Below are 52,896 nucleotides of genomic sequence, written 5' to 3'. Positions count from 1 at the left end.
CACCCAGAATTGAAGATAAGTTCTTCAAATATATATGAAGGTATTAGTGCTATGTTATTTCAGATGTTATATACGCTGGCAACATCATCTGTCTTGGAGAACGCTTTAAATTACGTTTATTTAGCTTATACTGGCGTAAAGAATGTTTTAAGAAATGCAAATGACCTTTACGCTACATAATAGGTATTAAAAATTGTGTTGTTTTGCTGAAAATCTTGTAAAAAAGCAATGTTGTAGAAATGGTTGCTACATTACAAATTTTGTAACACATTACTTTATTTTAAGAAGCATCAGGTTTTTACGGGACAATCAGTTTAAAGCTATGAATCAATATTTGTTTATGTTGTTTACATTTATTTATAAAGAATTTATTGGCATTTTACGAAATTTCATTAAAGTATTTAAAGGTATAAACTAGTGGGTTTATAGTGTGACACTAATAATGGTACTTATCATGCAAAGCAGATTTAAATTTATCCCATTACTTCATGAGCATTTTGTGAAAAATGGCTGTTTTCATTGAAAAGTCTCACGTTACAAGTTCAAATTGCTATAAAACTATAAAAACTGCTTTAATACTAATCAAACTTGGCACAAATGTTGACTGGACCATTGCCTTTGTACAACATGCTCAGGCTAAAATTTTCTGTTACATTGGCAACGAGGGAAATCTCAAAATTGCCAAAAATCACTATTTGGGGTTGATTTTTTAATCAAAATTGGTTTCAAAGTGCTGCTGCAACTTCTCAATCGATTGAGATAGAGTCAAATGCTTTTCAGCGTTGGTTACACGTTACCTTATGATCGATCTAGGGTCATTTTTAGCCTCTCACAAGTCCAAAATTTTCCTGGCGATAAGGGGGAATACCGCCCCCCTTCAAACCCCCCGCCCAAAACAAAAGGGGGCACATCCCCCTTCTGGCTACTCCCTGATGTATCTTTTGGTTTGGGGGCCGCGCCGAAATGTGGTCACCTTTTTATCAACATTTCCAAAAGAAAACATGTGTTTGGTGCCCAAACAGGACATTTACCTAAATGAGGGGGGGGGGTCGAAAGTTCTTTATTTCGCGTATATATAAGGTAAAGGGTTATGATTTGATAAAATAAAGACCCCACAAATAATAATTTTAATAATAAACAAAAAGCAACAGCAACAAGAAAAAAGTCCAAAAAAAAAGAATGATTATTATGGTCAATGCAGTTTTTTTACATCTGAAGATAATGTTTAAATGTTAATGTATAATATAAAGGCACATATTATAAAAAAACTTGCGTTTTATTCAATGACTGTTACGTACATCCTTGTTCCTTTTATGAACATATTTTGATATGTAAATCTTGGAAATATGTGTGACTGACGTCAATATCAAAATACTATGATGGCTGATTTGTTCCAATCGTGGTTTCACACCGCGACACGCCAAGCGAAAAGTCGAGAATTAACAAGATAAAATGGCGGAGGCGCGGCGCGAAAACACGCTAATTAGCTAATTTAGCTTATAAGCTAATTTATCAAACTTCTCCCCGCGCCACCGCTTATTAGCGTGTTTTCGTTACGCGCCCTCTCCGTTTTATTTCTTAAATCTCGCCCCTTGCCCCGCTGGGCGACGTTTTATTTAATAAACTTCGCCCTGCGCTCTCGCTAATTAGCTTGTTTTCGCTCCGCGCCCTGCCATTTTAACTTATTAGTTCTCGACTTTTCGCTTGGCAAGGCCGCGGGACGAGAACACGCTAATTAGCGGGGGCGCGGGGCGAAGTTTTATTTCTTAAACTTCACCCCGATCCCTCGCTAATTAGTGTGTTTTCGCTCCGCGCTCCCGCCCTTTTGTTTCTTAAATCTCGCTCCGTCCCCAACCCCCACCCCCGGGCCGAAGTTTTATTTATTAAGAAAAGAAGCATGTAAGAGGTCTTTTTCCGCCGGGGAAGATTGTGTTCAAATGGCAGAAAAATAAAAGATTTACTGATTGAGTAAATTGCAGCTGTGAATGAAAGGTCATATCGGCTAATTCCGCCAGTCTCCGGATAAACTTCAGTTAGGAATAATTGGCTAGGTATTCCGAAGTTAAAGGAGCGGAAAATATCGGTACTCGGTTATCTTACGCATAGAAAAGTGCCCTGTGAAATGATTACTGTTACTATCTTTTCGAAACTTGAAATTATAAAACTCAATTAAGAAAGCAATACAGTAATAAATTTATACAGTTTGAAGGAATTAAAACGGAATAAACCAGTGTTTGCATGATGTAACACGCACATACGCTGCTTAGGAAGCGAGAGGTCTGGAGTTCAAATCCCAGTTTTGGCAACTAATGTTTTTTGTTGTTTATTTTTTTAATTGTTTAAACCAAATAAACATTGAATTGAATACCAGTGTTGCAATTAGTCTTATAGCCAATTTACTACAGTTATAACACTGGAAACAGCATTGGAGGCACTATACAAAAACAAATTGGTTTATAATCTCACAACCTTCACCTTTCTGACATTCAAAGACCCATAACAAATTCAGTGCCCTCTGTGCTATTATTATTAAATGACTTTATTACACTCCTGCGCCGCGGTTTATGTGATAAATCATATTATCCTGAAATCGAAGCATATTAACACATCATACCACGAATTGATTAACGAAATAACATGGTTCACGGGAGATTAGAACAACACTAGATCTATCATAGATTTGAAAATCTCCTTAGGATATTTATTATGACATCTGAACCATAGGTGATCGGCGCGCTGATTGGTCACTACCCACCCCCACCCCCTCCCCTCGCGCCCACTCTTCAACCCTCCTTCATCTCAAAACCATGTAAACTGAAGTATTTTTTTATTTGAAACATGTTTTAATATTTGGTATATGCTTTTATCATATGATGTTTTGATTGAACATTTATTACAAATAATAATATAATTTTATCATATTTATATGTGCAATACAAAAAATATTCATTCATTTCGAATAAATTGCCGTTTAGTCAGGTAATTTTTACAAAAACCCAGCGGTCAGGTCTCCGTCGACTTGCACTTGCGGTTACTTCGAGATTACATATCTTCTTATAACTTGAAATGATTGTAATGACAGCTTTATTCCCTTAAGAGTAATCGACTCCCTACCGTTTGGTACCAAAAATTTGAAAATTGGTGAAAAATGTAGGAGTTTTGGAGTTCATATTAAGATGAGTGCCGAAAAATGAGCGGCGAGTTGCATACCTTTACTTAATATATATGTATCATTTTTTTTATTTTTTGTGAAAAATGAAGGAAATTGAATTAAAAGTATATACCAAATGTTAAAACATGTTTCAAATGAAAAATACTTCAGTTTACCTGGTTTTGAAAGGTAAGAGGGTTGTAGAGTGGGTGAGGGGGGGGGGCGGTGGTAGTGACAAATCAACGCGCCGATCACCAATGATCTGAACTGCATGGTTTTGATAGAAACTATATGCATTTGTTATTTGATTTATAATCCTTTTTTATAAAACGAGGCAAGACAACTCCGTGTCGAATATTTAGGTATCACAATATAAAGTTATCTCCCTTATTAATACAGGTACAGATCTAAATATGTAATCTTTTTTTTAAGTTGACAAACGTTTGAGAATTTCCATAAATCAATTTTAAGTCTAAAATACTTCAGACGTGATCATTTCTTATTTGGCTTCCAATCTACTGATAAAAATTTCAAAGTGCTCTTGTAGTTTGCTATATTTGTATTCCTGCACTTTGATGCTGTTAAATGAGTCTGTTTTCTGCCTTTTGTGCCGTTTATAGAATATTCCATGATGTATATCATAGACCACTGGCGACAGAAACTTTTATTTCACTATTCACAGATCACGAAATAAACAACATGTCATAAAATCCCCATATGAAAACGGTCCTTTATCATAAAGAACGGCGTGCTCAGCAATTTAATTTGTAAAAATGCATTGATAACAAAAATTATAAAATAAATGTCACGATTTCGAATTAGCAATCAATAGTGAAGTTTCATTATTTGTGTCTTAAATGGAAGAATTACTAAAAGTGATTGTTAATGGCAGAATTACCTGAGTTCATGCTGTACACACGTGTTGTAACAAGGATTCCACATTTTAGGCAATAGTAAAGCTACATTGTGTAAGTATACATATTCACTCTTATGGAAAAAAAGAATTTATTAATAGGACGCAACTATTCCATACAAGTAATAGATTATAAATTTATAATATTATGGAATTCAAAACTTTTAATCACATTCAAATAAAATCATTGTCACTTATTTTTATCAACTTTTCTGTCTGAATTTTGTTGACGATAGCAGTTCTTTATCACAGTTCAATGAGTACGAGGAGACAGAAAAAAAAACACAAGCAATATACATATGTAGTTGTGTTTCTAAACAGCTTTATTATTCCTTCAATGGGTTACTATAGAAATATTTGTATTAATACTCATTTATTATTCAAAGTTAATTTCAGAAGTAACCTGGCTGTTATCTCGTAAAATTTCGCTCATAAGATTTAAATTTCTCAGTGCATGTATAATCCATGAGCGTGTCTTTATATGCTTAAGAATTGACAAAATACGTAGTAGAAAACAAGAATCATTCAAGTCGTTGCGCGTGTAAAGTATGGCATAACAACTGGAGAAAATATTAAAGTCAAGAATTTATACTCATTACTTAAAATCGAAGCAAAAAATTTCAGATTAACAGTTCAGTAACAGATTTTGTACATGCATTTCTTTGTTTCTTTGTAATCAGCAGTCAATATCTCTACATAAACACATGATTACATGATGTAAACAATGTCTTAAGACACACCATCGACATTTGAGCCGCGTCATGACAAAACCAACATAATGGGTTTGCGACCAGCATGGATCCAGACCAGCCTGTGCATCCGCGCAGTCTGATCAGGATCCATGCTGTTCGCTTACAAGCCCTATAACAAGCAGAGAAACTGATAGCGAACAGCATGGATCCTGATCAGACTGCGCGGATGCGCAGGCTGGTCTGGATCCATGCTGGTCGCAAACCCATTATGTTGGTTTTGTCGTGACGCGACTCAAATTTTTAATCCTAGATCGAACATTTACCACAGTCTGAGCTCAAACTTTCCACGCTCGCCTAGACTCGTCCAGCTAATGTTATAGGCATTCCCTTTACCGGAAGATACTTTTTTAATCTGTTTTCTAACGTGTTCAGAAATAAGAATTATGCTTGCGTGACTCGTACTGTGTATTACACGCTTAGATCTTCCCGGTGAGAATCTAAAATTTTAATCACCGCATGTTCTTAAAACCTCATGCGAACATTTTCACCTTTAATCTTTGCTTCTGTTTCAGTTATTCTATCTGAACATTTTCCGTATTTAAACTTAGCTCGGGACACGAAACAGACATTCATGTACAAACACTACAAGTTAAATTATACAGACGAGTGGTTAAATGGCCTCTTACATCATTGTTTGGAGGTAATTAAAAGCAATAATTAGATATGAAACATGTAATTAATCTATTATTAGTTAACTGCTTGCAGTGACATATAGCCGCAGGTCTAGCTCGACACTAACCTAAACTATTCGTGTATTCGCTCATCGATCATGTATTGAGCAGACGTCAAATAAATACAAATTTAGTAAGTTTAGGTGTAAAATAATGTAAAATGGGAGTGTAAACCGGAAGTTCCCTATAACAGAGGAACACGTATCCCTTATAGCGGAATAAATAAAAACGTATTTTAAAATTTAAAAAAAGCCGCCCACCTACACCAGAATAAACAGACAAATACAAATCTTCTTATGCATTATCTTATATTTATTGTTTGTTTGTTTCTTTTTTTTTGTTGCTGTTGATTGTAAAATTATTCCAAAATATCCTTTACCACCTAAATATTTAAATGAACCTTATTGAACATCTTGAAAAAATATCATTTATTAATGTCAGTATTTTTTTAAATATTAGTAATGAATGACTGATACTGTTAGAATGGGTCTAAAACTCTGCTAGTGCTAGCTAATAAATGTATGATTAAAAGCTATAATTTTAAATCTATCCCAGGTTAACTGACACATTATAAAGGAAGGTTATGGTTTCTTGCTATTGAACATTTATGTCATAAAATCAAACTTTTGTTGTTGTCAAACTTTTGTTGTTGTTGTTGTTGTTGCTGATGTTATTGTTGTCAATCCCTAAGTCATATTTTATTATTTTATTTGTAAAATAACTGAGTGTAAGAGATACAACAGTTTGATACAATATCATTTTGTCTATACTTTTTCAGTTGTTATTAAAAGAAGCTTTAAACATAGTTGTCATTAGATGCTGTATCATTGTTATGTTTTAATTTATTCAACTTCATTTTACTTTATTTGAACGCCTTTTTTAAAAGGTCCAATCACTCTTCAAAGGTGATCTATAAAATAATAAACTGTTTTCATTTGTGTCATCATTTTCTAAAAGCAAGTATGAACAATTAAAACAACTTCATATTGGTCATTTTTTTGAAAATCGCACATTTATAATAATAACTAAATTAATATTATCTTCAAAGGTCTTCCTCTTTATACATATTGTACCATTTTTATTTCATTATTATTTCATTATATATGTGTGTTATTAATTTTTGTACTAAAACTAACACACAATATTGTTTGTTTTTTATAGAGAAGAAAAAAAGATTTTTAAACTGATAAAAACCACTCCTGTATAATATCTCACAACGTCATTCCGTGACATTTGCCCCTGTGGCCTTTTTTAAAAGTTATTCCTTATTCGTCGTATGTTAAAATTCTCACAGGTAAATCGTAAATTTTAATGAAATCGTCTATATGTAATTCATTACAAACGTTGCTGATATCACTGTTTAGTGTAGTCCTGTACTAGTCGGTGTCGTGTCGTGACCGCATGTACTGATATAAGTTACTTCAGTTATAAATAGATAAACAGCACTTACATGTATTTATTGTATGTATGATCTTTAATTAATGCATATTAACAAACGCGCACGTATAGAATCTTGTCTTAATTGACTGTTTTGTTTATCATGATGGACTGTGTTGACTTTCTCTAACTGGATAAAATTTAAACCGGTGAGTTGCTTTAACTGTTTTTATCTTTTTCTTCTTATTTTATGATTTATATTAAACTTATCTATTTAATTAATGAATTGAATAGAAGGCATATATTGATTTTGCAGGAGTTTAAATGTCGCTTTTGTAGTCAGCGATGCCCATACAATTATCTTTAGGTGAAATATCTTTAATATACAAATGGACACTAACAAACTAAAGGTTTTTTCTTGAAGCCTGCAGAATAATAACCGGTACAACAAAACCAGTTTCTATCTCTAATCTTTATGAAGATACTTGCATCCAACCCCTTAAAGTAAGACGCTACAAACACAAACAAATTCTTCTTTATAAAATGTTCAATAATCTTTCTCCTCATTACCTCTCTTCATTAGTTCCCGATACAGTAGGAGAATCTTCAGATTATAATTTACGAAATGCAGACAACACTAGAAATATATTTTGTCACACACAACTTTATTCTCATTCATTTTTGCCATCATCAATTAAAGACTGGAACAATCTTCCTGTTAATTACAGAAATTCACCATCCATTTCAATTTTCAAAAGAAGACCTAATGAAGATGTTCAAAGAGTGCCTTCTCATTATTATGTAGGTGAGAGAAAATACCAGATTATATTATGTGGCGACATAGAAAACACATCTCATTATTTCTTCTCGTGTCCAAGGTACCAAGATGAACGAAATGTCCTCCTTAATAATTTAAGTGAAATAACAACTGTCACACTTAACGTTTTACTCTATGGTGATAATTCAATTGCTGACGATTTAAATGAAGCAATAGTCCTTCATATACACTCATATTTACACAGAACAAAACGTTTTGAAATGTAATAGAAAGTTATTATTTCGACTAATATGAAATAGAGATTTAGATGCATAATATTTTCTGAAAAATATATTCAACTCCATAGTATTTTAGTGACCATTCCTGTTGTCTTTCTTTTTCTTTCTCTCAAATCTGTCTCTTATTTCCTACCTTCTATTACCCAACAATTTCAACAATTAACTTACGTTTCCATTTCTTTATTTTTCTTTAATTTTTTTTTAAACATGTTTAAAAGTTCTATTATTTTTCTTGATAAGTTTAAACGTGCTAATTTGTGCATTTTTCACTTGTAAACGTGTACTTATGCTATAGAGCTATAGGGTTTTCTTTCACATTTTTATGTCTATATTCTATTGTTAAGGTCGTTTCGATTAGGAAAACTAGAGTGCAAATTGCTTACTTTCTTGTACATGTAAAGAAGCAAGTTTATAGTGAAAATGTTATGTATATTTAACTCAAAAATGCATATAATTGTTGCCATTTTACATACTGTTTGAGATAGTGATTACGGAAATAGTTTCTAAAAAAGCTTTCAAGCTTCCTACTCAATCCGTACTATTTATTATTTGTCAATTATCATGTAAATGTAATACTTATAAATAAAATATTGTTTAAACTAAAGGGTTTTTTTTCAACGGTTTTAGTAATTTTACAAGATTCGGACATCATTTTCTCATTGCATTTTAAGACTTTGAAGTCAATATGTTATGGGACTGGGAAATATTTTTTTGAATTTTATACCATTTGATGGAACGCTATACCAATAACGTTGTGCAAAATTTCATATTATTTTCATGAAAAACTACTAAACATGTATATTTACAACCGTTGAAATGCTTTAATCTAAGTTAAATTATGATATAAGTATTGAATTAAAGATCCTGTAAGTTATTATTAAGGATGTAACAACACTTAAGTGAAATTTTATATATGTATATAATTATTCTTCTAAACAATTTCAAACATCTAAGAAAATGTTAAATATGTACTGCAAATGTTTATTCGCATTATCAGTAATCATTAAAATCTATACATTCATTTCTTATTTTAAAAAATGGCTTAGACTTTATCGAAAATAGATTTCTAATTACCTCCCTTAATTTACATGAAATGGAATTTCGGTAATATCTTTGAAAATAATGCTTTTTTTAACTAACAATATTGATAAATCTTCATTTGACCATCAAAATTGTGGTATTCAACCATAAAAAATTGAGATAAATGATCTTTCAGAACAGCAAGGTTTTCCTGCTTTTATGTCAACAGCTATTCACCTACTAATATTTAAAACATTTACTTATTGATTTGCAATCAGGGATTCCATCTGTATCGTCTGCACATATGTGTAGCGTGAAATTTCAGGCTGAACATATGTGCAGCGTTCTTATTTTTATATGTATTGTTAAATAGTCCGCTTCCTCTGTGTTCAAACACAATTTAGCGTAATCGTATCATCCCATCTGAAAATAAGTGTTAGATGGATCTCGGTGAAGATTTTAAACTATGTCTTGTTTACATATAAAGTGTACCTTAGGACTTCTTTTATCAGAAATATGAAATACGTTAAAAGTAAGGGTTATTATTTTTGACAGATTCGCAAAAAGTAAAACTAAAATTTATGTTTATTTAATTAATAGCATATTGGGAAATAAAAAGTTGTGCAATGATGCATTGATATATTCCCCCACTGAGACAAGAGCATTATTTTATTTCGGACCAAAACGAAGCTGTTCAAAATCTTTCTGTTTTCTTATTCGTACACTTCATTTCAATTTTGTAGACCTGTGCATTAGTAAATTTAACATATTATTTAGTGATATACGCCCTGCATCAGTACATCGTACGCCGTTTGACGAAATTAATTGTCATAAAATATTCTATAATGTTACATAAAATGATATTCTCAGATGTTTTTCTATGATTCGTTCTGTATCTTTGTTATCATGAGACCATTGTCTTGTTACACATGACGTTTCCTGTGACGTTTTAATGTAAGATAATGTGTTGGTGAACAGATGGTCGATAATATACGAGGATTACCGAATATAGATAATAAAGTAATGTATGGTTGTAAAATGGAAATGAGGCTAGATGTAGTACCGGGTAAGATATGCATTTGACTCTGAAAATGAAAACGAGACTATAAGAGCACCAGATTCAAAACTGATATTGTTCTTAGTTCCACGTTAACATCATTTACAAAACATATATTAGTTGAGGTTAGCAAATAATAATAAAAAAATGACTTTATTCAACGAGTTATCTCATTTTAACATCATAATACTTCCACGAGGCCCTCAACAAAGAACATAGTGTCGGCGTGGCCGAGTGGTTAACGCGTTGGACTAGTAAGAGGGCGTGTGTTCAAACCCTCCTTGTTTCTTTGAGCAAGAAACTTTACATTTATTGCTAAGTAGTGGTTGGTTCCAGGAACGGATTCGAGAGTGTTTCAATAAGTGTATAGCCTCCAACACAATCGAACAAAAATAAATTTGTGTAAGGTAAACTAACAAAGGACAGTATAAAATTTAACATATTCAAGGAATTTAAATACATAATTATGACATCGGTATGTATACAGTAGATATTGCTTTTATTTTGTAAATAATAGATTCTAATACCAGTTTATTTGTTTAAAAGCAATCAACTATTTTCTCTCAACAAAATTTCGTGAAATTTTTCAGAATTTGTCTTGTTCGTTTTAACAAGCTGAACATGTTAATATCATTATGTGACTGTTTTTCAAAATGCGAAATAAAGTGTTATTTTAATGTTGACAAAATTCATTGTATTGTATTTTGTAAAAGTTGTCAATATAACAGTTAAGTAATAAATTCGACTGAACAGTTATGAAAAAATTATTGGATGCATTGTGAGATTTCTGCAAGCATAGCTACCTAAATACAAATGGACAGCCTCGTAATTGTAGCATCATGTTGAAGCAACTAATTAAATAGTAATATTAAAATAGTAAATTAATGTTCAAATTAATGATTAATTGGTCAAGAACGGAGCATCCTAAATGTTTGAAATTATGTTTATAAACAATCTATTTAATTGCTATAGAATGATTGATGATTAGCCGATTTACAAAAGTAAATTCTTTACGATTCATATGAAATACCGCAAACCTATTGGACAAAAATCATTTCAAACACTGACGATTTATTTCTTCTGAGAATAAATTGACTTCTAGGTCCAAAGTCAATATTAACAACAGTTTTACCTAAGCATCAATCTAGATTATAATTGAATCTTTATAACTGCCAAAAATCATCAGGCATTCCTTGAATTATTAGTTATCCTTATGTAGATTTTATATGTCAACTTTGTTTAGTACTTCAATCCAAGTACACAGCACGAAGAAACTTTAAGGGTCACCATACTTTCAGGATGACCTTTACCTTTCTTGTACTTGACTGATAACACTTTAAAAGTATGCCAATGTCATGTTATTTTCAAAACTTCCTTCTATCCTAAATAGACCGATTTAAACCATTTCGTGACGATCGCCAATGTTTCTAAAATAGATATACACTATTCTATTCCATAATGTCAAGGTGAGTATTTATGAAATAATTATGAAATAATTCGGTCGTTTTTACTACTTTTGTACTATAGCTAGCGCCAGAAATTCATAATGTTGTATGAATAGTGCAATTAAATAAGACTGAATTAAAAATACTATGATATTGTTATTTAGCATTGCCAAATTTCTTAAAACTTTTTTGATATTTTCTGTTGTACTTTAGATGACCTTTCGTGTATATATAAATAACTGTAAACAATCATAAAAAATAAAATATTGTGTAATAAACTGTAATAATGGAAGTTTATTATAAATTGTATCAAAATGATGAAAGTTATTAATCGTATTTTGATGTAAAAAATTACGTTATGTTATAAATGTACTGATGTCAATGATTTGAGTGTACCCAAATGAAAGGATGCTTTTGAAATTTAAAATGATTTGCATAAGAAACAGCATCTTTCTTATCAAAATTGTATCTAGTCTGTAAATGCGGTAAAAAAATGGAGCGTAGCAAATGGTAACAAATATTCATTATTAGCATTAATAGCAATAAAAATTAAAGTTTTGTATCAAATTTTAGTCCAGTATAGTATATTAGTTCTTTTATTATTATTTTTTTCAGCAATGATAATTAATAGCTTTAACTTTTGTAAATCGGCTATTTATCAATCATTCTATAGCAATTAAATAGACTGTTCATAATAATAATTTCAAACATTTGGAATGCGCCGTTCTTGGCCAAAATAGGAATTTGTTAAAATTTCCTTTCTTCTTGTTGATTTATTGCGCATTGTGTATATCCATGACCTTCACTTGATGACATTTTCGTTAAATGTCAACGCGTATTTTAGCCTTGTAATTTTATGTAAGACGTTAGATTTGCAATTCATGTCCGCTAAGTGGAAATATAGCAAAGGTTCATTAGCCAGTAATTACCAGTACATACTTACGCCTTAAGAGTTTCTTAGCATACAGAGACGACAAAATTATTCTCAATTTCTCACAATTACATAAGAATAAGAATAAAATAATTTATGTAGGACATTTACAGCATGGTAAATAAGATTTAATTATAATAATAATAACAATAATAATTGGTGTCTTACTTTTAAATGATACCTCTTTAAATATTTTGTCTTAGATAATTTGTCCTTCACCGCTGATGTAAAAATTATATTGATACATTTCAAGCCTAACATACTAACACTATCGGATTTTTTTTATATAGACAAAGAAGGCCCGAAGCGTGCATTATTAAGAGGTTAATACACGGCAGGAGAGGGCCGGAAGGTGATAATCGGCCCGCAAAATGAATAATGGACCCGAGGGCTTTAGCCCGAGGGCCATTATTTATTCAGGGCCGATTATTACCTTCCGGCCCTACTCTGACGTGTATTAATGTCTTTAATACACTTGGTAGATCTAATAGTAGCATTTAAAAAATACAACAACAAAAACAAATACTTTGAAGTTGCAATGTTTCGTTGAAATTCTTGTTTACTCTTCTACTGTTCAGAGATGTTTACTGTTTGTGTTCAAAGAAGCAAGTTTTATTTTATTTTTTTTTCGGAACGAATTTGTCGTATTATTTCTTCAAATTTCAATAGTAACAAAAATGTGTTTGCACTAAATACGCTTAAGCTAGCGATTCGAGCTGACAACCTACTTTCACTTTTACAGTTAACTGTTTGATGACGTAAAATATGACGTCATTGTTTCAGTTTGTGCACGTGCACATGTTCTGCGGGCTGATAACTAGTTCTCGGCCCCGGGCCGCAAACTCATAATAGGTCACGTGACACTCATAATCAGTTGAAATCATAGACAATTTTGTAACTATATATAGTAACAAGTGTATTAATGTAGATTAATACACTTGTTACTATATATAGTAACAAAATTGCCTATTATTTCAACTGATTATGAGTGTCACGTGACCTATTATGAGTTTGCGGCCCGGGGCCGAGAACTAGTTATCAGCCCGCAGAACATGTGCACGTGCACAAACTGAAACAATGACGTCATATTTTACGTCATCAAACAGTTAACTGTAAAAGTGAAAGTAGGTTGTCAGCACGAATCGCTTTATTTCTATTATGAGAGCTTAAGCGTATTAAGTACAAACACATTTTTGTTTCTATTGAAATTTGAAGAAATAATAGATCTACGACCAATTCATTCCGAAAAAAATGAAAATAAAACTTGCTTCTAGATTCTACTGCTTTGAACACACAAACAGTAAACGTCTCTGTACAGAACAGTAGACAAGAATTTCAACGAAAGAACTTCAAAGTATTTGTTGTTGTTTTTTTGTTTTGTTTTTAAAAATGCTACTATTAGATCTACCAAGTGTATTAAAGACATTAATACACGTCAGAGTTGGGCCGGAAGGTGATAACCGGCCCTGAATGAATAATGGCCCTCGGGCTAAAGCCCTCGGGTCCATTATTCATATTGCAGGCCGATTATCACCTTCCGGCCCTCTCCTGTCGTGTATTAACCTCTTAACAATGCACTCGCCGTTCTTATTACCTCCCTGTATATTTTCACATTGAGGGTGCCATTTTGTTTAAAAATTCTGATAAATAAAAACATTTTTTGTCGAATTTTGTTATGAAAGCTATCTAGAATGAAAGAAAATGGTCTAACTAAGAAAATGAATCCGAACACCAATATCTTTAATTCAGTCGTTAACGCTGTACAGACGTTTAAAGTGTTGTTTACGTGACGTCACAATATAGCGCCAAACAGCACGTGCAAAACAATCAAATCAAGTACGCTATTTTAATGTCGCAAACAAGTAAAGTTTTTACATTTATTTCACTTTTAAAAATTTGTATTTCGCTTGAAAAATTATAGAGTGAAATAAAATAAACAAACAAAGTTTTACCAACGTTTTCAAAATTTGTTTTTCTCAAAATGTTTCTACACACGGTAGATTTATCGACAGCTTTTTTCAACCAACTGGGACAGCCTTTAAAGAACGTAGCTATGGGAAACTCTGAGGCGAAAACAAATTAAACCACCAAACATAGAGTCCAACTTTATAATAATAATTATATTTTTTCTTGACGTGTTAGAATGGAAATAGATATTTATTCTTCGTGCATTATTGTTTAATAATGCACGTTTTTCGTTCAAATGCTTTGCAATTAATCACTCAGGCCTATCGGCCTTCGTGATTATATTACTACGCATTTGAACTCAAACCGTGCATTATTCTACAACAATGCACTCAGAATTGATATCTATTTCCTAATTTTAAATTTTGTTGCTTGCAATTTTCTGCGTTAAACAAGCATTTAATGCTGCAATGAAAATATTAAACAATTATAGTGGCGTTTCTGGTACAGAAGGTCAGTATTAAAGTACAATGACAAATTCATCGTACATTCCGACTCTAGAAAGAATTATTTTACTTTTTAATTTCCGTAGTGGTTGTCACTTTGTTACATCATTCTAAAGGTAAACATACTGTTTACAATAGTAACATTTGAAACAGTTTACCACTGTATTTTTAACTTTCAAAAGACTGGTTTTATCAGACAGGTTCAACTGTTTTTAGAATAGCCTTACTTATCTGAATTTTTCTTCTTTTGAACGCTAACTTAAAGATTATTCTAAAGTAAATGCAAATATTGCACGGAAACTGTTGATTTTAATAGAAGTATTTAAATTTCTTAGCAACAAAGTAGAATAAATAATTATCGAGTAATAAAACTGTTGAAAATGTTTAACGCTTATCATTTGTTTGTAATAAATTCTCACATCTTACGTCAAAATCTGTTTAGAAAAGCAAGGATATTACGGGATATTACGGAAGTATCATGTTAATTAACGTCCATTTAATTTGTGTACTAAAGGCGTTTCGAACCTCTTATATGGGAGAAGGACTGATTTAATGTAATGATGTCTTCTTCTTGTTATCAAGCCTTGAATTGTTTTTTTTTTCTTTAGGACACAACGCATTTTGCCTAGGCAATATTTGCAAGATATAAGCAAAGCATGCTATAAATATAGTATGAAATTGTTAAAATTTATTCTCACAAGCATCTGAAATTTGTCTTACTTTATATCATGTAATGAGGCAACATTTGTTAAACAATGCCAACAATTTAAATAGTTGGCCTAATTGTCTTTTTTTTTACATAAACAAGTATAACAATGGTGATATATAGAAGCATTTATCATCTTTTGTTGTGGAAACATCTGCATATTTTAAATGTCAGAAAATGATAGTGTAGACCGAATTTTAAAGGATTATCTGAGGTTGTTTTTATAATATTTGTCACTTTTCTTTAAAGAAACCCTACATTCTTTTCAAATTTAGTCTTAGAGCTAACTTCTTTCGGCTATATTTTACTATTTTTTGTTGTTATTTTCATAATTATTGTAAATTTCTTTAGGTTCAATAAATTTTAGTTCAAGTTCAATGCGAAAACCGAATCATACTAAGAAATATTATACAAATGGCATTTTTATTCTTTGAACACTTTATTCTCTGAATTTATTGAGGGTTTAAAAAGAGGGTGAAAGCTTTTTGCTGAAAGCTAGAAGGTTGCCATGAAACTTGAAACGGGCGACGGCTATGTAAATATGATGTCTCACTTTAAACCTAAGGGTCCAGTGTTCGAGTCCTAATTGTATCAAGACCTCAATTATTCATATTACTGGTCAGAACTCAAAAGTGACTGAAGTAACTTATCACCAACTTAGTCAATATATTTAAATCAATAAAGTATTTCTTACATTAGAAATAAAACCCTGCAATAAATATAATTTCAATTGTTTTAAACTGAATCTATATCACCTATAACCCATCTTTCGACAGTAAGGTAATTTCGTTCAAGTCGCGAGCGTGTATAACTTTAAGAATTTATCACGCAATTGGGTTTTAAGTAGATCTAGTTTTAAGTTTCTACATTCGGTCACAATTGATGACCATGATTTAACTATTAAGGTGTTTATCATTAACTTAACCTATCAGGTGTAATTTATCTTCTAATGTTATATAACTAGGTTTATTTTATGCAAATCAATGCAATACATGGTTTATCTTTGAGATATATCTTACACTATTTACTGTGTTACTTTAAGATGTTTCTCACATACAGCCGTGTATAAATGTATCATTGATTTAAAAATGCTTTGTTATATCATATATTTTACTTGAGGTATCCGGGAACTTTCTGTGAATGAATTGATCAAGTGTTTCTTTATGTATGAATACAATAAAAATGACTCCGTTGTTGTGTGTCGGTGTTTCAAAAGGTGCTAACAGTGTATGGACTGTTCTCTTAATCTAATAAATACAAAGTCTGTTTTGTCCAATACATGTATATTATAATTTTATATGAAATAAGTTGTTAGATATTCGTTTAGTTCAATATTGTATCATTATGTTTATGTTTTACGTTTTATATGTAATTTTATGTATACATGTAAAGATGAGACTGAAATAAAGAAATATACTAATCATGACAGTGCATGAGAGCCGCACACGATAAGTTGACTGGCATGTATAATAGTACTCGGCTAGAGCTGCTGAATCACACCTGTTGAACATCCTTCAAAATAAAAACTAATTCCTTTAAAAACTCCGAAAACAGCTTCAAGACACTAGCTACTAAGTACATGTATATCATTAAATCGGAAATATTGTTATACATTTCCTCTAGAATAACAAAAAGCCTGTTTGATTAAGTCTCTTTACAGCCAGTTAATCGACATTAATTTGTATTTGTGACATTTCATGTATAGAATACTGATGTTACATTAATTATGCCGTGAATTAGTATGCTAGTCAGTAAGCGACATTTTCAAAAGGTAAATGTTCAGGTATTATTTATTAATGCTATATTTACACGTCAAAACTTGCGTCATTCAAGCTTTTGTACAAACATGTTTTTCTTTTGTATGACCTTATTTTCCACATTTATATAAGTCGACCTGATGGTGCAATGAGGTTCTTGCATACTGGCATATTGGAGCTATCACTGTTGCCATGACGTCAGCAATTTTACGCAGTGATCTCTGTAAATATAGAAAACACTGACCAAGTGAAGATACCGCCATGAGCACTTTAATTTTGACGTTGGTCAGTCGGTTTTTTTTATCCCAGCTTCTTATATTAATAAAATGGTTTGTAAATTTATAAACAACATTTTAAAGTATCGACATGCAACATTTTCAGTTCATCGTTACGGTAATACTCTTACAGTTTACTGGTTTTATTTTAAAAAAAAACTGAAATGCAGACTCGCTTAACTGCAGAGCATTAGAACAAATGCGAACCAAACATGTAGATATTACATTTAATCTAGTACCTATAAAGTAAACTTAGCAAATCCAAACTCCTGGGACCAGATACGTCACTTTTCTGTATTAATCAGGGGGAGTAACTCCTGGCAGTTAGTGTTGAGATATTGTCCATAGACATTTTATTCGAACTGCTATTGATAAATACCTTACATCTTGATCAGCAGACGATATTGAGTTTTAAAATTTATTAAAGATTTTTCAGCAAATCCGATTTTGATTTAGAGAGGGTAATTATTTTGGAGATGTTAGATTACTTTTAATTTTAACTGAGTTAAAGAATATTCTGCTCATTCCTAGGACACATTAAGTTTACATCCCAACTTTGGCTAATACATTTCATCTGAGGAATCACGTAGTTCAAAATCTCAATCGTTCAATTGTTATTTCATTCAACATGATTAACTATCTATCTCCTCGTGAAATTACCCGCCTCGTGAAATAAGCAAAAACATTGTACAATAAATCACGTGGAATTAAATTAAGGTTTGTCAATATGATATATTACCCGAGTGGTATACCGTTCAATCTAGTAGTTTTTACAAGCCTCGTAACGAATTATTCAAGAAAACTGCTGATAAAAGAGAGTTTTGTAATACACTTTTATAAAAAAAATAATTGACTTTTCACAAAAAATGGTTGCTTTTATAATACATATGATGATTTTGGGATGCTGAAAACATTGTAAATAAAATATAAAGTTTGTTTTTGTTTCTATATTGCATAATAAGCAACGTGGAAAAAATACTATCCTTATGTATACTTCTGAGATAATGAAGTTTTTCAGTTTTTCTGGGGGTTCATATTTCGCTGCTATACAGTGTTATCATTGTACAATGTTGTAGGAATTACAGTATACATGTCATTCTTATCCAGTTTCCATGGAAATAACAGATTTGCAAGTTAAAATATCGACAACAATGATATTTGAATTATTAAAATATGTTTAAGGTCATCTTTCACCCGATGACGCAAATACAATGTAATACTTTGACGGTATCTCTATAATGTATTTACTATATCAGACAGTTATCTCGGTTCAATTCCTGGAAATATAAAGCTGTTGTCGCTAAAGCTGAAAAATATTAGAAATAAACATCATTAATTTGTTACTAAGTTACATTTTAAATTAACATACATGTATATTTATTGATGGTTATTAAAAAATAGAATATAAAATAAGCAATTCAACGAACACAACTTGGTAAATAAATTAGTAATTTTTTAAACATTAATGATTGTTTCTATACAGGGTTATTGAAACTAATTGAATTTTAAGATGATTATGACCTTGGATAATGGCATCAATTGCCATCGTAAAAGATTAGTCATAGAAACGTTAAAAAACACCATTGTGTTTCACAATATAAACACTTATTTTACTTATATTTTGACTGATATTACACAGACCAGCAAATTACTTCTTTGTTTTAGCACTGTTATTACCATTGTGTCATTCGAAAGAAGGAACAAAGTTCCTAATTCAAATCATTTAAATGGTAATATCTTTTTAGCAGATATATTTACGTCCCTACATATTTGTGTCAAATCACCATGTTCCAAAGAATTACGAGAATGACAAATAATCGACTAACCGATTTATACATTTTTTTTTTACTATTTTAAACACATTAAAGCGTTGTTTTAATACAAATAACTTTGTATATCTAACAAAAAATGACAATCACTCGCTGTTAAGGTCTCTCTTGTTATGGTATTTGTATCGTAACCTTGGTAAAATATATTGTAACCTTGGCTCCAATTTATTTTAACCTTGACAATGTTATACAGACGATAGTTTTCACTAGTATCGGATTCCTGGTGTCCTAGTTTTTATTGTATGAAATGTCAAACGTTCATGTAATTATTTCATAAAAATGTCTCGTATGCTCTTACATGCCATCCTTGACCTTCATGTATTTATAGAAAACTAAAATTGCCTGACAGTTGATTACATTACAGAGTGTAATTAGTAACACACGAACTTTACGTGCAAAAAGAGTAATAGTAGCTATGGTGTAATTACATAAATTCTAAAATAGCAAGAAAAGCTTTAATGCGGGATAATTAGATTTTAATTTGATTCCAGAAAATAAATGGCATTTATTTATAGACTGTACTTTTCTGACTTCTTTTTAAGATGCATAGTTTTGAAGCCAATCATCCGTAATGGCCTCGTAAAATTAGAAAATATATTAGGATTCGTTCCATACAATGCTTAAAAACGCTTTTTTTTCAAAAATAGATATTAAACGAAACCTAAATTATGCAAAAGTAAAATATAAAAACAAAATATCAAATATATATGTCTTAATTCAAATATTTGGACAAAGTCCGTCAATGGACTATTTGTATGTGGCGCGTCTTTAAATTATATAATATTAAATGATAAATATTTGAGAGATTGTGTTACACCACATCTTGGTGTATATATTATATTTATTTTTATTTCTACATTATTATAACTCTAACCACACTAAATATCTTGAAGTAAATAGACTTGTTCATAATTCAAGCTGGTCAAAACCATTCACCTTTTATGGGAAAATTAAAAAAAAACATTACTAATTGAATAGGGGAACAGTTCTAAGATAGATTAAAGTTGCCACTAGATGACTTTAGGGTTAAGTTCCAAAACTAAGCGGTAAAAGATTAGAAATCTGATTCTTACTTACGTCATTTTACCTTAATTTGAACCAAGGATTGACTTGACCATATCGTTCACTTACATCAGATAACCTTGAACTTGACATTATACATCTTCGTGCCATATCAGTGTATAGTAGTGCTTCAATGTAGATGTTTCACCATAGTTCAAGAAGATGTGAACATTTTGTTTCAAACATTTTTTCAACAATATCGCATGGACCATTACACATTCGACCATAATAAATTTTTTGTAGTGTTAAAAAGGAGTGAAAACAGGGTGGATTTTTGTCTGTAAGTTGTTATTGTTATTATTATTTTTTATTATTATTATTAAAAGTTGTTGTAGTAGAAGTAGAAGTAGTAGTAGTAGTATATATTAATATATATTAAAGTATTATTATCCAAATATTAATGAATGTTAAGTTTACATCTTATTTACATACATATAGATATATTATAAAGATATCAAAGTGTGTTAAGAGATATGACAATGAAGAAATGATAGAAAAAAAAATTCAGTTTCTTCACTTTCTACAATTATTTGGTCTTAATTAATACATGTTCATAAAGTTTTTTAGTCTACGAAAAAAAGTCCAAAAGTATAATGTCATTTTATGGTTGATTTTAACAAAATTAATATATCTATGGTAACACTATGGTTAAACATCTTAATTTGTTTTACCTTTTCCTGGTACACCTTACATGCAATGCGTAGTATGCATTAATATATGTATTTTAAACAAGACGCTTTTGACAAGAAATATACCAAAAAAAAGTGTCGTGGTAAAGGGGATCAACTGTGGTTTAAGTTTAATAATTACATTAAAAATGACTATTTAACGACTTGTTTAGTTTTAAAGTGCGCATAATGACAGGTCTCATACAGACATATATTTCAGGTTTGGTTTTTCTCTAAATGTTTAAGTATATTTTATAGTAATGTAAAAAAAAACGAAATAAAAATAACAAAATAATATAATATGATATGACAAAAACAACCATTATATCATTAATTCTCATCACGTAGTTTAGCACACTCTCAAGTAAGTTTGTTTTAAAACATCTGTATTGCCAGTTACATAAAACTCAGACATTTATCTGTTCATCTTCTTTCGTATCATGTACCTTTAATGATTTACAACAACAACCGTTTTGGTAGTAAAAGGAAATAGAGCTGAGCGTAAATGAGTATAATTTATATAATGTTACATTATAATGAATCATTTCAAACAGCCATTAAGAAACACTCAGAAATATCATTGAGATTTGTTTGTAACAAAGTCGTTGTTTTTGTGTATAAATCATCTTCATAAATCATGTAAGTAACACCTTGGGTATAAGTTGTTTCATTTGACATTTAGATATTTGAATAACAATATGGTATCACAAATTAATGCAGGATGTTTGCAACGCAACACCTTTCACGCTTCATTGCAAATGATATGTTGATATTTCTTTATCATAGCTTATTTTGTTAGATATAGAAATCTTCCATAAGAGGCATAAGGAGCATGTATAAAAATACATCGTAAAACAAGTTATGTTTAAATGATATTAATTAGCCATACTTTATTCTTAAATTGCACTTTATTATGCTGGAAAATATGTATTTCTATTATGTGAAATTTGTGGAAATACATCACCGGCAAATAAAACCATGACATTATACTTCAGATAATTAATTATGATTATTTAAATAATATGATATTTGTATGTTATAAACAAGTTTATGATAAAGAGTGAATGGCATAAAATTATCGTAGAAATTAATAATCAAACTTATTTCAGTAAACCGAGCACAAAACAGCACACATTATCTAGATGAAATAATGCGATTACTTTCTAATTAAAGCTGTTCAGTGTCAGTCATTTTGAACAATTTTCTTGTAATAGATATTTCGCGTGTATTTTGATGAAAACATGAACATTACGTGCAGCAAATAATTATCTTATATGTTAAATAATCGCGTCTGATGAAAGACGACAAAAACAAACAGAACATTCTGTGCTATTAGAGTACTAAAATAGCTGTTAAAATACGAGACAAGATGACAGAAATATATCCTATTTGAGCAATATATAGAGGAGATTTTTGTCTGCTAATCACTATATAAGGCACTCCCATAATACAAGTGTTATAGAGAGTTTAGTTCCCATTCCGCTCATACTTAATAGTTAAGTATGGAATATTTCTGATAATAATATAGCTTTTAAATCCATCCTTAATTTATAAATAATTAAGATAATCATATTACGCAAATAGTTGTAATGTAAAGGGAGGAAATCAGACGAATCAACAAAAATGTGTTTGATAAAAAGATGTGTACGTGCACAATACGTGTTTAAAAATGGAAATATCGAAGTGTATTTATGTAGCTTTATCCTAAATATAAAATCAATTATTTCTTTAAAAAGAAGAAATTGTTTGACTCTTTCATATAAGTGTGTCATATTATTCGATTGCAGTAGACCTAGAAGGTTATTTTGTACAAAAATTGTTATCTATAAGAATGTGTACGTTTATTTCAGTCCATGCAGCAATTTACGTAGACCTTTCCTTCAAAGCCAGGCATATTTTCACCTACTGAAAATGACATGCAAATTACTTAACCAGTTCTAACGAAAGGACAAGGTCAAAAGATTTGTATTCTATGAGATTATGGTCAAAATATTATATAATGCCAATGGCAAACAAGTACACAGTTGTGTGTGGGTAGTTAGAATTATCTTTCATTTCCTTCAGCTGCTCAATGTTACTAGAATACATGTATCAGGAATCATTACATAGAGAAATGAAATTAACCGAACACCTACACAGTTTTGGAACTGACACTTAAAACTCGGAAAAGAGTAGATCATTTATTGTTTATCAACTAATATATGGATATCCTTCATTAATATAAACATACAAATGCATAAAAACATAATATGATATCTTGAAATTTAAATTGACATTAAAAATTGAATAGGGTTATTTTGTCGTGATAATCAGTTTCCCCGATGGTTTCAGTTCTTATAGGTTAGCAATAAGTTATCATATTCGAACATGTCATGTGACTAAAGTCTAAGTGTGTACTATATATAAAACGTCATCAGTTTTACGACATTGTAAGAATCACTTATTTCAAGTTAGTTGTATAAACTGAGAACATATCATTTCTGTATCTATACAAAAGTATTCTTTAAATAGCATGGATATTTCTTGGGGCTCGTGTCTTAATATGTAACTGACATTTGGGGAAAATGCTTAGAGCGAACTGACAAATTTCTATTAAATGAAGGATGACATTTTTAAATGAGTTGAATCTATAATCTCCATACTTTATATCAGTAATTTTTTAACTTATCCACGCTGACTGGTCAAATGACATTTAGTAAAATGCTAATTACGTATTCCATTTCTCAAGATGTAAATGTCAACGTTTTCTTAAATATAATTAATTGCGTAGGTTGTCTCTAGCATTTCCTGACGACAAGCTTCGTTAAGACGTATGGTTAAATGTAGAAATGTTCATTAGTGTTTCCTAGACCGAAGTCATTGGTTTGTTAGTTCTGTTACATGGAAAGGCCTTGACCGATCATATTTTCGTTATATGCTGTATGATACTATTTTCATATTAACCTTGACCTTGCTGCCGGTAACAGAATCTACCTATGTGACTAGGGCAGTGCACATCCGTGCCGTCTGACCGTGGTCTGCACTGTCCGCTATTCAGTCAGTAGATATTCAGAAATTTTCCCTAAAAAATGTAATAGGTGAAAGATGGACAAGTCTATTTAATATATTGATCGTGATGAACAAGTCAATTTAATATACTTGTATTGATTATGGTAAAGTTTAATTAACAAGAAAAATTTACATACATTCGTATATAATATAGGTACGATTGCATACTACTTTTTGTGAAGACTTTTTATGTTTGCTGCATTAAAGGTGTTATGTAAAATGAACAAAAATGTCATGAGATATTTTATATCTTTAAACATTTTCATGGAATGTAATTAATGTATCATCACATTAAAGTTGCATGCCTTCAGATGAGTAAAATGATTTCAAGGAAATCAAAATATGAAAAGAAAATTCACGGTCAATTGACTGCTTTGAAGCATAATCACAAAATAAAATTAGAGGAAATTAAAAACCTTTTTAATACACTAAAAGTAGAATTTCATTGTAAATCATAGTCGCAGATTTGAGATATGATTATTTATTCATATTAACATAATTATTGGTTATATATTGATAAAAAAAAACCCGAAAGACACAGTTTGTAAATATTTATTACAATAAATTATGAAAAAGGTATTTTCCATCCTATGCGACGCGCCGAGGTTAGCTTTATTTATAATTGCCGCGCTAAGTCGCGGTGGTGCTTGGGATACTGTAAATGGCAGCCATTTTACCATACGAAAATGCCTGGCCCTCCTCGGACAGTTTATCCTGCCGAAAAGATATGAAAAAATACTTGCAATTCAAAGTTTGTTTGCTACATAAAGATTATCGATTTACTCTTTTTCTCTGCTTGATTGTAATAATATTGATGTGTTTTCTTGGTGTGAACTAATTTCGTGTACATTAAAATTATTCCGTTAATAGACATATAACAATCTTATTTACAAATAAATTGATAAAACAACAATCCCAGAAGCATTTAAGATAATAACAATCATTGGAAAAAAATAATAAAAATTGTATATTTGTGTATGACAACTCATAATAGACTCAACCAAAACAAGCGTCTGCCTCTTTACCTAACTATGTAGTTGCATGACCATGATTAGCAATTGCAAACCAAATTTAAGAGCTAAAGCTATTGTAAAAATAATACTATGACCACAGCAGATTTCGTACAGAAAAGCTTTTGAATGTTTCGTGAGAGGTTAAGATTAAAAAAATTATAAAATATTTTGTCACGTGCTACTTACTGATACAGTTACTATTCACCAATTCAATTAAGTGTTTTAATTCTAGGGATCCAAAGGTACTTGCAATTAAAGTTGTTTAATTTGCATTTTAGCATAGAATACACGGAATTTGATGTACCGATTTTAAATTGTAATTTCTTATTAATTCATGCTTAATCTATTTTATATTATGTGCACTACTTTATATTCCGAAATATTCAGTGTGTGTTTACATGTAGGAATAGCTAACAGTGTAGTATTGAAATGTAGGAATAGCTTACAGTAGAACTGATCATGAAATGTAGGAATAGCTAACAGTTTAGGACTGAAATATAGGAAAAGCTAACAGTGTAGGACTGAAATGTAGGAATAGCTAACAGTGTAGGACTGAAATGTAGGAATATCTTACAGGGTAGGACTGAAATATAGGAAAACCTAACAGGGTAGGACTGAAATGTAGGAATAGCTAACAGTGTAAAACAACTAACAGTGTAGGACTGTAAAAATTAGGAATAACTAACAGTATAAGACTAAAATGTAGGAATATCTTACAGGGTAGGACTGAAATATAGAAAAAAGTAACAGTGTAGGACTGAAAATGTAGGAATAGCTAACAGTGTAAAACAACTAACAGTGTAGGACTGTAAAAATTTAGGAATGACTAACAGTATAGGACTGAAATGTAGGGATAGCTAACAGTGAAGGACTGAAATGTAGGAATAGCTAACAGTATAGGACACTGAAATGTAGGAATAGCTAACAGTATAGGACACTGAAATGTAGAAATAGCTAACAGTGTAGGACTGAAATGTAGGAATAGCTAACAGTATAGGACTGAAATGTAGGAATAGCTAACAGTATAGGACACTGAAATGTAGGAATATCTTACAGTGTAGGACTGAAATGTAGGAATAGCTAACAGTGAAGAACTGAAATGTAGGAATAGCTAACAGTATAGAACTGGAATGAAGGAATAGTATTTGACAAATTTAGATAAATTTATCACAATTGTCTTGAATAAGTCCTTGAGTATGTCTTATGTTCTAGGACTTAGGATTTTCGGTGAAACGCAGTCAAGATTTTCTTCATATACATCATCTTTAAACAGAACTGATTATTGAAAACTGTCACGATCATCATTTGTACATTTACGCCTGTTGTAATTTATAATATATGATTTATTGTAATATTTTTTGACAGGACGGGATAATGACCTCCACACCTGTGACCATATTGTTGAGAAGAAATAATTAATTCTGTCAAGATCAATATAGAAATCTACATTACTATTAACTTGTTCTACGTTATAATGTGAATGAAGTAAATGTAAAGTACATAATTATTAAAAGGGGACTGTCCGTTTCAGAACTGAAAGATGTGTGTATTTCACCACTTATTATACTGGTGCATTTTTATTTTTATTGAGGTTTGTTGTTGATTTTGACTTTAGTGTTGCTTTAAAATGCACAAATAAGAGTGTGCAAAATAATTGCTGAATATACTTCAAATTACATTGTCATTTACTTTGGACATTGCTGACACAGGTTTACAAAATAATGAAAAATATTGCTTTATATTGAAATCTTTTTATATGTCACTAATAAATGTTTGATGGTTTTATTAGCAATTACATTTTATTTAACACTCTATTATGTCTGCATGACTGAAAATTCTATATATGGGATAACTATTAATTTGACTTTGTATTTGGTACTGTATGAAATTATTTCACATATATATTATAAAATACTGCAAACATAAGTCATTATCATACAATTATCTGTAAGTCACGGATAGACGTTTGATAATGATAACCTAAAGATAACAATAACAGATATGATTAAAGTCAATATTAAGATAAATTAATTTTATAATAACCGCTTTAATCAACGAGTGACATTTATAAATGTCATGTTCAGATGTCATGTTCCCAGTATCAACAATAAAGTAAAGGCAATGAGAGTTTTAGATATGATACCTTCTGATACCAGCGTAATATGTCTGTATACATGTAAATTTAACTGCAGCTACTTCTTTATTATACCACGCCATAAGAGCATATTAATGTATAAAAGGCGAACAATCGAAAACATAGAAATAAAGGCATAAAAACGTGGACAGTGTTATTTGTTCATGTTTTCGCCAGCATGAAGGCATGACAAATTATTGGTAAAAACACGACATTCTCAATTTCTTGTTCTTCTCTTTACTTCCCTGTTTGGGGCGGATGACCGAAAATTCAACAAATGAGTACACTGTCTTATATTCGAAATTTTGCATTTTTTTCCCTGCGACACTTAAAATACTCATTTCACGTTTTCGTGTGGCGAAGCGAACATACGAAAGGACAAAACATAAAGAAACAATGTTTTCTTTGGTTAGGGGAAAATGCTCTCGACAACACGACAAACGCGACTCGACAAAGTGATCGTTTGTCTTTTGTTTGACTTTTCTTAATGACACCCAGCAAATCCTTCACAGCATAAATCATCTAGCATAACTGGTCGTAAAATTGAACTCAATCAATATAAGTGAGACAAAATGCTTTGAACAAATTGTATCATAGATATGCGACTCCCAGTTTACATATCTCTATCAATGAGAATATCTTAACGATTCTATGTTTAACAGAAAATTGTATTAAGATATTTCCTAGAACTTTAGGAGTGTTCATTTCATTCATCATGAACATCGGATCCCGTTTACCGATGTATTATGATTTCTGATTTTAAGTTAATATATCTAATTTAAAGTTATGCAATCTTTATCTGCTAGATCCTTATATCTTATGGTATATTTATAAATTAAACTTAACAATAATAAATAATAAAATAACATATTAATTATAATTATAAAGCATTAAACGATTTAACATGCGCGCCCCTTGCTAACTCACTATTTGGCCGATTTCAAATTCGTTTTAAATGTGTTGCAATAAATTACTTTCAATCAGCTAACGAGAAGTCAGTATCACTATGCCTGAAACATTCTAGCTGGATTTCCTCCCAAAGCAATCTCTTACTTTTTACTTCAACAATTATCTGAGAAAAAATTTTAATCTCCTTTTTAGTTTCATTATTTCAACTTGTAACGTAAAATGCAAAGGAAATTTTTCCCCTTGAATCTAGGAATTATGGTGATAATGTTATGCCTATGAATATCATTTGAATATTTTGAATTGAAACATTCAACAAGTCCTTTAAAATGCGATTCGAGTGTAAATTGGACAAGCTTCTGGCAAATGTACCGGAAATATAAATTTTATAAAGTTTTAGTATGTTGGGTTTTTTTACAATACGCAATGATTGGCTATGTGAGCATTAACAAAAAAACAAAGCATGTAAAATGAACCAACTTGTGTACAAATCTTCAATATTTATTGCATAAAGGTAACTTCAGGCTACATGAGTAATAACTGAAATGTTTTCAATACAAACTAAAGACTTTTAAACGCGGTTCATTTCTCTTTTGTCAATTCTAACTACAACTTGTCAATTCTAACTACAACTTATCTGCTTTGGTACAGTGAACACAATTGTCATTATATTTATGTTTTTAATTGCCTTATTACAGGCTAAAATCATCAGAACATCATACCATTCCTTATTGCAATACTTTTTGGGTAGGTTCTTTGTAGAAAACCGACAGTAGTCTTTAAAAACATGAATCAAAGTTTAATCTTTCAACTTGCACTTTTAAAATAATAATAAATACCAAATTGTGACGAAACATAATAATTCTCTATTATAATAATTACCTAGATCATTTTTGCTTGTCACAATGACTGAAACATTTTCTGGTTCAATGTTCATATCTCATTTGAGACTAAATATATCATGAAATATAGAAAAGGTCGTGCAACAACAAATAATCAGTTCTGTTATTGTATTCTTGTAAATCATGGAAAACTAATATCTAAAATATTTTATGTCTTGGTGTACCGTGCGTGGGTGACCGGTGTTATTAAAATTTTATAGAAAGCAATATGCCACAGATATATATAAATACATGTATATAAATCTCTCCTTTCCTCTATTATGTTAGATGAAGTAGTTATTTAATAAGATACGGACACCTGCGTAACATTTTATAACACAGTTAATACAGACAAAACGTTACTTTGTAACATAGACATATGACATAGTTAGACAATCCCTAATGTATTATATATATTTGTCTCCTATAGATTCTAGTCAAGAAGAATTCAGTTCACATTTCACCCACCTGTCATTTTACCACCCCCACTGTCATGACAACCTCGGGTAATCTGAGATGTTACTATCCTTAATTGAAATGTATATGTCAGAAATAGCATTTTTACTCCGGGGAATATCTTCAAATAAGACTGGTTTCAGGAAATGATTATCCCATAATCTTTAATGGGGATACGTAAAGTATTTCTGAACAATATGTTAATGTTCATGAATGAGAATAAAGTTTTAATAGTGATGATTGTATTTGTCGTCGCAAGATAAGACCGTGTTTGTAGACTTGGTATATAATGTGTGACTTGTTGAAATCTGCCAAGATCACTTGGAAATATTCCTCTTCTTAAAACAATTACAACGAAAGCAATATTCTTCAGCCGTTTCATGGTATTAAAGTTTGAAATCTGCTTCCATAAATAATATTTGGCATTTTTAAACTGTGATATATAATTATGAAATCTTATTGAAGCTTTTAGTTTTTTGTTAAAACGATTTTTAAGTTTCACTATTTCAAATTGTAACGTAAAATACAAAGGAAAGTCTTTTCCCTTGAATCTAGAAATTATGGTTGTAATGTTTTGCCAATGAATACCATTTGAATAATTTGAATTGAAACATTCAACAAGTCCTTTAAAATAAGATTCGAGTGTTAATTAGACAAGCTTCCGGCAAATGCATTGGCAATATAAAGTTTTATAAAGTTAAATATGTTGTTTTTTACAATACACAATGATTGGCCATGTGAACATGAACTAAAACAAAGCATGTAAAATGAACCAACTTGTGTACAAATCTTCAATATTTATTGCATAAAAGTAACACTAGATCTCAGTTTAATCGATTTAGAACTGCAGTATTCGTCACAGTTTCTTCTTAGCAAAAGAAAACGTTACACAATTTTCAAACTCAATAAAAACGAACAATTGTATTTGAAAAAAAGCCAAAGTTATGCAAAGAATTTTAAAAAAATAAGTATTTTTGTCTTTTTTTCTGATGAAACTAACAGAAACTTATACTCCAATTTTAGAAACATTTCAGTAACGATTTTTAACAATTATTGCATTCAATAAATTGAAGAAAGAATCCTTTTGTTGCAACAAATGTTTTCGATATCATAAAATTGCGTCATAACCATCTAGTTTCATACGTCATCATGTTATCTTTGTTTGCAAATCTTCCTCAAAAAATCATGTCGAGGAGTGAAAGTCAAACATTGATTGATACATTGATAAGACTTTGTTTATCTGGTATCGTTCAAAGCACTGTCAGATGACTAGGCATAATGTTATATACATGTATATTGCTAAGATATTAGAAAAACACAATCGTTATAACATTCCTATAATAATTTGGGCTTTTATGTATAGGTGAATATAACCTGCTTATAAATTGTCTCTTCAATTAATCTGGGCAGCTACTTATTCATATTTTTTGTGATGGATCTATTACTCTCACTTGTAATTTGATAATGATAAGGGATGATAAGTGCCAAAAGGTGCAAATTAAGGTATAATTTCTGAAAATTGTCCTGTCAATTAATACAATATCTGTGCTAATATGGAGTTAATTGTCCGGACATTTCGTTAGTGAAGTGGTTCCTTTTTTTATATCACTTTACTAACAAAATATATGCTATTAAGAATTTAAAACGTAACATTTCTGCTCTTTGTGTACTCAAAGGATGTTTTTTAATATATTTATTTTTTTATTTTTTATTTGAAAAATAACTATCTAGTAATTATCAGTATTTTAAAAATATGAACTTTGAGCATAGGCATATTATTCATATCTTTACGTTGAAGACATTTTTAGCAGACGACATTTTTCACAGCATGAAAACTTCTAGCAAAATATTTTATAGAAAATATATTTACATCATCTAGACTAATAAAAGGATATTTAGTAAGCATTGTTATTACAATGTTTCCATTTTTGTCGTACCCTACCATAGTTCTTAATACATTATCATTTAATTGTTTCCTTAAATGGCTTATGTAAATCAGAAATTATTGTTATTGTCTTGTAGAAATTTCGAGTCTAAAAATATCAAGTTGCATGGCATAATATTGATATAAAAATATATTTATCTTATTTTACCTAAACTTAGACTAAACAACATTGACATTTTCGGAGAATTTATCCAACAGAATCTGGTAATTTAGACGATTCTTTTATCGAATATTATCAAAATCATTGTTCAAAATAGCTACTATTATAGCGTGTGTGTTTGTTTTCTAAGATTAAAGTATACTCTGACGAACTGAGAAAATAGATGCATACACACCATATTTGAAGCAAGCACTACTAGTGCTAAAGGTGTGCGTTGGGTATGCGTGATTTATATGTTACTGATGTAATGGATTTTTAATCAAGATAATTCCCATAGTCTAATGTCTAGTTATTTTAAATCTGTCAGAGAAAAAAGATAAGATATACGGTTATAATACAGTGACTCTTTATCCACAAATTTCTTTTCCGTTAATCGCTCACTAAATGATAATGAAACAGATACAGTTATCCCATATCAGAAACTACTTGCCAGTTGTCTTTTTACGTACCATTACCTCAAGCGATAAGGTCGCAACCGAAAGACCGCGCGTAATTTCAGCTGAAGTATTTAGGGATTGATCTTTTAGCCCCTGGATTGGTAGTCCACTAGATCACTGTGCCGGCTGTTTTTTTTCTAGGGTCTGTTATGTTAGCATGCCGGCAGCAACTTATTCAACCCATGCCAGTGCCGTCTGATAATGGTCTACACTGTTCGATCCTCAGTCAACTTATATTTTAAAATTGGCACTGAAATGATGAATGGTTCTATCTGGAATGAAAGAGGATGGGTCAACTTAAGATGATTAGCATGGTTTTAAAATGTCAATAAGCTAGTAACTTAAATACAAGGACAACTCCATTGAATACTTATGGTAGATAATGATACTAGGGATATATTTTTTATCAGGTGAGAAAAACATAAAGTAAACTTATCATGTTTAATGTAACTTATGTTCTCTGGAATAACAAAAAATAAACTTTTACGACAAATGCATTTGTATGGCAAAATGACATAACCCAAATGTAGAGCTGCGGAATTTATAACATTTTAAATCAAGCAATTTTAACACCAATAAGTTCTATTGTTGTTTTCATTTTGGGCTCTGACGTCAATACCCAGATATGATATTTTACTCCATCAGTAGTTTCACCAGAAATTATTAAACTCCCACATATCCCTGGAGGAAAAACGAAAATAGCTCTCTCTTCACGTTTTCCAATACCACTGATTGTACATCTGTCACTGGCTTTATCTACGTCACTAACTGCATAAACGCCGAGTATATGAATGGATTATAGCAAACTGTTTGTAAACAATGTATTGGAGAAAAAGATGTTTATCCGATATAAAACACGGAAATATGTTCCGGGCTGGGTTTTTTTTAACTACGTCAGCTATACGCTAATATGCATATTTTCAAAACAAATGTTGACAAGCTTTTTTACGTCAGTATTTACATGCCGATAAAATACATGGTTAGTTAGCTCTAAGGTCATAAAGTCATTGGGTATTTTACTACCTTGCATAAATTTGTACTTAATTATATTCTTGAATTAGATTACTGCTCTATAGCTTCCTGATAGGAGAAGAGTTTGTGTTTTCATATAGTTTTAAACCATCTACATGTTATATACGCAGCACATGCTGTTGTATTAACAGAAATAACTCATTTTTATTCACTGAATAACGAACTCAAAGGTCAAAAAGTCAAAAGAAAGCTGTTTTTCACAATTTTTAATATCTGTGTTTAAATATGCTTTGAAATTAGAGTCAGTATTTAAGTGAACAGAAAAAAAATGTTTGGATATATACTTGTTACAACCTTTTCGTTTTGCTTCGTTTCCTTAGACATGAATAATTAGATTGTACACTAACATAAATATTTTTTTTTTTTTTTTTTTTGAACAGAACATAATTTTATTTAGGATTTGTACATAGTACATCATCACTGCAATATAAATACACACATTGTAAATATGTCACGTTTCTATTTTATATATTAACAAACAATAAAGGATTTAATATATAATATTGAATTCCATGTAAAGTTGGAGAATGAACAATTCTGGATTAAAAATTAAGAGGTTATTATCATCACTTGTAATATAATTTCCTAAGCAGAGTATAAACATATTTGATACAACAAATCAATTGAAATTTGAGTATAAATTTGTAACAAATATAGAATTTAAGTGTTAGTACTAACAAAAGTGTTCCTGATTTTAATCGATTCTCTCAGATATTTAGCTAGATTCATTAGTATAATTTTATTATTAGAAGAAATCAGCTCAATAAATTTACACATAGATGGTCTTTTGTAATAATATTGTTTCACATATTTTTTCCTTATGTCTACATAGCATGGGCATATCAAAACAAAATGGTATTCATCTTCCAAATCCATAGTATTACAAAATAAACAATATCTTTCACTCCTTGGGATTCTATTTTGCCCATATCTACCCGTTTGTACCCTTAGTGTATGTGCAGACATTCTAATTCTTGTGATGTAAAAATCTAAGATTCTTAGGCAATATGTTAAGGTAGTTTTCGTATGAAAATAATTCTTTACAATTTTTATACAGTTCTAAAACAGAATTATTTTCTAAAGATGAATGCCATGTTTGTATATAATTATCAATAATTCTTTGTTTAAATAATTTTGGAAATGATTTACTATCTACAATATTATTTTCAAAAAAGTATTCGATAAACCATACATATTTAGCATTTCTTTGACATTTGACACCCAGTTCTTTTTACCTTTGTAACAATCAGATAAACTTAATTTCATATATTTTCCGTAAAATTATGTTGTCAGTATTTATCAATTTGCACCAAAATTTAATTATTCTTACATATCTATTTATATACAATGGATAGCGGCCGAGTTCGCCGTATATACTGACATTGCTTGTATTGGCTCTAACATTTAAAATTCTTTTGCAAAATTTCAAGTGAATACGCTCAATATCTTTTGATTTGCTATAACCCCATACTTCTGATGCATATGATATGATCGAGCCTACAAAAGAATCAAATAATTGACATAATAATTTGGGTTTTAAATCCATGTCTTTACAATTGATCAATAATGTGTTCATTGCTTTTAAAGCTTTACCGGTTAAATGTTCATTGTTAAGAGAAAAATTGCCTGTATAGCTGAACACTGTACCTAGGTAGTTAAAGTGATCTACTACTTCTATTGGCTGACCGTTATACGTCCATTTTTCGTTGATAAAAATACGCCCTCTTTTCTAAAAACAACAATTTTAGTTTTCATGGTATTGACCTCTAATCCCATTTAAAAACAATATGAATACAAAAAGATCTAAACTGTTTTGTAAATCTTCAGGAGTTTTACCTACAATGGCCATATCGTCAGCAAAAAGCAATAAAATCAAAACAATATCATCAATCAATAATCCTGAGTTTAAGTTATCTTGTAAATATAATTCAAGGTCTTCTACGAATAGAGAGAACATTAATGGCGAAGTTACCTCCCCTTGACGTAGGCCAACAGCATTACTGGAAAAAAATCTGAATATGTGTTACAACATCTTACACATGATTTTACTTTGTCATACATATTTTTAATGATTCGTAATATTTTTTCCTTGTACACCACATTTATACAGTTTCATCCATAATGAATTTCTACAAATACTATCAAAACAAGATTTCAAATCAATAAACCCTACATATAAACGTTTATTATCATTTAAATAATGTTGTATTAAAGAATGTAGAATAAAAATTGCATCAACAGTTGATCTCCCCTTTCTAAAGCCAAATTGGCAATCAGAAATAACAGAATATTTATCACAAAATATTTCAACTCTATTAGTTAATATAGAAGTAAAAGCTTGGACATACAGCTGACTAAAGTTATTCCCCTATAATTGTTAACTAATTTCGGATCGCCTTTTTTATATACGGGCACAATTATACCCTCCGTCCATTTGTCTGGATAAAACCCAGAGTCTAAAATGGCATTAAAAATATCACACAAATGATAACAAATAATATCAATAGACTCAATAAAATATTCGTTTAAAAGACAGTCTGAGCCTACAGCTTTATTTGACTTAAGTGTTTTTACAGCTTTTTTAATTTCTTCACATGTGATAGATAAATTCAATTCTTCATAGGTACAATCATCACAATTAAAATCGTGCTCATTACAAAAGTCATTACATTCATTATTGTTGGAACTGAATTTATCATTAGATAAATTTTCAAAAAACAATTTAAACTCTTCAAGAGTAATGTCTTTAGAAACATTAGCCTTTTTCTTTTTAAATTGTCCCCAAAACTGTTTGGGTTTACAAAATCTTAAACGTTCAATTTCAGAATATTTTTTGGACATAAAAGTTTTCTTTTTCTTTCGGATTAAATTTTTATATTCTTTCTTACATTGACACAAATATTCCCTACTTGCTGGGGTTTTACATATATAAAACGAGTTTAAGGCATCTACATATATATTCTTTGAATTTCTGCATTCGGCGTCAAACCAATCAGCATCCTTTAAAGACTGACTATCTGAAAATTTAACATGCATTTTATTTGTATATGTTCTTGAAAAAAGAGGGTCTGCAACTTCCCTTATTAAACAGGTAAAACTATTTATAGTGCTGTTTACGGCCTGTCGATCACTGATATTTATCTCTTTAGTCAATTGATTTAGATTAGGTAATATGCCGATCAAACCTGCCCTAAAGGTATCCCTTAGGTTTGAATCCCATTTATATTTTATATCAACTTTCTCCTGTTGTACAGGTATACGATACTTAGTATGTAATGAAAATTCTATAGGGGCGTGGTCGCTTAACTCGTTAACTTGCTGAACACAAAAATGATTGATACTTGTGAAATTTTTCTCATTGGTTAAAACATAATCTATAACATAAATATTATGATTTAAAAGTTTGGTTTATATGAATTGTTGTGTTTGTGGTATTTTATATTTTTTCTGTTTTAAAACTTTTCTCCAGTTCGAATATTTCTACTGAATACAGTATAATCACCCTCAGGATATGTTGCCTGCCTTTTTTCAATTTGTCTTTTGACAATCACTTGAGATGTGCTTCATAACATCTAGTTTCCTTTACAAATTCCATTTTATTTAATTCCACCCTTGTTTCCTCGTTTTTGTGCACACGTATTACTACTTGGGGAATAGCGCGGACGTGTCACACTGAAGGTTCCATGATAACCGCCGGATGAACTCATTTGTTGATGTATCTAAATTCAAATTTACACCCCTCTCATGGTTAAAAGTTATAAGCTGCTTAAACTCGTTCAAGGGGACGTGGACGGTAACTTGCACTTACCACTGCCGTCTTTGAACAGTAGCCTGTATTTTTTTCTATTTTGTCGTTTTGAGCGTTCTTTATGGGTTTATTTTATCTTTTATATGCATTCGTATGCATGAACGTAAATTCACTTTGTGGTTATTATTATGGGGCATGATATTAAATTGTTTAAGAGTGCTGTTTGCCCAGCTGTTATTATGCCTGTTATTGAATAAAATATAAGTTATTTTTGCTCAGCTGTTAGGCGCCTGGTATTGAATTATTTGTATAGAATTAATTCGCGCCATTTTTTTTTTTTTTTTTTTTTTGTGAAACACAAACCCATATTCATATTCAAACTGTTTTGTGAAACATCAGTTGATTTCTTAAACAAACGAGAACAATTTTTTGTTCGTATAATACATTCTCTTTTAAAATAATAACAATTAGGATTTTCTGAAAAATATATTGATGAAAAAACTTTTACTTATTCTTTATCATATTTGATACAAGGACATTGATAAAATTGGCTTTCATCTTAAAGACAATGCAAATATTTTTGGTAGACCGATAATGTCACATATTGAAATTGCTAATATCGATCTGCTTTTGAAGAAAAAGATACTTCCTTTTCTCCCCATGGAAGTTTTGATGAATTGCAAATGTTGCACTTACACAAAATGAAGGCGTGCAAATATAACACATAGAGAAACCATTATCGTTGAAATATTGAAATTGTTCCATTGATTGGTTACAAACATTGCACAATTCTCTCGTGGGAGAAATAGTCCGTGTTTTTAAATCAGCATCATTACAACTTTAAATGAATTAGCGTGTTACCGCGCAGTAATTTGATTTAAGGAGTAGCGAGGAGTTTTACTCTTCTTATGTCACGGAAGGATCTTATTCTTATGTAATTGAAATATCCTATTTAACTTAAAATTTAAAAGCGTGTTTTTATGTCGTTTAAGTATCCTTTTCCTTAAATTTAAAAGGCATGCTATTATTTCTTTACGATGATCATTTTTTTACTTGTACGGTTTGAAGGTCATTCTAATAAAGGTCATAGAATGAGTTATTTTTAGATCATGGAATTAAAAAAGTTTATCAGGCTCGTAAAATGAACCGCTATTCTTGAGAAAGTGCTTTTTATCTCACTTTTCTGGAAAGTTTATAACAAAAATATCTAATCTTTCAATTACATTATCACTGTTATAGATTCCGTTTGTGAAATCAACTGTTCGGGTTAAAAATAAAACAATACTAAATCATTTTGCTACCGTTTGATGTGCGTTTATACAGCGTTCCCTATTATTATCCACAATAAAGGAAAAAGTTTAGTGGGGATCGATACCTCTTTAATTCAAAATAGAACTCTAGTCTAAATAAAACAACTTTAATCATACTTCTACCCAATTTCCTTGTTGATACTGCACATTCAGTAAGATCCTCAATCAATATCGGCCTTTAATATCTCGGGGAGAGAGAATTAGAGATAGAAGCAGAAATTTACAGAGTGTTACGTGTTTTCTAACAATTTCCATCTGAAGGTCACGGCAATAACAATAGTGAATATTTTCTTTTACGCATGCTGCCTGTGATTAAAGCAGGCTAATCTGATTTTCTGTACAATTGAAACGTACGTGTTTATTACAGGAATTAGTGCGTCTTAATTATTTTTCTGACGTTTGACATTTACATTACGGTAAGTGATTAAGTGTATATAAAATTTATTTTGCATTAATGCTGTTGTTGACTTAAAAAGTGTTTTATGGTGATAACTCCGGTCGGTGAAATATAAATAAAAGGTACGATATGACACTTCATGTGTTTTTTGTTATTGATAATCATAAATGATTGTTACAGTAATTACACCTGCTTATTTGATTATCTTTTGGCATAGATCAGTTATGTATAATAAATGTATTATCAAACTGGTAAGAATCATACTTATCTTGAATTTTCATATTGAGAGCTTGGCTTGGCAATTTCCCGTTTCTTCCATCGTTTTCAATTGTTAATTTTAGACTATTCGTTTACAGCTTTTTAGGCGGGAAAAAAGTGTGTATTTCTTTGAATAGTGTGTCAAAAATCTAAAACGATGTCTTTGAAATAAAAGGTAATGTGCGAAACAAAAACTTATAGCAATATTCAAAAATATAGAGTAATGCTTCTAATGCATGTTAACTATATGATTATAACTTGAGATGTCCCCTTATTTCCGCAACTGCGTCTATATTCTATTTTAAGATTTAAACATATTTAGTCACTAAAGTATATGCATTGTACAGTTATCAAACAGCACCATATTGTGTTCTTCAAGAAGTTTAAAATGAAATACTAAGTTATATTTATATGTTTGCTACGATCTGGTTCATGAAGAGAAAAAGTAGCAACCATTTCATTAAAAGAACCTTTACTGCAATAGCCAACATAATTATACACGCGTATGCAGTAAAACGCATAAACAATGTTTATTGAATCACCATCTTTATAACATTATGTTGAAGATAAACAGTTTCCTATGCCTTTGAACAAGTTGCCTATTTGTCTATTATCTACACTTTAACTTGGCTAGTTATTTCGCAGGATGAAATAGTATGCATGGTTTTTACGCACATCATTTTAGTGACGCACGTGAACTGTAAGTGTTGTTTCTCATAACTATCAGAACATATTACGTTTATCTTGTTCTGCTATCATACACTTATTTATGTTAACAATTTGCAAACGTTGTTACATACGTATTTATATTATTATTATCTAATTTAATTGATTGTTGTAATTGAGTTATTCTGTATGTTTTTGTTGTTGCTGCTGCCGTTTTTCTAGTGTATATCCTTGTGCTATGTTATGTTTTAATGTAGTATAGTTTAAACATAAAAAATGTTTTAACAAAATTTTGTTATAGGCCGCTTATATACACACATTACACAACATTATGTAAATTTAGTGAATCTATTATAATTATGATAAAGTTATGTATGGTTGATAAGTTTGGCTGTTCCATCATTAGTACAAACAGGGGCAGATATACAATTACTTTATTACTATATTTGTTATAAAGGATGTGTGTTTTGTGCAAAGTTTTATCACTCACTAAAAATGAAATCTGAGTGTTTAAAATTTATATAAGCTAAGTTTAGATTGTAATTCGAAAAATTACATTTTGTTCGACAAAACCGAACTTGTATTTATAACTGTTTTGGTAATCTAGGTTGTATTTATACGCCAGAGTTAATTGTACAATTTCAGGTTTTATTTTGCTTCGTTAATGATTTTTTTTTATTTATGAATTAAAGGCACATATGGAAACATCAAATTTATGTCGTGCGTTTAAAATAAAACAGCTATTAATGGACAGTAAGCCGACATATATTCTTATTTTTGTGCACGTTTATAAGCCAACAAACGCTACGACATACACATTACGCACGATTTCTTTTCACTGTTTCTTTATTTAGAACATATTGTTACATTTCTGGATTGTATTTAAATCAATTTATTACAAAACTGTCGGTTTAAGATGCTTTCTGAATGATGATCAATAAAATGTGCGCACATAAGGCAAATTTGAACGATTTCGTATCAGTTTAATTTTCATATCTCTCACGCATGCGCAGGTGTGACAATTTTGAAATGAAGATATTGAGATATCATTGTAAGTCGTCTTTGATCAGGACAATTGAACAGTGACCTATTTGACTTAATAATGTAATCTTTACAGGAGAAGGCTTATTTGTTGAAAATTGAAACATTTTGTAAAATGTTTTTATCGTCAAATAAAAGTTTCTTTGACGTCACAGATAGCCTTTCTTTAGGTGCAGAAGTGCACCGGTTGTTATACATTTTGTATTTTATTTCATCCTTTCTAAACGCTACTTGGACTTATTGAACCAAATTGCTGTACAACCAAATTCAGTAATTTAGTAGAATATTCAAACATTTAAATTCAATCGAATGTCACTTCCGCTATGACATAACAAGTCTAATATACATGTATGTCAACATTGTTTAACTTTTATTGTATATGAATAGAGTAGTCACAAAATAAAACGTGATATTTTCAGGGTTCTGACAAAATATTTAAAAAAAGATAAAGGTGTAATGTGAATATTTATTCCCTCACCTTTAGATACGGTGTTAACAGATAAATCAGTCATGAATAAATTATCACGCAAGCTGTTTCACGTGTGATATATGTCCTAATTAAATATGTTTTACCTGGTGCTACTGTTTATTTATTCATTATTAGTCAATACTAAAACACAATGCAGTAAATTATACAACTGCACGGTGTAAATTAGTTTAAATATAACGTCCCATCGAGTCTGACAAGGTAACGGTACAATAATAAATATGTATAATGAATAATGAGACAAATGCATTCCGAGTGGCTTTTTACCGCATTTTTTATGATATCTATTATTTCTGACATAATCATACCGATGAACAATTGTCGTCTGCAACAATTGTCCAATAGAAATATGATTGTTTCTGCTATACAAGCATCATAAATATGGCGTATGCTATTTTATCAATTCATTTACATGTATATATTAATTGTGCTAGTTGTTACATGTTAATACCCTTCCTTGTTGGAAGACGATAGGTTCAAGAATTGTTTTCAAATACTTGCATTATACTTATCTAATATTATTCTTGTAATAAGATACATCGCTGTCCATGCTCATTTTTGATACACTCGTAGTGCGAGCTGCCATTATTTTTTCAATTCTGCAATTCATAACAATTGTGCTATTTTATTGCTTTTTAATATTACAATGTAGTTTTATTACAATTATTATTTTTTTGTCAATATTCTAGAAATTAGTACATATTGCGCCGCTCTTGACCAATTTAATTTTGTAAATGCTTCCGAATGAACGCTAACTTACACTATGAGTTAAGGAATCTATTGATTTCTCTGATCGTAAACTGCTAATTATATTACGGTTTATATAATATAAGGGTACCAATGAACTCAATAGATTTGTTTTAAACACGATATACAGTATATTATACGTTTATTTTACCACATTGGCTGATAAGTAATAGAAAGAGCACCGAAACACGAGGCTATCTGATTTGTACGAGGGGGCGTAGCCCCCGAGTATAAATCAGATTGCCGAGTGTTTTGGTGTTCTTTCTCTTTTGTATCATAGTCAAACATAAAAGCACGTTCCCTGTATCACAATATGAAACCCCGGCAAAAATGAACCAATGAACGAACATCTGGATATGACATTTCTGTCGCTTTCCCTTTCTCTGCCGTCACAATATGTAAACCCCAGCAAAAATGAGCCAATCAATGGGCATGCTCTGGAGTGCGGGTAACTAATACCCGCACTCCAGTTAACGCACTGTGCATGTATATGTATACGATTTAACCCTGACACATTTTCAACAGAAAGGTCTCCAAACTATGATACAACATACATTCAGTAAACGGACATTTAATGGAATGTTGTTGTTAAACACTGTCTTGTTTCATATATTTGCGTCATGTTTTCAGAGTCAATGCAAAATGAAAAAAAAATATATAAAATAGAAATCAATTAAAATATTCTTTGTATTTGTATCATAAAACCCCGAAGAAACGACATAAAGTCTGTACACAATGTTGACAGAAACATTGTAACAAAATGTGTTACCATAAATATAAATCGATGTGAAAAGGATTGTTGCCATGGGACCATAATAAATTCTATTGACAGTTTTTTTTTATCATACATTTCCTTGACGTTTGCTAGTATTTCCTTTACGTCGGATCTTTGAACGGCTCATGCTATCTGGCTGTGTAAATAAAAGTTATTTGCTTAAAGGTCATCTGATTGTTGAACATCTGAATATCTTCTGGAAATTCTGATAGAATTCCTTTATTAAATCACGACCCTTAAAATATATATTTCAATAGTATTGATTTGGTCACTTATGGTATAACATTTATAAAGGAAGTCCACCAGTCTGTATAATATATAAGTTAGACTTTATGTTGCACTTTCCATGTCCAAGCTGCCAATTGGCTATGATCTTACCTTTTTTGTTACCCATGCACAAAACAGGATACAGTGATAAACTACACCTTAGTGTAACAAAGACATTCGTTTACTCTTACCAGTTATGTATATTATGACAGTCATTTAATAAGCAGTCATCAATAAATAGCCTCCTCAGTGGCCTTGACCAAATGACCAAATATTGGTGTTACAAATGTGATCAGGCAACTATCATTTTCCATAATCATTATTGTTTAAAGTACTACTTTTCTTGGACTTTTAAAAAGGTGATAAAAAAGTATGGGAACTATTATTACGACACTTCTGGTCAAAGAAAAGTGAATTCGCATGAATGAACTCGTTAATTCATGTATATATGTGTAAATATCTTGAAACGGGGTAATCCCTTAATTATATAATATGAAAATTGCAAACCCGGTTTGTTGGAGTCTGTTCATGAGCGATAATGTAAACGTCCAATATACCTCACGCCCCTTAGCACCGGCTTACGCGGTATTTAACCTTCAACCACATTTACGTGCTGGAATAACCAGAAAAATTATCATCAAGACATGGTCGTATACTTTACTGTAATGGTCTTGTGAAATTTATCTCCGGATTTTAAATAAAATAGCAAATACACATTTAATTCATTTACATTTCTTGGAGGAATCATTATCTAAGTGTTTCAGTCATGCAATTTGGTGATAACTTTTTAATGTCCCTGCAGGAAGCATCTTTACCTGAGCCAGTTGAGTAATGGTGAATGCAAGCTTTCACGTATACCACCATGAAACGACCTTGACACAATGACATTTGATATCATAGAATACTGTTATATACATTTGTACCATGGAATAAAACTCGAGGAAATATAATTATCAGTAATATGAAACGGATAGTAATTGTTAGAAAATTAGATAGAATTTCTATTTTCCGTGACAATAATGGTAATATTTTAATTGTTTCGTTACCGTTCAAAGGTTATGACGGTATTTAGAGGTGACCTAGATAATCAACAGAGCAAGAATTGACCTAGTTTGATGTAATAACCGTTCTTATATATTCTGGCCGTAATGATGCTTCACGGGGAGTTATTGTTTTAAGTATGCAACTAAATATATTTTAATACTATATGAACTTGTTACAATTCAGCTGTATAAACTAGATTCAAGTGTTCAAGAATAGAATAGAATAGATAAAATAGGGTCGTAGATTAAAAAAAAAATACTTTGTGTGCAAAGAAAAGAGTGTCATGATGATCGCCCTGGCATGTTTTCAATGCTGTCCTCATTTCTCCAGTTTCCAGACTCGATGTAAAATCTAATCAAAATGCATTTTAAAACATTAGGCTTAAGAATTTCTAAAATCTTACAATTAAGATTGTTCGAAAATGTTGTATCAAGAATTATGCATACGCACTGGCTATAAATCATATAGGCTCGTTTTAGTGACATCTCAGACGCTAAGGGACTCAAGCAACCGCACAAGCTCTAATTAATGTAAAATATTTCAACATATAACTAGGAATTACATAGATTTCTCTGTAATTCCACTGAGAGTATGCTCTTCAAAAACAACTGATCACGCATGATGAATAGAAAACAATAATGTTAATTATTAATTGTCATCTATTATAATAGCACTATTTACAGTTTTTCGCATCATTTTAAAGTGAGGGTCGGATCACGTAAAATAACGCCATTTATCATCTTGATTTATTTTTAATACGCCTAACATGTTTAATGTAGGAAGCTCATTATACATTGCTTTTATACGATAGAGAACTGTAAATACATCTAAATACAAACGAGCCGCGTCATGACAAAACCAACGTAATGCGTTTGCGACCAGCATGGATCCAGACCAGCCTGCGCATCCGCGCAGTCTGATCAGGATTCAGCTGTTCGCTTACAAACCCTATAACAAGTAGAGAAACTGATAGCGAACAGCATGGATCCTGATCAGACTGAGCGGATGCGCAGGCTTGTCTGGATCCATGCTGGTCGCAAACCCATTATGTTGGTTTTGTCGTGACGCGGCTCGAATGAACATCATTAAATTCTGTCGCGTGCAAGATAACGCTGACAGACGACAAACAAATTGTGTTTAAAAGGTAACTACAAGGACATAAAAATGTGTTACAACATCTATAAATAAACCACATTAAATAGATAGCTACAGAACGAATCTCACGTAAAATTTGTTCTTTTCGACAGCTTGCATTTTCCATGGTTCGAGATTTTTTTATTTTTCTAACTTTTAAAGACACACAATGTATAACGTAATGTCAAAGATGTTCTCATATCTTAATGTTCATGTTTCAGTTTTATTCATAATATCTGTTTCAAATAACTGATATATTTTCAATTTATCATCTTAAAATCTCCGTCCTTATTCCACTTTTTATTATAACATTTTGCAAATTTGACACAGATTAATGTCCGATGTACACATTATGTAAATAGTAGCAAATAAAACGAGCATTCTTTTTCTTTAAACTTCGAGTTGAACTAACACTGTAAAATAGTTTAATCCGCTTCACCCCGCTCCCTTTGAATTAAAGAGCCCCATCCTCAACACAAATGCAAAATACCATTATTGAATTGTCCAACAGTAAAAAAGTAAAGGACTATTACAAATAAAAACTATCACTATTTTACTGTTATTAGACTTCTTTTTCTTTCAGCAATGTATATGAATGGTGAATTGAAATGAACAATTTTGGAATTGCTACATTCTTTAATTAATATGTTATTTTTTTGTTGTTTTTTTTTTTTAGCTTTTCTCACTTTGTGTGAACTATTGCCCTTCTAGCACTTGTCTTTAAACTCAATTATGTTGTCGACGCCAAGGTTATTAACATCAACAAATAACATTAGGTATTATGAGAAATTTGGAATTAGTCAGGGGGTTTGTCTGATAAAATGATTGACCACTGGTTGAAATTTCACCGACACGGAAACCTTCGTTAGTAAATACAGCTATGGCGAAAAATAGGCCTTGTGCTGTAATTGAGTTTAGATAAACAGTCGCTGATAACGATATCTAAGGACAGAAAATTATGTCCCTGGGAAACGTTAATAGAGAAAACAACACAAAAACAACCTACTTTATTGGGTGAAATTGATTTAAAATGAGGAGGTTTTAATGTAAAGAAAGTCGACCGTTTAGAACACTGTACGTCATATGTTTACTATAGGAAACATTTCAATATTACTTATAAAGCATTAGATCTAGTTTATTTTTAGGACAACACATTATAATCCATCGGTGATAAATTTCATATGGAGGTTTATTTGAAGAAATGTTGAAAATAGTAAGATTTTATTCAACTGGATGAGCAAAGAGTTATCTTCAGGATATATATGAAATTTTGATTTGAAAGCATCGTTTATAAAGAGGGATTGATTATTAAATACATGAACCACCAATATGTCGCACGAAATATCCTTTCTACAAATTAAAACTCGAGGCGTTATCGACTTTTCTAGTAACAGCTGTATTTAAAAGGGAGATATACGAACAAGAAAGGACATACTTGTATAATATCTGTTGAAAAGTTAGAGACCATCTTCTCTCTATCGTGTTTTATTATCATTTTCTTAAATCGATTCTCTTATATTCTTCAGGCAGACGACCGTTAGATGACGCTCTAAATTGGAAGGACACGCACATACGTCATCAAAGCTAAATATAGCAATAAATCTGTAGAGAGGAGGGGCGTAATAGCCATACAGTATCTGACAGTGAATCGATCGATCCTCACTTGATACAAGAGATGAAAACAACAACACTACATGCTGTACGTAGAAAACAAGAATAATAATACGATATAAACGTAGGCGATATTACTTTCAACGGAATAGTGCAGTTCTGATAGTAACTTAGTACAGACGTTGTGAAACAAAACTGACGGATATTCATAACGTTATTTATTGTGTGTTAAAACAGTATTAATAAGTGATAAAATACAAACAAGATGCATGTGGAAGTGAATGTTGCGCTAAATTTTGTTATATCTTATTTGTACAATAAATTACCTAGACGAAGAGTGGATTTATTCGGAACAGAACTTGAGAAGGGGTTGAAAAAGAAATTCGAAGGACACTGGTACCCTGACCAGCCGGTCAAAGGGTCTGGTTTCCGGTGTGTGAGAGTAAATGGAGAGAAAATAGATCCCGTGATAATACAGGCGGCAAGTTCAGTTGGATTGAACTTGGACGAGATGCAGGATTATTTACCTAAAGAACTGACCATATGGATTGATCCAAACGAGGTTTCCTACAGGATAGGGGAAAAGGGACAGGTAAAAATTTTGTACAGTGATAAGACTTTTGAAGAAAATAATGAAACAGAAGACCATGAGGTGCAGGTCACCAACCGAGGGTTCAATCCTGAGGCTCAGGCGTTTAATCCAGATGCGGAGTCGTTTGAGCCAATTGATAGGCTCTCTGCCTCGTTAGGTACTCTCAATCTGTCTCCACACTCGGGTGGTTTATCACCTTCAGATATCTCACCTGTATCATCATCTTCATGGGGAGGTAGCCAGTCAACATCTCCTTCCGGTGGAGCTCCATTCCCATCATTAAGTAGAGCAACTTCTCCACCACCAGTAGCGTACGCTCCTAAACGCCAGGGTAACCAACTGTTCACAACGGCAACATTTGCACAAACAAAATTCGGTTCTACAAAACTTAAGTCGAATGCCAAACGCCCAACTCGGCTTTCACCGACTGAATTTGGAAATTTCTTCCGCCAAAAGGCTGTGCCAAATAATGTACAGTACCCTGGATTAACAACCCCTCCTCGCTCTCGATCCCTGTCACCACGTGACCCGAGAGTAGAATTTCTCATAGATCAGCAGCAACGTTTCATACACAATCAGCATCAGCAACAGCTTCAACAACAATTTCAGCAGCAACAACAAATGTTGCATCAACAGCAACTCAGCTACCAATTGCAACAACAACAGCAACAACAATTTCAGCAACAACAAAATCGACTTGGTATTCCATCCGAACACCACTTCATCGGTAATTCTACTCAACATGTGTCCGGTTCACTTCATGAAATGTTTTCCGGTCCTTCGCCGCTTCAGTCACCGGTTCCATCTCCGATGTCCCCAGGTAGTCATCCCAGCAGCCAATCTGTGCTTCCATCTCCTCAGTCCCAACTTCTCCAAGGTCACCAAGGGCAACAATCTCCCGGCCAATCACCATTGAGCATAGGAAGCCAGTCATCTGCGAATTCCCTCCAAATCTCGCCCGAGAATCAGAAAGCGTTATTCGATGGATTAGGTCTAAATAATGGACCTTATTCTTCAACAAGCCAGTATCATCATCTTCTTCTTGCCAGTTAAAACAGATTCGTTTGAATTTATGATAGATCTCTACGGTTAGAGTTGTGATTGGTCGAATGATTCCATTAGCCTAAGAAAAGAGTGTATTTTTCCAGAAAGCTAACGTCCACTTTATTTTTGTAACATAAACAATTACATTTGAGACACTGTCTTCTATTTGACAAAATGTCTTCTAAAGTGTTTCATATTTATACAGTGTGGTAAACTTAGAGATTGTTAGATATTTTTTTCCTGTGGAATTTACGTGTTATTCATATATTGATCACGGAAAATTAATTAGTTTAGATTCTGATAGAATAGGTTGAAATAGATTTTATATTATGTTTTTTATACATTTCTGTTATATTGCATATCATTTTTGTTATTTTTTGTAAGGCTTTTGTTTATTTGTTTGTCTTAATTTATAAACAGGCTGGGTGGCCAGTGCATTTCGTTTGGACATTATTGAATGTTTTGTTTAGATTTTATACCTGTAGAAGAATTATTTATTGTAAATGTACATAACGTACCAGTTGGCTTGTAAACAGTTATAGGTCAAATGTTTTATTATGACAATATTTGGTATTTATCATTCCCTGGACTGTTTCCAGAGATATTTAAGTATTGTTAGATGTAAATAAACAAATATTTCGAGGAATACTTAATGCAAATTTCGGGGGCATTTAAGCAGACACATATTTGTGGTAATAACCAACTAACTTTGTATACTCATCACTTAATATCACCTTCATAAGATTTGCACTGCATTGAATTTTGGAAATAGATGAAAGAAAATCGATCTGTATAACAATGACTTCTCGATAATTGATATTGTTTGTAATGGCATTTAATTATATCTTTACTAGTCGTACATGAACTATTAATGCCAAAGGGTGAGATAACCAGATAAATTGATATATGAATATTATAATTAAAAAATAAATAAAACAGATCTTTTGTTAGTGAAATGTGTAAAATATATGATAGCAAAAGGGCAAACGAAGTACTTTATTGGTATTTCGTGACGTTTCTTTCTTATTTACTGGTAACTTGCCTGAAAAAAGTGAAATATTTAAATGTAAACGGTTGTGACATTTTCAGCATTATGTTTCCTTTAACAACATGTTTCTAAATGTAACATCTGGTGTTCTGGTGTTAAGCATCGTTAGGCAACATGTTTAATCTGTCATTACACCACATAGTCAAATTTATATTTTGTTGTTGTTATTGTTGTTGGAAAATTATTTTTACATGTAAATGTATATGTATGGGATGTCTTGACTATTGTAGCATTCAAGCTGTAATTACGTCTGTAATTTCCAATATTGCGCCAATATTTCAATGATTTTTTCATTTCCTTATTGTTATCACATCAAATAAGTATTTTTGATGAACTTGTGAGTGAAAAAAAGAAATACGTGAAATTATTTATCAACAAATTGCACAAAGTTTAACTTTGATTATGTCTACCAGTTACAGACGAAAAATGTCAAAAATATTTCCGTAAGCATTCGTATAATTCCGGAGTTTGCCGTTGTCATTTTAGGTCTTAAATGTACACAACGCTTCGAATATTTATATACATGCAGCTTCAATTTTCTCATTACTATTGTTATTTAAGCATATGTGTCATATGGGAACTGTTTTAAAGTTTATGTGTACATGTATGTTGCCAGAGAAACACAGTAGATTTTTACATAATGTTTATTATTCCTTACATACTTTGTATATATAGATGTTACATAGTGGTGAAGGTTATATATATATATATATATTTATACTTATATAAGAAATATTTATCGTGTATTTATATATTGGTTATTTGTTTTTGTGACAAATTGTATATATTGATAATTTATTTTCATATTGTTAAAATCAGTTCATTTATTAAAAACGCTTTTATTAGTCTAGCTATTTTGTAGATTTTAGACAGGACATGCCCTTTTATGGGCTTCAAACTGTTTGGACTTGTTTTATACGTTATATAGTCGGGGTATTGAATTAATGAGAGCAATATGGTGTGGGATATGCTGTCCCGTACATACGTTGTCTGAGAATATTGACTTCCGGTTTAAAAACGCCAATATTCTGTTAAATATGTGGGCATTCGGCATTTGTTTTTCTTTGCTGATTTGTCAATCATGGTTTCATTTTTACCACGCAATGTTCACACACTTGTAAGATAAATTACTTGCTATTCATCCTATTACTTCATTCAGAGACATTCGTTATTTCCAAGTGTCCAATAGAAGAAATGCTTTTATATCACAGGTTGACTGTCCTTTCTCCTTGAGGGGGTGTCATTTTTCTGTTTGTAAGACCAAATTGGTTTTCCCGTAGTTTTATTATTAATTAAGATAAAAGTACGTCAGAATGTGTCCATTAAACATTTCAATACGTTACTTATGAATTTTAATTTAAATAATATCAATTGAGAAGATATGTTTAGATATTTTCAAACAAAGGAAGTTGAGAAATGAACAAGGAAGGTGTGTTAATGATGTCAAATAATACACTATTTCTTTGGATAAAATGTATTACGTTTATCCGTAACCTGCTGAATTTCTTAAATGGATTTGCCCAACATCTATTTTTGGAACTGTCCATTATCAAATTTGGGGATATCAAAATCAAAGATTTCATGTTAGTCAAGGAACAATATAGAGTCTGGAGAGACTACACATGTGTAGACCAGCCTGGTTCTATATTTGTGACAAAACTTTGTCACTTATAGCAGGGTAAGAGTAAAATAAAATAAAAAATGTGACTGAAAAGTTTAAAAACGTTTATAACAGATCAATATAGACCCAACCAAATAGATCAATATATATATCATCCAATGTATTTTACTATTTACATATATAAGTTAAGTATCTGGTATTGTTCACCATCTGTTGCAAGTTTGAAAAGCAACAGTTTGCTGTTTAAGGTGTAAGCGAGATCGTTAACGAAATAAATCTTGCTAGCTAAGCAACTTCTATTCGCCTACGTTCCCAACTACAAATAATTGGAAATATTGATCCGTGGATAATGCAAAGTACGACAGCTTGTTATATCTACGGAGCGTTTTATTCGAAAATATCCTGTTGACTGTTTAGGAAAAAGATTGGGTCTGTAAGTTATGCTATATGTACGATAGTTCACATTTTATTTATTTATTGATACAGATGAAATTTTAAGTACAATGATCCCAGACATGTGCTCGTGTGGGTGGAACATTAAATTAGCATTTGTTGGTGATGCTGTAATTATGTAGGCATTGAAAGTAATTATTCTAAGATTGATACTTGTGCGATCATTCCTGTAAATTATGAAAAATATAAGAATTTTTTTATTTTTACAAAGTATAACAGTCCACATGACGTACATGATATAAAACATTGAACATATTTGTACTGTAGAAGAATACGTTTGAACCTTTTTTCCTACACACAGTATGATTCCCTATATATTTATATTACGTGACTTAAATTTCTTACATTTCCAGTAAGAACTAATGTTAAGTTAGGTTTTAGGGTGAACTTAACGTAAGATAATGTTTTTCTACGGAGTTTCCTTTTTCTCTGGCTTTATAGGATATTTGTTCCTACATTTTATGTTAGTTTGTTACAATTGAATTAATATATACAGGACTTTGTATAACTAGTGACGGGTAGGACTAGTTTTGGGAGTTTTATATGATTTATAAGTGAATCTGTGATAGTTAACTATAGTATGTGACACAAATTGGTATAATTTTATGTTGAAATCAGGGCGTGCATCTTTTTGTAGTTTTTTGTGACCCTTTTAAAGAGTATCTGATATCTTTTTGAGATTAAAAGGGAAATACATGAACTTGCTATAATTAGATACTTTCAAAACCGTTAAAACTTAAAATTAGAAATAACTATCAATAACATTTACATTTAAAAATTTCAGAGCTGTTTGGTCATTAGCGTACGTTTTATAGCACCAATTCCCTGAATTTCAAACTAAATGGTGGGTTAATGTTTTATGCTTCACTTTGAGGGCGAATTTGTCTAGGATATAACTTTGTGGGTTATTACGTACATACTTGTTTTTATTTCAACTTTTTTTTATTAATTTAATGAATCATATAAATTATTGTAGAAATCCTGAAAAAAAATCTGTCGGTAACTTAAAAATTTACTTTATTTGATGTAAATGTTATAAAAGTACACATTATCTAGTATACTTATCATAAAGTCTTACCTTAGACATTTAACACTTGATTTAATGTACCTGGAAATCTATATACGTTCTATAAATAGAACAGACGCTGGCATTAGTTAAGAATGGATACCACGGATACGGTGCAGCATAATGACGTCAATTTTAGTAAATATGGAACTTATAAAACAATGGATACATTTGTTGTGGATCATAAATATACTATATTATAATACACAGTTGTTTTTGTTTATACTATGAGATATTTCTAAGTTTGTAATAAAATATATTGTTAATTGATATTTGTCTTTCTTATTTTTTAAATAGAATTATGCTACTATATATTATCAATAACGCCCGAACAACAACACCACCTAAAAACACATGTTCTTGAAATCGATTGGGTGTTTTGAATTACTTCCCTTATTCCAGAAAGGACGTTTAGATTTACTCCCCTTTTTATGATAAGGCGTTTCAAATAATCCAATACCTTATTTCAGACTTTTTAAATTTTAATACCTTAC

General features: G+C 31.0%; 1 protein-coding gene across 4 annotated transcripts; it reads left to right on the top strand.

The window, feature by feature from the left end:
• The first annotated feature begins 6,859 nt into the window (after positions 1–6,859).
• LOC132759504 (protein Tob1-like) lies at positions 6,860–52,672 on the top strand. 4 transcript variants are annotated; one of them, XM_060751289.1, is made up of 2 exons: positions 6,860–7,073; positions 46,494–52,672. In XM_060751289.1, exon 2 carries the CDS (start codon positions 46,844–46,846, stop codon positions 48,221–48,223), a length of 1,380 nt encoding a protein of 459 aa, XP_060607272.1. In that variant the 5' UTR covers positions 6,860–7,073; positions 46,494–46,843; the 3' UTR covers positions 48,224–52,672. The 4 variants fall into 4 exon arrangements, with proteins under 4 accessions (XP_060607272.1, XP_060607274.1, XP_060607271.1 ...); XM_060751291.1 differs by lacking the exon at positions 6,860–7,073 and adding an exon at positions 23,012–23,034; XM_060751288.1 differs by lacking the exon at positions 6,860–7,073 and adding an exon at positions 38,355–38,567.
• Positions 52,673–52,896: the final 224 nt, after the last annotated feature.

The sequence above is a fragment of the Ruditapes philippinarum genome, unplaced genomic scaffold, assembly GCF_026571515.1.
Source record: "Ruditapes philippinarum isolate M1 unplaced genomic scaffold, ASM2657151v2 ctg1845_1_1_1_1, whole genome shotgun sequence".
Classification (NCBI taxonomy): Eukaryota; Metazoa; Mollusca; class Bivalvia; order Venerida; family Veneridae; genus Ruditapes; species Ruditapes philippinarum.
This window is presented reverse-complemented; position numbering and strand designations above follow the sequence as displayed.

Coding starts and splice junctions, on each gene's coding strand:
- LOC132759504 (XM_060751289.1), top strand. CDS start 46,844: ATGCATGTGGAAGTGAATGTTGCGCTAAATTTTGTTATATCTTATTTG.